Raw genomic sequence first — 72089 nt, forward strand, 5'->3', positions numbered from 1 at the left:
GCAGTCAAGACTGATGTTTTGGATTCGTCATCTTGTTCCCAGGCAATGGAGGAGAGTGAAAGTTCCAGTCCCTTTGAGAAAAGGCCTTGGGAAGATGGAGAGTTTTCCAGGGAGAATAGATTAGGCCTGAGAACACATGGAGTGAAAGTCAGCAAACTAGGTATTCTCAGAGGATCCGAGATAAGACCTTGAAGTCCAGATGGGTCAGGCATGATGTCATGGATGTCTTAGAGGGCTTAATTAAAGTGGTTTGGTTTCAGGCCTTTCAGAGGAGACAACATTGCTATAGGAGATCAGCCTCCTGTTCATGATTCCAAGTTCATGGTTTCTGTATTGTCAAGATTCCTGTTTCATGTTCCTGTTTTATGCCTATGTTCATTTGGAGAATTTACCTTGTTCCCATTTTCATGTTCATGGATATACCTTTGGATTAATTCTGTGTTTTTGGGGATTCTTTGGCTTTGTGTTCTATCCTGGCATTTTTGGCTTGCTGCTACTGAACTCTAGCTTCTTTTAAGAATTGCATTTTATATCTGTACTGATTTTGGTGGATTTGTCTCTTTTTCCTTTTTTAATATTTTTTTCTTTAATAAACATTCTTATATTGGGTCACTAGACTCTGGTGTGGCACTGGGCGAAAAGGTGTTCCAGTGCTACGGTGCAACAACCATTAAGTCTGGAATCGCTCCGAAACAGAATGCCTTCAAATTTAGAATTGCACCAGCAAAATCCATCTTTAAAAAATTGGCAAGAAGCATACCTAAGCACAATGGTAAATCTAGTTAATGTTAATTCCGGCACAATGGTAAATCCGGCTCAAGACATGTTAATTATCATCAGCTGAGTGATTATGAAAATGGTGTGTGTATGAAGGGTGGGGCTGGAGAAAAATAAAAAGGAAGACATAGAGAAAGAAGGGATAGAGCAGTGGTTCTCAACCTTCCTAATGCCGCGACCCCTTAATACAGTTCCTCATATTGTGGTCATCCCCAAATCATAAAATTATTTCCGTTGCTACTTCATAACTGTAATTTTCCTACTGTTGTAGATCGTAATGTCTGATATGCAGGATGTATTTTCATTCACTGGACCAAATTTGGCAGAAATACCTGATACGCCCAAATTTGAATACTGGTAGGTTTGAGGGGGAGATTGATTTTTGTCATCTGTGAGTTGTAATTGCTGGGATTTATAGGTAACCTACAATCAAAGAGCATTCTGAACTTCACCAATGATGGAATTGAACCACATTTGGCACCTGGAATTTCCATGACTGACAGAAAATCCTGGACAGGCCTGTAGCGAGGGGGGGTGGTGGTGGTTAGGGGTTCAAACCCTCCCCCCCGAAATGTTTCAGTTTTTTTTAAAAAAAACTGGTTTACTCATGAATTTTACCTGGTTAACCAAATCCCTATGCTAAGTCTATGAGATGCAAAAAATTAAGAGTCCCTCCAGAACTGCAAGCACTATCTCAGGCAAATATTGACAATTTATTCACACTGTCATTACTTGCAGCAATAGCCGATGTAGCAAAGCAACCAAGTTGGGTGTGTGTGTGTTGAATGCTCTCATTAAGGAGGCCAGACTTGTTGGAGGTGGTTGACAGGGGCGGAGCTGCAGGCTATTGAAGGCTGCTCTGCCCCCTGCTGTGCTCTTTGCTTCAGCGTGAGCTAGGAGGTAGGTTTCAACCCCCCGCGAAATTTTCACACACCCCCTCCCCCCGAAAATTTCAACCCCTCCTGAAATTTTTTTCTGGCTACGGCCCTGATCCTGGAAGTGTTTGGTGGGCATTGACCTTGATTTTTGGAGTTGTAGTTAACCTACATCCAGAGAGCACTGTGGACACAAACAATGATGGATCTGGACCAAACTTGGCACGAATCCTCAATATGCCTCAATGTGGTGGGATTTAGGGAAAATAGACCTTGACATTTGGGAGTTGTAGTTGTTTGGATTTGTAGTTCACCTATAATCAAAGAGCACTCTGAACCCAGCCCACAATGGATCTGCACCAAACTTGGCACACTTCCTACATGGCCAACATTGAATACTGTGGGGTTTGGGGGGCATTGTACCCCATTCACCATCACCGAAAAAGAAAGAGAATGACAGGCAGAGAGAAAGACGGGCGGAGAGATCTTCAGCTTTCTCTGTCAAAAGGGCTCTTAAGACAATCAGAAATATGTGTTTTCTGATGTTCTTTGGCGACCCCTCTGACAGCCCCTCATGATCTCCTCCCAGGTTGCGAAACATTATCCTAAACCCTTTTTACTGATCTATCACTTTCCTATCAGGAGGGCTATTTTCTTATGTAGAACATTGTTGAATTCCAAGAAAGATAACTTCATATATTCTTACAGAAAGGCAAAGAGCCTTCTCTTCTTGCTAACAGTTCCATAGGGAAGGATTCTGCTGGGCAAGTGCACTAAAAAAAACCCCAGCAGTTCATTAATGACTCAAAGAATATATAATGGAGCACATATTCATTGACTAGAGTGCATTTCCTCAGACCAGAGTCCATGATAGTGTCCACAATTATTATAAAATCATTAAATCTTAGATTTGGAAGGGACCACAAGGGTCATCTAATTCAACTACCTCAAACACATAACACTTCTGAGAGATGCCTGGCTAACTCATTTAAAAACCTTCAAAGAAAGAGAAGCTACTACCCCATAACACACTCTATTTCACTGTTGAACACCTCTTAGGTAAAGATAAAGATTTTCCCCTGACATTAAGTCTAGTTGGTGCTCATCTCCATTTCTAAGCCGAAGAGCCGGCGTTGTCCATAGACCCCTCCAAGGTCATGTGGTCGGCATGACTGCATGGAGCACTGTTGCCTTCCCGCCAGAGTGGTACCTGTTGATCTACTCACATTTGCATGTTTTCAAACTGCTAGGTTGGCAGAAGCTGGTGCTGACAGCAGAAGCTCACACCGCTCCCCAGATTCAAACCTGTGAACTTTTGGTCAACAAGTTTAGCAGCTCAGTTTAGCAAGTTTAGCTTAAATTCACTGCATCACCGGAGGCTCTGATAGTAAAATAATGATGTTTTTCCTAATGTTGGGGTGGAATCTCTGCTCTTGTCATTTGGATGCATTGGTTCATTTTCTAGTCTCTGGAGCAGAAGAAAACAAACTTGCTTATTCCATTTTATACATGACATTCCTTCAAATATATAAAGATTGCTAACATGCCTTATCTTCTTCAAAGTAAACATATCCATTTTCCTGAGTCAAGCCATTCCTCATGAGACTTGTTTCCAGATCTTTAATAATGTTGGCTGCCTTTTCCTGTACACACAGCAGCTTGTTAATGCCCTTTTTGAACAGTGGTGTCTAGAACTGGAGAGACAGTTGAGATCTAACAGAATAGAGTGGGACTAGATCTGGACATTTTACTTTTACTGATGCAGTCCAGAACTGCATTCGTGTTTTTAATTGTTACATCACGCCATATACTTACTTACTTACTTATTTAGGCGATCCCCTTGTTGTCTGAAGAAGATTGTCCTCCAAGGCCGGTGTACTGGTCGTGGGTACATAGTTGACTATAGAGCCCTATTTTTGACCCACATGTTATCCCGCATCGGTTTCCAGGTGGAAGGCGGTCCCAGTCAGGGCTGGCTTGATGTACCTTCCTCTTTCACCCTCTATTCGTGCCTCTTCAAATTCTACAGCAGTGCTGGTCACAGCCGACCTCCAGCTAGAGTGCTCAAGGGTTAGGGCTTCCCAGTTCTTGTTGTCAATGACACAGTTTTTAAGGTTGGCTTTGAGTCTATCTTTAAATCTCTTTTCCTGTCCTCCAACATTGTGTTTTCCGTTCTTGAGTTCAGAGTAGAGCAACTGCTTTGGGAGACGGTAGTCAGGCATCCGGACAATGTGACCGGTACAGCAGAGTTGATGGCGGAGGATCATCGCTTCAATGCTGGTGGTCTTTGCTTCTTCCAGCACACTGGCATTTGTCCGTCTGTCTTCCCAAGAGATTTGCAGGATTTTTCAGAGGCTATGCTGATGGAATCGTTCTAGGAGTTGAATGTGACATCTGTAGACAGTCCACATTTTGCAGGCGTATAGAAGGGTTGGGAAGACAATAGCTTTATAAACAAGTACTTTGGCATCCCTACGGATGTCCCAGTCCTCAAACACTTTTTGCTTCATTTGGAAAAAAGCTGCATTCGCAGAGCTCAGGCGGTGTTGTATTTCAGTGTCAATGCTTACTTTTGTGGAGAGGTGGCTGCCAAGGGAGCGGAAATGGTCAACATTTTCTAATGTTACACCATTAAGCTGTATTTCTGGCATTGGAACGGGATTGGCTGGTGACAGCTGGAAAAGCACTTTGGTTTTCTCGATGTTCAATGACAGGCCGAGCTTCTCGTATGCTTCTGTGAAGGTGTTTAGAATGGCTTGTAGGTCTTCTTCTGAATGTGCACAGACGGCATTGTCTTCAGCATATTGGAGTTCTATAACAGATGTTGTTCTAACCTTGGTTTTGGCTTTCAGTCTGCTGAAATACAGCCATATAACCCTGAAAATGAAGGCAGAAAATCCCAGAATATTTGCTTTGAACTGGGGCTCTGTCCAGACAGTACCTTTATCCCAGGAGCTCCTGCAGCAAACAGGAGGGTGACTAGATGCCATTTTCTGTAAACCCAGAAGCAATCACAAAAAAGGCAAAAAAACTGCAAGATTTCCAGGTGTGGGAATATCGCAGTTTTTAGCCGACTATCCGGATCTTCGCATGTCTGTTTGTCCCTACACTCGGAAATTACAAGATTTTTTTTATTTGAGTTTGTTCCTGGGTTTTAGATGGTTGTTCCTGATAGGTGAGTTCCTAAAAAGAAGGTGACACCTAAGTAGAAGGCAAAAACTTGTTTGTGTGCCAGAAACTTCATAAAACGTGTGGAGGGCACATTTTCTCTGGCCAGGACAAAGTTGTGGCCCCCTAGTCAATGTTGTACATTTTTCACAAGAAGGGCAATGAGGAACCATGCCATGTATAACCCAGGAACAGCACCCTGCTTGATGCCCCAAGTACACAACCAAATCTGTCTGGACACATGGCCAGGCTCTAAAAAGTGTCAATAATGACAAAGTTCTGTTCCTGGCTTGAAAGTGTGTGTTCCTGTTTGATTGTGTAGTGCTCATTTGGACAGAAGTTGTCCTACCCCAAAAAACTTTGTTTGTGTTCCAGATACTTTATGAAATATGTGGAAGGCACAAATTCTTTGACCTGCACATAAAATGGAACTTTTGTAGATATGTAGATATCTGCATATCTGCACATCCAAACCTCCAGGGTTTTTTACTAACTACTACAGGCTGAAGGAGGGACATTGAAGTGCTAGAGAGGAATGTAAATACTGAGAGCCAAGGTAATGCAGGTGGCTAATAGGAAAAGCCATGTATAACCCAGAAACAGGACCCTGTTGCTGGTTGCCACAAGTACACGACCAAATCTGTTTCGACAGATGACCAGGATGCCAGGCTGTAAAAAGAGTAGATAATGACAAAGTTCTGTTCCTGGCTTAAAAATGTGTGTTCCTGTTTGTTAGCATTTAGATGACCACAAGATTGTATTTCCATGTCCTTTAAATGCTTTCTGATATCCAAACAAATCACTAGAGGGAGAGGATGCAGTATTTCCAGCCACCTATGGTCAAATCCTATCAGTTCCAGCTACCTATCACCATCACTGAGGCCCCCATGTAGGAACTTGTATGTTGTGTTCAGTTTTAATTCCGGATATGACTGCCTGCTATGCAGATATGAAAATGTGCTTTTTGCTAAAATAAAGGTCATTAAACTGTGAGCAGTGAACAGGAACTCCATGGGAACAAGTCTGCAGAAAGTTTGAGGGATGGTTAAAAGTATCTGCATTTAGCCACAGCACAAAATCGATATTTTTCTCACAATGGTAACTGATGCATTTTGAGCCATTGGTGTGTTGTGTTACAAGCTAACAAGTTCCTCACCCTACGAATGTCCCCTTCTTTGCAATAAACTAAAGGTCATAAGCAAACAATACCTCATCCAGTTAAAGTGCTCTTTCTCAAGCCATCTGGCATAACAGCTGTCATTTTCGTAATAGGGACTAGGATATAAATGCAGGGTTTTTCACTAACGGTGTCATTTTCTTAGCGCTGCTCATTGGCTCAACAAATAGTAGGTTGCTGACTCCCTGTTGCCTCTCTTGCGCTTGGCTTCTGGGGATCAGATTGGCAAGGGACAGACCTGCAATAATATAGGAAAACCAGTCTAAGGAACTACATTTCTTGAGGCACAAGCAATTGTTCAGACTCGCCTTCTCATAATGTCCTGGTTCCATAGGCCCTCCTGGGAGCCAGGAATTTGGGAAACAGAAGGGAACCTCTAATCTTCTGTCCCTCCCATTTGCACCAGCATAGTCAATAAAAATTAATGGGCTGACTTTTGCATAGCAGGTTAAACACCAGCTGTACTCAATCTTATCAGTTGAATTAATGGGCCAGCTTTAGCACAGCAGGTTAAACACCAGCTGTAGTCAATCTTATCAGTCGAAAGTCTGCCAGTTCGAAGCAGGGTCAGGGTGAGCTCCTGGTCTTAGCCCAGCTTCCACCCACCTAGCCGTTTGAAAACAAAAACGTGATTAAATAAATAGGTTCTGCTCATAAAAAGCAGAGGAGGCATTCTGAGGCACCCAGAAGGAATGCCTGTGATTCGATCCTAAGAAGGAAATTATGAACTACTAGCTCTTCAGCAGGAGGATGGAGCAACAGCAACCCCTGTGGCCGGAATCAAGCACAGCACCTTCCAAGATGCCGGAAAGATGGTGAAAGCCAATATATATATATACCTCTTATCTTTGTATAATTGTCTGTCTAGGTAGATAAAGGTAAAGGTTTCCTCCTGACATTAAGTCCAGTTGTGTTTGACTCTGGGGGTTGGTGCTCATCTCCATTTCTAGGCCAAAGAGCTGGTGCTGTCTATAGACATCTCTTAGGTCACATGGCTGGCATGATTTCATGGAGCGCCGTTACCATCCCACCAGAGTGGTACCTATTGATCTACTCACATTTGCAAGTTTCTCAAACTGCTAGGTTGGCAGAAGCTGGGGCTAACAGCAGGAGTTCACGCCACTCTCCGGATTCGAACCTGCAACCTGGTAAGTGCTCTTGGGAAAATAGCTCCAAACTTACAGAATGATTCCCAGTCCATCTGCTTCTATGTCGAATTATCTTCAAAGTGCCTACCTCCTCAGAGAGATCACCTGTGTGAGTCTCTTGCAAGACAGTCTGCTCTTCTGGGTCTTAGCCTACCTCTTCCTCCCTATGTACCTTCATTGGAGTGTAGGTACACGGGCCTCGATGCGCCAGACCTTCTCTTCCAAAAGGGCCACTCTCTTGCACTTCCTGCAAGTATTGTTATCCACATCCTCTGGCAAGAACACAAGTGTTCCACAGCTGTTGCAGGTCTGCATAAACTCCCTCACCATCCATTGGATTTTATACAGCTGTGTGGAAAGGTCCATAGAGATCTAGTGGTAGATGGCTCCTCCGCCAATCAGCCTTTGGCCTACTTACTCTGACCTACTTCCTTTGCGCAGATACAGAACATAAGAGATGGGAACATCCTTGGTGGATTGCATGGCAGCATGGACCAGAAATGGGTGGATGAAAGGTCCCAGATCTGAAGGGACTGGATAGTGAAGCCTTCTGGTGCTTCTAATGTGCTCTAAGGCTGCCCAGGCCTTACCAACAGAGGTGAACTCTTCTGGATCCAACTGAGTTACACTGTTATATAGAAGTTATTCCTCCCTTTCCGTGGCAAATGTTTCCCATTCCAAGAAATGAGTGAGAAAGGAATGAACCATGCTCTGAAGACCTTGTGCTCTATCTTAGAAGTACACTATTACACTCCTAAAGTCCTCCCTTTGCTCCTTACTGAAGTTCTACTTCCAACTGGAAGAGCAAGTGTGGAGTACTCACAGAAACATCTGAGGAATCTAGAGGGAGAAAACAGAGATCTCCTTTCTGTGCCCAGGAATGCATTCCCAGAACTGAACACTGAAGCCTGTTAATTATTATGACATAAAACATAACTGTTAAATGCAAAAATGACCATGGTAAAAATATGAGCCACAAATAAACAGAAAAACAGACAGCAGAGAATTAGTGTGCTTTCTGCGACAATTATTTATTTATTTATTATTTATTTACACTATTGATATTTCTCCCTTCTCACCCCACAGGGGACTCAGGACAGATCGCAATGTACATATACATGGCAAACATTCAATACCATAGATATATATAGAGAGAGACACAGAGGCTATTTAACTTTCCAGCTTAATGAGGCTATGCTTTGAATTCCGGCCACCAGGGGAGCTGTCGCTTCACCGTCCACTTGTGACACCGATGGAGTACTTCCTCATCCTTTTGCATGCTGCTGGAGATTTTTATGGTATCATAAATTAGTTAAATTAGCCTCCCTGCATAAGTGGTATCTAATTTTCCTACTTGACAGATGCAACTGTCTTTCAGGTTGCAAAGGTCAACAGCAAGCTAGACAAATGGTCGGGAGTTTATTTCGTGCTGGCTTCAAACTCATGACCAGGGGCAAACCAAGAATGGGCAACTTGGAAGTCCCTGAACAGACTCAGAAGTGGAGCGGGTAGATCAAAAGACAACCTGGCAAAATGGCACTACCTAAAAGAATCCCACACCTTGTGCGACTGTGGAGCAGTACAGATATCTCCGCATCTGTATGCTTGTCCACTATGCCCTGCCTCATGCACAGAGGAAGAATTGTTGGAGGCTACAGACAATGCCGTTGCTGTTGCCCATTTTTGGTCAAAAGATATTTAGCTGCCTGCGCGCCTTCTATTTTTATCAGTTTTATACTAATTTATGTAATACTTTTGATATGAAATAAATAAGTAATCTATTCAGGAGAGCGTGGACCACTGTGGCCAAGTCTGATTTGGTTGCTTCTGGTGTGAGAGAATTTGCCATCTGCAAGGACATTGCTCAGAGGATGCCGGGCTGTTTTACCATGCAGCATGAGAAGCTAGAGCTGACAGGCAGGAGCTCACCCCACTCTCCGGATTCGAACCGTCGACCTTTGGGTCAGGAATCCTGCTAGCACAAGGGTTTAACCCATTGCGCTATTGGGGGCTCCATAACTGCACAAATGAGGCAGGGTGATTATATGGTACCTTAATTTGGAAGCACTAAGTGGGGTTGCTTCATTACTATGCAATTAAATACTAATGCCGCAATCCCGCCCCCAAGCTGGGACTCTGAGAGGCTCATTGCTTTGTGGAAATGCAGGAGTGAAGAATGCTCCTGGTTAGTGAACCGGTTGTCCTTCTGGCCTGCTTCTCACCCAGTAATCAAAGAGTGATGTCTCTGCGCTCTCTGGTGGCCACTCTTAGCACTACTGGAGCCTTCACAACATTTGTGCCTAGCAAATATTTGTTCCAGGGGATAAACTATAAATGTCCCTAAAAATCAACCTTGATCACACTGGCTTTCCTTGATGAATGAAAAAAAGCGAACAAGAGCATTTTGCGTTCGGCTGAGTCAAGAGAAGAGAGGCCTTCAACCAGGATACATGTTTCATTTCCATCTTAGAAAGGTCCTTTTAACAACAGGCTTTGTGCTCGGCTTCATTGCATGACACACATGCAAATTGTGTGATACACACAGTGAAAATGCAGCCCTTTTTTGCATATACACATGAAGAGAGAAAGAAAATGTACAGTGAAAATGTAACTTTTTTTTTTTGCATATACGCATGGAGAAAGAAATGTGATTCAAACTTTCCAGAGGTGATTCAGTTACCCTGGAAGGGAGCAGCGTCATTTCATAAAAGGGCACCATGTAGGGTGGTATATCTAGAATACTTCCTGTTTGTGGTAAGATAGCCCTTCAGATTTTCCATCCCTCCTGCTTCCATGTTTTAGCACAGTGGTTCTCAACCTTCCTAATGCCTGAACCCCTCATGTTGTGGTGACCCCCAAAGATAACATTATTTTAGTTGCCACTTCATAAGTGTAATTTTGCTACTGTTCTGAATCATAATGTAAATAGCTGATATGCAGGATTATTTCATTCACTGGACCAAATTTGGCACAAATATCCAATATGCCCAAATTTGAATACTTGTGGGGTTGGGGAGGATTGATTTTGTCACTTGGGAGTTGTAGTGCTGGGATTTATAGTTCACCTACAATCAAAGAGCATTTTGAACTCCACCAGTGATGGAATGGAACTAAACTTGGCACACAGAACTCCCATGACCAACAGAAAATATTGGAAGGGTTTGGTGGGCATTGCCCTTGAGTTTCAGAGTTGTAGTTCACCTACATCCAAAGTGCACTGTGGACCCAAACAATGATATATCCGGACAAAACTTGGCACAAATCCTCAAAATGCCCAAATGTGAACACTAGTGGAGTTTGGGAAAAATAGGCCTTGACACTTGGAAGCTGTAGTTGCTGAGATTTATAGTTCACTTACAATCAAAGAGCATTCTGAACCCCACCAACGATAGAATTGGGCCAAACTTCCCACACAGAACCCCCATGACTAATAGAAAATACTGTGTTTACTGATGGTCTTTGGCAACCCTTATGACACTCCCTCGTGACCCCCCCCCCCCGGGTCCCGACCCCCAGGTTGAGAAACACTGATCTAAAATAAAGTCTCTGTACTGGAAGGGTTTGGTGGGCATTGACCTTGAGTTTTGGAGTTGTAGTTCACCTACATCCAGAGAGTACTGTGGACTCAAACAATGAGGGCTCTGGATGTAAGTGAATTCCAACTCCAAAACTCAAGATCAATGAGTCTGGACCAAACTTGGTACGAATATTGGGCCACTCAGTCCCACATCGCATGGGTGCTTTCTTCCCTGCCTTGAAGGGACTCGTTGGCACGACCAGCCTCATGTGCTCTCCCTCACCCACACATGTGCACCACCCTGTCATGTCCCAAGCACGCCTGCTCTCCCCTCCCTGCTTGGTGTCTCAGAAAAGGAAGAGAAGGACAAGCAGAGAGATCTTCAGCCTTCTCTGCCAAAGGGGTTCCTAAGACCATCAGAAATATGTGTTTTTTAATAATCTTTGGTGACCCTTCTGACACCCCCCTCAGGACCCCTCAGGGGTCCCAACCCCCAGGTTGAGAAATGCTGTTTTAGCACGTTGTGCCCATCTTTCACCATGGCCCATTCTCTGAGCATTTCAGTAAATTATTATATCAGAAAAATATGTCGCTGAGGCTGCCCCAAGAGTGGTGAGCACTGCCAAGAACTTCCTCTCCTCTTCTTGGCAGCAAACACTACACAAAATACCAGTGATTAGGGAGCCCTGTCTTTTTGAAAAGAGCACACAAACGAAAAGCACACGATAAAAGCAGTGGCAGTGGGTTGCTAATGTGACCAGTGAAGCAGCACTGAAGACATGGTGTGTGAATGCTTTTTCTTCCCTAGTGTTTTCCTTGATTGAATCTGTGCCCATTGGCTATGAGCTTTTTCAAGGGAGAAAAAACAGGAATACATTATTCTGTAACGCAACACGACCCTTGCATCTCTCCAAAAGCCACACTGTTCAGAATGTGTATCTGATTTCACAACAGTTCTTCCCTCCTTTCTACTTGGCATGAGGTAAAGGCATCGGGAAATAGGTAGACATTACAGTGTGATGGTGTGACTCAAGAGTGGGTACAGTCTTTAGCTTCAACTATTAGTTACCAATATCAAGCCATTGTACATAGAACAGGTAAGAATAGCAGCTCATGTGAGGTCTCGATTGATGTATTCCTGCAGTGGGATGTGTATGGTGTTATACGAGGGTTGTCTGGAAAGTAAGGTTACAAGATTTTTTAAAAAATAGCATAGGTATTACATTATTTTTCCACATAATCACCATTCAGTTCAATACATTTTGTCATCCGTGGGATGAGTTTTTAATGCCTCTGTCATAGAAGTTTCTCTCCGCCTTTTTCAGTCAGTTCATCACTTCAATTTTCACCTTGTTGTTGTCGGAAAAGTGTTTTCCATCCAGGTGTTCCTTCAGTTTAGTGAACAGAGAATAGTCACTGGGTACGAGATCAGGGCTGTGAGAGGGGTGGCTTAAAGCATCCCAACCAAATGAAGTCAACAATTCTTGTGTTGCATGAGTGGTGTCAGATGCACATTGCCATGAAAAAGACTCCCACCATTAGAATCCCACAACTTTTGTTTTGGATGGTTCTGCGAAGTTTCTTCATAGTCTCACAATACATCCCATACCCATTTTGTCACATACTGTCTTGACATTATGTCCACTCCATTAACTGAAATGATTTCATGATGAATTGTAGCAGCGTTCATGCCCTTACCATTTAGGTAGCGTATTACAACACAAACTTCACACTTGGAGGGAAACAGAATGAGGACACTCATCTCTAACTTTCACCACAATGCCAGTCGATGAGCTACTAACAACTGGCACTGTTCATTCGCTTCTGCTGGCTTCCCGCTACATGGCAGTGATACCAACTGCCCCGTGAAAATTCCCTGCGAGAGCTATGTGCCTTGTAACCTTACTTTTCGGATAACCCTCATACAATAGGAACCATTGCTTTCGATACCAGGTTGTCTCTCTTGTCAATAAAGTCCTTGGTGATCCTATGTTGCCTGATCACTTCAGCACAGTGGTGCCCAACCTTTGGTCCTCCTGGACTGAATCCAGACAGGCCTTTATCCTAGGAGCATCCACATTTTAAAAAACCCTAACCCTAACCAGGACTAACCTGAGAGAATGTCTGGAGACCCTATCCACCTTCCCCTAAGCCCCCAGGACTCAGCTGGGAAAGCTGGGCCAGCTGAGACTTGTAATGGAGGATGGATAAGTTTTTATTACTTTTCTAAGGGATCTGGGGGCTTGGGGAGAGGGTTGGGTATTCCCACCGTTTACTGGTCTTATTTATCCTGGTAAACTGTGGGAATGGTGTCTGGGCTGTAATCCAGGCGCCGAAAATAGTGGGTTTATCCTGCACTTTCCAAGAAGGCATGGAATAAATCCACTATCAAATTAATTAGCTACAAACCAGGGTTTTCCTGGTTTGTAGCAAATTAATTCTGGACTATCCAGAATGTTTTCTGTACAGCCCCTTCTTTATTGTGGTAGATACGGCAATAAAGGTCCTGTTTGGACGGGCCCCAGGTGTTTGGACTTCAACTCCCAGAAATTCTAGCCATCTTACCAGCTGTTAGGAATTGTGGAGCTAAAGCCCAAAATTCCTGGAGGACCAAAGGTTGGGAACCACTGCTTCAGGAGGATGGTTCAGTCTTTTTGGGCTCTTCCACACAGCCATAAAACCCAGAATATCAAGGTAGATAATCCACAATATCTGCTTTGAACTGGTTTATCTGAGTCCAAACTGCCATATAATACAGTCCAATGTGGATTTTATACAGCTGTGTGGAAAGGGCCTTAGTTCAATCTTGGGTTTGAGCCCTTACCCCTCATTCAGAGGTTCATGTCACCGAGTTCTGTTTTACATCAGTACTATTATTTTTTGAAAAGATATTTTACCCTCAAACAAAAAACAAATACTTTAGGTTTAAGGTGATTCTTCAGGAGCAAAATTTATGAAGCCTAACCAACTTAATATCAAGAGTGGCTATTTTAGTTTCAATTTTGCTAATCCGTGTCCCTCCACTGCCCTGATGCCATCACTGTCCCTGTCTGATGGGGATTCTGCTTCCTCCTCCAAAGAGCAACTCTACCCTGCCTGCATGCAACTAAAGTGTTTGTTTATATGCTGCAGAGCCACAAATTATGTTCTGTGGGTTTGCTTTCCAGGAAAAAAACAAACAAAAAAAACACACCACATAGTGCTTCCTTTAAAACGCAACAACCAACAATCTTGTCATTTCCAGCACATTCTGTTGGCGTGGAACCAACATTCAACACATTGTTTTCAAGAAGCTCCATGCAATACCACATAGGCAGTTTTGCTATGAGCAGGCTTAAAGGAAACAACAATATTTTTCCATTGCTAGTAACTGCTAGCTATAACATAGGCAGAGCGAGGCAAAAACAGGAGACAAAAAGCTTGGGGATTTGCAATGGGGGAGCAATAGCTGGATGGGAAAAGGGGTGGACATAATGGGCCAGATGGATCTGTAAAGAGGCTACTAGTTGTCAGTCGCACCAGAGGTGTATGTGGTTGAAGGCAAGTCCCGGTCACAGCATATCTTCCAACATTGTACAGATGGGAAATACACATGTGGCTGATCAACATCAAAGTGTGGTCAAGATGGCAAAAGTGTAGAACAATACCCAAATAGGAGATGCTGCCAGGGCTTGCTGTTGTCTGGGCTTACAGGGAAGGAAGAAGATTTGGCCCACCCACTGTGTTTTTATTCTTGCACCATTTTATTTTGTGTTTGTTTATTGTATATTTGTTATTGTTTGCATTTCACTGTGTTGTTATTATTTGTTATTGTATTTTACTTTGCCGAACTGTAATTTTTGGACTTGGCCTCATGTTAGTCACCCTGAGTCCCCTTTGGGTATAAATAAAGATTATTATTATTATTATTATTATTATTATTATTATTATTATTATCCTTCCTCTTCACTTTCTTCTTGCTGAGTTAATGGCATAGCAACTTGCACTAAGGTGATCTCTCATAGTTCAAGGATGATTGTCTTCCAGATGTGGTGTCTTGGCGGTGGGCCCATAGGTGGCTGTGGAGCCCTATTCTTGATCCGCATGTTCTCCCGCAGTGAGGACATCGGTTTCCAGACGGAAGGTGGTCCTGGTCAGGGTTGGCTTGATGTGCCTTCCTCTTGGCATGTTTCTCCCTTTCGCCCTCCATTTGTGCCGCTTTGGTTTCTGTAGCACTGCTGGTCACAGCTGACCTCCAGTTAGAGCAGTCAAGGGCCAGGGCCAGGCACTTTGCTCTTCAAACTCAATTAGTAGCATTTGAAGTGAGATGGCAGAGGAGTAATTAGGACTTACTCTGCTAAATTGGGACACCTGAGGGGAGTCCATAGTACAGTATCCATCCTTTATGAGAAATGAGGGTAAAATGCTTCTCTCTGGTTCTATGCTCCTCCCTGGAGGTTTTTAGTGCCCTCAATGCTTCAAATCCCCTGGATTGCCCTTTGGCCATCAAAAAATGCACTTGTGTGAATTATCTCTCCAAAAAGGCAGGAGCAGCTATTTGGCTTTTAAATAAGCTGCAGCCTTCCTTCTCAGCATCCTCTGCCAACACTGACATAAAAATCTCTGTTTTTCAAAGCCAGGAAAGTGTCCTATGCTGGCAAGCCTCCCTGAGATGAAGAGGAACACAAGATGCAGATGGGGATTTGTTTCAGTGGGTGCCAAATGCTAAGTGTGAATCTTGGGGGCTAAGAAGTGGTGCCCAACACAGCAGAGACGAGGTGAAGAATCTAGCTGAAGAATCATGGGATCCAGAAAAATAGGTCAGTGAACCATCCTGGAGAGAGAATCTGACTTGTCTGGTGGCTCAGAGTGGAAGCTGAGGGCACTTTGGTCATTGTATAATCTTGTTGTATTATTTACTAGCTTGGGGGTCCGGTGGTGTCCAGTTTTTTGGCATGTTTTGTCTGTGCTCCAAGTTTAGTCTAGATCCAATGTCAGCTGGGTTCATTGGGTGTGGGTAAAATGCAAGTCCCATTGTCCATGGTCCATGGAGTTGTAGTTCACGTACATCCAGAGAGCACTGTGGACCCAAACAATGATATATCTGGACCAAACTTGGCACGAATCCTCAATATGCCCAAATGTGAACATGGGTGGATTTCGAAGAAATAGGCTTTGACACTTGGAAGTTGTAGTTGCTGGGATTTATAGTTCACCTACAATCAAAGAGCATTCTGAATTTTACCAACGATACAATTGGGCCAAACTTCCTGCACAGAACCCCCATGACCAAAAGAAAACACTCTTTCTTTTTAATGTAGTTGTAGTCTGCATGTTATGTTAGTATGTCTATGTTAGTCTGTTGATGTTAGTTAGCGATGTCTACTGGAGTGTAATTCCATGTCATTGCTTGTTTGTTTGTTTTTGCTTCTTTGTCTCTATGTCTTGTAACTTGTTTCCCTTTTTATTATTGTATTAATAAAATTTAATAATAAAAAAAGAAAACACTGTGTTTTCTGATGGTCTTTGGTGACCCCTCTGACACTCCCTCGCGACCCCCCCCCCCCCCGAGGTCCTGACCCCCAGGTTGAGAAACACTGATCTAAAATAAAGCCTCCATGTAATGTGCTGATCTCTACATTTGTAAGACTCCAAGAGGAGCCTTGCCAGGTTAAGCCGAAGATGCTTAGTTCAGTTCCCTGTTTCCAGCGGTGTCCTGTGCTCACCCAGAGGCTCCCCAGAGGGACCCCCATCAGCGTGCAAGGAGGAGAGCTCACCATCCTGCCATTGCTAAGTGACAACTGGCTTCTGCACATCTTTATATTCCTCCTTCCTCCAACCCTGCCTCCAGCAACTGGTATTGAGAAACAGGTACTTCTGAACCTGACGTTTCCATTCAGCCGGCATGGCAGATAACCACTGAGAGACTTATCCTCCATAAATTTGTCTAATCCCATTTTAAAGCCACCTAAGCCAGTGACCGTCACTGCTCTCCGTAGCAGCAAATCCCATACATTAATCATGCATGGAATGGAGTGGGGAAGGATTTTCTTCATCTGCCCTGAATCTCCTACTAATCAGTTTCATTTGAGGACCTTGAACACTAATGTTATGTACGGCAAGGTGGGGGAGGGCTGCCTAGCCACTCTTCGGAAACCATGCATCATTGGAAAACTCTCCATCGCATGCCTTCTTGCTGATCTTTCTTGAAAAAGCTAAATGGCTAAAAATGCTTTGCTCCATTGCTTTATTCTGCTGTTAGCTGCATATTGAAGAGCTACATGAGGGCTAAAAGAAATTGTTCAAAGTATCCCAAGTTGCCCTTCACTTTTACATATTTACATATAAATTTGTATGCTGTATCTAGTTCAAAACATCCATCAAAATCAGAATTACTTGCTGGTTTTTTGGGGTTTTTTTTGCATTCTATGGATTCTCTTTTTATATAAAGTGTCTGTTGGATTGCTCCAACAAGGTCAGCTGATATGTTTTGCAGCTTATTTATCGTGTCAGGAGCAAGCCAAACAGTTGTATTGCAGTAAAAAAAAAAAAAAAACACGAAGTTTGCAAACTTGACATTCTATTAAATGTCCTTTGACCAGTAGTTGGCCACTTGGAGTGCCTTTGGTGTTGCTATCAGAAGGTCCTCCATTGTGCATGTGGCAGGGCTCAGGTTGCATTGCAGTAGGTGGTCTGTAGTTTGCTCTTCTCCACACTCGCATGCTGTGGACTCCACTTTATAGCCTCATTTCTTAAGGTTGGCTATGTATCTCATGGTGCCAGAGCGCAGTCTGTTCAGCGCCTTCCAAGTCACCCAGTTTACTGTGTGTCCAGAAGGGAGTCTCTCATTTGGTATCAGCCATTGATTGAGGTTCCGGGTTTGAGCCTGCCACTTTTAGACTTTCACTTGCTGAGGTGTTCCAGCGAGTGTCTCTGTAGGTCCTAGAAAACTATTTCTTGATTTAAGTTGTTGGCATGCTGGCTGATACCCAAACAGGGGGTGGGCCGGAGATATCACTGCCTTGGTCCTTTCACTAGTGGTTGCTACTTCCCGGCGTATGTCAGGTGGTGCAATACCAGCTAAACAGTGTGATTTCTCCCGTGGTGTAGGGCGCAATACTTAATACAGTGTTTCTCAACCTTCCTAATGCCACGACCCCTTAATACAGTTCCTCGTGTTGTGGTCACCCCAAAGATAAAATTATTTTCGTTGCTGCTTCATAACTGTAATTTTGCTACTGTTATGAATCATAATGTAAATATTTGATATGCAGGATGTATTTTCATTCACTGGACCAAATTTGACACAAAAACCTGATACACCCATATTTGAATACTGGTGGGGTTGGGGATTGATTTTGTCATTTGGGAGTTGTAGTTGTTGGGATTTATAGTTCACTTACAATCAAAAAGCATTCTGAACTCCACCAATGATGGAACTGAATCAATCTTGACACACAGAACTCCCATGACCAACAGAAAATACTGGAAGAGTTTGGTGGGCATTGACCTTGAGTTCGGGTGCACATACATCCAGAGAGTACTGGATGCACATACATCCAGAGTGCACATACATCCAGAGAGTACTGTGGATCCAAACAATGATGGATCTGAACCAAATTTGGCATGAATCCTCAGAATGCCCAAATGTGAACACTGGTGGAGTTTGGGGAAAATAGACCTTGACATTTTCAAGTTGTAGTTGCTGGGATTTATAGTTCACCTAAAATCAAAGAGCATTCTGAACTTCACCAATGATAGAATTGGGCCAAACTTCCCACACAGAATCTCCATGATCAACAGAAAATACTGTGTTTTCCGATGGTCTTTGGTGACCCCTCTGATACCCCCTCACAACCTGCCCCAGAGGTCCTGACCCCCAGGTTGAGAAACCCTGGGCTAAAAGAAATTGCTCAAAGTATCCCAAATTGCCCTATGGTTTTACATATTTACATAGAATTTTGTATGCTGTATCTAGTTCAACAGTTCCATCTAAATCAGAATTACTTGCTTGGTTTTTTTTTATTCTATGCATTCCCTTTTTATATAAAATATCTGTTAGGTAGCTCCAACAAGGTCTGCTGATATGTTTTGCAGCTAACACTCAGCTACAGCACTTAATATGTACAATGACCCCAGACCAAAGAAAAGTAATTTGGGATACATTTGCCATGTTCTTAAGCAGCCCCCCATTTATTTCAATGGTGACTGTTTAATGCAAGAGAATGTCTTTGTGGACTAATTGCCTCCATACTTAGAGCTCCCAGCATCTTGGCTGGTGATCATTGTTGCTGCTTGTGTTGTGTGCCTTCAAATTGTTTCCAAGCTGTCCTGGCGAGATTTGTTCCAAGGAGATTTGCCATTGCTTTACTTCAAGTCTGAAAGAATGTAACTTGTCCAAAGTCATCTGATGGGTTTATACAACTGAGCAGGAATTCAAACCTTGGTCACTTGCGATCTTAGGGCTCATTTACACTGACCATATAATGCAGTTTGAAGTCAGCTTCAAACTGCGGAGTTTAAAAATGCATGCCTGCTGAAGCACGCTGCAGTGCAGGTTAAGGAGACTAAAGTACATAGAATCATAGAATGATAGAGTTGGAAGAGATCTTGTGGGCCATCCAGTCCAACTCCCTGCCAAGAAGCAAGAAAATTGCATTCAAAGCACCCCTGGCAGATGGTCATCCGGCCTCTGCTTAATAGCCTCCAAAGAAGGCACCTCCACCACACTCTAGGGCAGCTAGTTCCACTACTGAACAGCTCTCATAGTTAAGAAGTTCTTCCTAATGTTCAGGTGGAATCTCCTTTCCTGTCGTTTGAAGCCATTTTTCTGCATCCTGGTCTCCAGGGCAGCAGAAAACAAGCCTGTTCCCTCCTCTCTGTGACTTCCCTTCACATATTTATGCACGGCCCCTTCATATCTCCTCTCAGCCTTCTCTTCTGCAGACTAAACATACCCAACTCTATAAGCCACTCCTCATAGGGCTTGTTCTCCAGACCCTTGATCATTTTAGTTGCCCTCCTCTGGACACATTCCAGCTTGTCAACATCTCTTCAAATTGTGTTGCCCAGAATTGGACACAGTATGATTCCAGGTGTGGTCTGACCAAGGCAGAATAAAAGGGTGGCATGACTTCACAGAATCTAGACACTAGGCACCTTTTCATGCAGGCCAAAATCCCATTGGCTTTTTAGCCGCTGCATGATATTGTTGGCTCATGTTTAACTTGTTGACCACAAGGACTCCAAAATCCTTTTTCACACATACTGCTTCCAAGCCAGGCATCCCCCATTCTGTATCTTTACATTTCATTTTTTCTGCCTAGCGGGAGAAGTTAAAGGGAAGTCTGAAATAAACCTCTTAATATGCTTCAGTGATCCTGAAATGCAAAACACATTGCACAGCAAAGTTTGCTCTGCAGACGGTAAAGTCCATTGCAGACATCCACCTGTGCTGAAGCACCTTGAAAAATTCAAAACAAGGAGTGGAGCTGCCAAAATGACAGTGAGCTCTCATTTCCATCCTAACCTTACTCTTTCTCATGGTTTAGATCATAGCTTCTTGAACTGTGGGTCCTGATCCCAAATGGCATCCTCTTAGCTCAATATCAGTGAGTGTTTGGCAACAGTAAAAGGTTTCCGAACGCCACCCATTTTCATATATCTGTGACTTGGAGGGAAGACTGATGATAAGCCTAAAACAATCAGGCAGGCTTTTCACTTGAAAACAGTGGTCATTCCTATGCACAACTCTAGACCATCAAAACTAGTTCCAATCTGCATTTATAGTGCCAGTGTAGATGTGTGCTTTGTAGATGTTTAGAATGCAGCTATTACATGGTCGTAATATTTTCATTCTAAACAAACTGGTTTGTAGTTATTGTAGATGACTACTGTGTATTACCATGCCATCGCTCTCCAAAAGCTAACGTACCTGGTACATCAGTTTTAACTGAAGGAAGATAATAGTGAGTTTACATATCTCATTAGCCTTATGCAAACTACAAAAAAATGTAATCACCTGAATCCTATTGCTAGTCTTGACTAGAACATATCCATTGGATTAGTAGGATTTACCTATCTGTCGGCTCATCCAACAATTAATTCCAATTTTTTTTGCCTAGGATTAATAAAGAGAATACTATATTACACATTTAGACAATGAATCCTATATTATAATAACAATTTATTTATATTAAGCTCTATCTCCCCGGGGGACTCAGAGCAGATTACAACATATACAAATAGGTAAAGATTCAATGCCTTTAATACAGTGGAATAAAAATGGCATACAAATACACAGAACAAAGGTAAAGGCTTCTCCTTTCATTTCCAGCTTTCTGGAGGCGGTGCTCAACTCTGGCCATGGGGAGGTGGACTTGTTCCATTTCCAAGCTGAGGATCCTGTTGTCCGTAGACACCTCCTGGTTGTGTTGCTGGCATAGCTGCATGGGCACCTAGACTACCTTCCCGCCAAAGTGGGACCTATTGATCTACTCAAATTTGCATGTCTTCTAACTGCTCAGTTCGCAGGAAATAGGACTAACAGCTGGAGCTCACCCCAACCCGTGGTTTGGAGCTGCCAACCTTTAGGTTAGCAGATTCAACAGTTCAACTATTTAACCTGTTGCACCACCGCAGCCCCTTCATTACACATATATTACACATATATCCCATAAAAGAGATGGGATTCAGAAATAATGAAAAAAAAATTATTAGAATACCTTCAGAACAGAATAAAAGAGAACCTCAATACTCTTGGAGGTGAATGTCTCTAGTTTCAATAGTTAAAAAAGCAAAAAGATTTCCCCTTGACATTAAGTCTTGTCGTGTCCCTCTCTGGGGTTTGGTGCTCATCTCCATTTCTAAGCCAAAGAGCCGGCGTTGTCCATAGGCACTTCCAAGGTCATGTGGCTAGCATGACTGCATGGAGCATCGTTATCTTCCCGCTGGAGCGGTATCTATTGATCTACTCACATGTCCATGTTTTCAAACTGCTAGCTTGGCAGAAGCTGGGGCTAACAGCAGGAACTCACCCCACTCCTCGGATTCAAACCACCGACCTTTTGGTCAGCAAGTTCAGCAGCTCTGCGGTTTAACCCGCTGTGCCACCAGGGGCTCCAGTTTCAATAGTTAACATCACATAAAAGAAACCCCTTAACTTCATTGGAACCAAAATTGTCTTACCAAACACACGTATTTCTTTATTCTTGCGCACATGTGCAGAATGCTATGCAGTTTTCCAAAATAGGCTAAATATTTGTTAAATTCTGCATTCAAGCAAATAGAATACAGAAACCCAAGAGTGAGAGGAACAGAACTAAAAGATGAGCCCCCAGTGGTGCAGTGGGTTAAACCCTTGTGCTGGCAGGACTGAAGACCAACAGCTCAGTGGTTCGAATCTGGGAAGAGCTCCCTCTATCAGCTCCAGCTCTCCATGTGGGGACATGAGAGAAGCCTCCCACAAGGATGGTAAAACGACAAACATCTGGGCATCCCCTGGGCAACATCCTTCCAGATGGCCAATTCTCTCACACCAGAAGCAACTTGAAGTTTTTCAAGTTTCTCCTGAAACGAAAAAAAATATCAAAACCATAGTAAAGTAAGGATACTTTTAGAAAACAATGTGTTTCTTTCTCTTAATAAGTTTGGTCCAGTCTTCTTTCCCAGTAACATATTGACAAGATCGTTATCTTGTTAAGCAGAAGAATGAAGGAAACTATGCTCTCAAACAGTTCCATGTGTCTGTTGATGTGGCTGTTCTATTTTTGCTGAACAGATGGAAAGCTGCTCTCTGCTTTGATAATAATCAGATAAAGGCTTTCTAGTATGTTGGGCTTGTCATACTCCTCTCATAAGGTCTCCTCTGCAACACCTAAGTCCTTAATTTCTACAATCTCCATTGTGACTCTGGAGCTTCCAATTTTGAGCAAGCCTTATCATAAAGGCGTTAGCATTTTCTTTCGATTTGTTTTCGTTTTTTAAAGGCTACGGCTTTCTGGAAAGCTCTCTTGTGCCATACTGACTTCACCAGCAAGGCTTGTTAAATATTCCAGTGACCTTTCAGATGTTGTGCTGTCCTTCCTGAATTGTCACCTGAATTCCAGCTATATCATTATTGTCAATTTGAAAAACCCCAACATATTTTGGAGAGATTCTTCCATCTTGATTTTCCCTCTAAAGTTCTTTTTCACCAGTGCTCCTTTCTATGAGAGTTACTCTTTGGAAATACAATATGATCATATTAATCACTTGCATATATATCAAATTGTATAGCACTGTGACCATTCCAGACTAGTCCAGGCATGGGCAAACACATGGATGTTTTGGACCTCAACTCCCACAATTCCTAACAGCTGGTAAGATGGCGGGGATTCCTGGGAGTTAGTCCAAAACACCTGGAAGGCCGAAGTTTGCCAATGCCTGTACTAGTCAATGACTGCTATATTGCCTTCTCGTGTACATTCTGGAAAGGCAAAGAATAGCACCAGCCTGTTTCCAGAGGAAAAGATCTTCTAAGTGCCTGTGTTACAGCAGTTATGCAGGGCCAGCCCTATTAATAAACTAGGGACCTCATCACATGGAGCAGGGGCACAGGGGAAAGTAGAGGGAACAGTCTTATGATCTCATCACATTGAAGTTCTCAAGCTGGGTGACTGGAAGGGTTCTCTGGGCAGCATGGCAAATCCATGTGGCAACAGGGGGAAATTGTCTCCATGCACCTTGCATTGTCCGCACCACTGCTTTCCCCATCACACAGAAAAACCTCTCCACCTGGCTTCTTCCTGAGCTGGCCCTGTTCTAATTAATGAGAATATGGAAAGCCTACTGTGTTCTTTGGGCTCCAGGATGGAACACTTCCAGGATGGAGCCCCCTGGAAGTAGTTTTGCATCATGTGATGGGCTCTGGCAGATTCTGTCCTGGCTTCATCCTAGAAGCATCCTAGAATAGAGCCCACGGCTAATGTGATGAGGTCCTGATGGACTCCGTTGGGCTCCATCCTGGCTTCAAACTGGAAGCATCCTAGAATGGAGCCCAAGGCTAATGCGATGAGGTCCTGATGAGCTCCGTCAGGCTCCATCCTAGCTTCATCCTGGAAGCATCCTAAGATGGAGCCCAAGGCTAATGTGATGAGGTCCTGATGGACTCCGTTGGTCTCCATCCTGGCTTCATCGTGGAAGCATCTGAAGATGGAGCCCAAAGCTAATGTGATGAGGTCCTGATGGGCTCCGTCAAGTTTCCTCCTGGAAGCATCCTAGAATGGAGCCCAAGGCTAATGTGATGAGGTCCTGATGAGCTCTGTCGGGCTCCATCCTAGCTTCATCCTGGAAATATCCTAGGATGGAGCCCAAGGCTAATGTGATGAGGTCCTGATGGACTCCGTTGGGCTCTATCCTGGCTTCATCCTGGAAGCATCCTAGGATGGAGCCCAAGGCTAATGTGATGAGATCCTGATGAACTCCGTCGGGCTCCATCCTAGCTTCATCCTGGAAGTATCCTAGGATGGAGCCCAATGCTAATGTGATGAGGTCCTGATGGACTCCATTGGGCTCTATCCTGGCTTCATCCTGGAAGCATCCTAGGATGGAGCCCAAGGCTAATGTGATGAGGTCCTGATGGGCTCCGTCAGACTTCCTCCTGGAACCATTCTAGAATGGATCCCAAGGCTAATGTGATGAGGTCGTGATGAGCTCTGTCAGGCTCCATCCTGGCCTCAAACTGGAAGCATCCCAGGATGGAGTCCAAGATTAATGTGATGAGGTCCTGATGGGCTCCATCCTGGCCTCAATAGAAGTATCCTAGGACAGTGCCCAAGGCTAATATGATGAGCTCTGTCAGGCTCCATCCTGGCCTCAAACTGGAAGCATCCCAGGATGGAGTCCAAGACTAATGTGAAGAGGTCCTGATGGGCTCCATCCTGGCCTCAATAGAAGTATCCTAGGACAGAGCCCAAGACTAATGTGATGAGGTCCTTAACCTCTTTCCTCTTGTCTTTCCCTGTCTTGTCTTTCCCAGCCATCCCATGCGCTTACCACACCTTTCCCCATCTTCTTCCTGCTTTACCCCATCTTTCTCTAGCAGAAGTTGATTGACACCCGACTTTTAATAGAGATCTTGGACTCCATTTCAATGTACATGGGAAACGAAGCACCACAGAGTCCCACCAGAAGTGTCCTTATGTCCTCTGTTGGCCTCCAGGGGACTCCCATGGGGCTCTGTTTCCCAAGCGTATAGAAACAGAGCCTGAAGACCATCTGATAAGGTTTTAAGTGTGTCAGCTGCAACAGGTAGTAGATCATAAAGGTGCAGCTGTTTCTCTGGTTGCACTTTCTGAACCTTTGCCTCTACTCACGCCATTCAATCAGGCTGCACAAGTATTTATTTGTGGGTAAATACAGCAAAGACAGGCAGCAGGAGAAAAAAAAGGAAACCAATACAACATATATTATTTTTTTGCCAAGAATTTATCTCTGGTCCCAGTTTGGTTGGGAGAGGGAATACTTTCATCTTCATGGGAAGACATGACATAGTGGCAGAGGTTACATTTGCTTCATCTACAGGTCTTGAATGATTTTTAAAGCAGTGCTTTTCTAGCTTCCTGATGCTGCAACACCTTAATACAGTTGCTCATGTTTTGGTGACCTCAAAATTATTTTCGTTGCTACTTTATAACTGTAATTTTGCGACTGTTATGAATCATAATGTTAATATCTGATATGCAGGATGTATTTTCATTCAGATACCCAATACGCCCAAATTTGAATACTGGTGGGGGTTGAGGGGATTGATTTTGTCATTTGGAAGTTTAGTTGCTGGGATTTATAGTTAACCTACAATCAAAGAGCATTCTGAACTCTACCAACGATAGAATTGAACCAAACTTGGCACACAGTTCTCCCATGACCAATAGAAAATACTGGAAGTGTTTGGTGGGCATTGACCTTGAGTTTTAGAGTTGTAGTTCACCTACATCCAGAGAGCACTGTGGACTCAAACAATGATGAATCTGGACCAAACTTGGCACGAATATTCAACATACCCAAATGTCAACACTGATGGAGTTTGTGGAAAGTAGACCTTGACATTTGGGAGTTGTAGTTGTTGGGATTTATAGTTCACCTACAATCAAAGAGCACTCTGAATCCAGTCCACAATGGATCTGCACCAAACTAGGCACACTACTTACTGGTGGGGTTGGGGGGGGGGGGTTGTTTTGAGTTTTGGGAGTTGTAGTTCACCAACACCAAAAAGGAAGAGAAGGACAGGCAGAGAGATCTTCAGCCTTCTCTGCCAAAAGGGTTCCTAAGACCATCAGAAATATGTGTTTTCTGGTGGTCTTTGGTAACCCCTCTGAAACCCCCCTCATGACTCCCCCCCCAGGGGTCCTGACCCCCAGGTTGAGTAATTATTCTTTAAAGCAGTTTCATGCACATTCAGGATGTGACAAGGGGAGAATATTTTTGTTTGCTTCAGGCAGCAACGTGTCCTGCTTAAATTAAAGGTATCATCATCATCAAAGCATCATCATCATCATCATCACCATCATCATCCTTAGAATTTTCAACAGCAACAAATTAAGTGAGATAAAAAAATCATGCCATCAAAGGAAAAAGTCAAAGAAAAAAACAGAGGTTCTTGTCAGAAATTAGTCTAACATACATTTTCCACTGCAAGCCAACTCATGAATAAAAACATTAAATGGGTGGACAGAATGAGAAAGAAACGGTTTCCATTTCAATATGTTTTCTAGAACTCCCTTCACCCTGCCTTCCTGCACATGTTTTGCTTTTTCTCGAGTTGGTTTCTCGGCTGTGACGTTTCTCACCTCAACCCTGTCAGGAAACTAGCAGCCCACCTACAGTATAAGATTGACCATGAAGGTCTTCTTTGATCAGAAATCCACCTTTGTTTCCCTATCTGCACCTCTTGCATAGTCCAACCCTCTGTTGTTTCTCTTCTTCCAGGCCTCTCTCTCTCTCTTCTGTTTGGCAAAGGAATGGAGGTGAACTTGGGACACTGAACGATTTGACTCCTTTTGATGCCATCATGAGTGTATTGTTCCTTTTCTGGATGGTTGCCCTCAGTTTGCAGTTGACCAATGGTAAGGATAGGAAGAAAACTAGTGTGCCCAAGGATAGATGGGGAGGGGATTTGTTGGAATTGTTGTAGCTTTGCTTCAAGTTTTGCACCTAAGCTCTTGCTGGAAAACTTGAAACTCTCCTCCATCTTTGTTAGCCCTGGTCCATAACTTTGAGCAAAAACCCCTCCATAATTCCAAAGGTTCTACATGAACTTTGTAAAAACAAGATGAAAACACAGTCTTCTGAGATTAGTTAGATGGAGCCATTGAAGCTATACTTTTAATCAAGTTATTTATTTATTTATTTATTTATTTATTTATTTATTTATTGGGAATTCTGTGCTGTTGTTGCAGCAGCCAGAAATTATTTCGATGCAACAGGAGAGGAAACTCAGGTTTGGGCTAAGGAAGGAGGACAAGCTCTGCTTCCCTGTTACCTGAGTTCTCAGAAGTTGGAGAGCAGTTGGAGGCAACTGTATCAGGGACTGACACTTCGCTGGGTACAGCATGAAAGCAGGTAAGTTGAGAAGACCCATTAATTCATAATAATAATTATGGGATGGGATGGGGGTGATTTTTCTGTTTCCATTACTTGGCATTTCCTTCTATTTCCCATTTACTCCATTTCACCTCCTGCTCTGGAGTCCCTGGTGGAGCAATGGGTTAAACCCTTGTGCCGGCAGGGCTGAAGACTGATAGGTCGCAAGTTCAAATCCAGGGAGAGCATGGATGAGCTCCCTCTGTCAGCTCCAGCTCCCCATGCGGGGACATGAAAGAAGCCACCCACAAGGATGGTAAAACATCAAAACATCTGGACATCCCCTGGGCAACATCCTTGCAGACAACCAATTTGCTCACACCAGAAGTGACTTGCAGTTTCTCAAGTTGCTCCTGACACGGAAAACAAAAAAAAAACAAAACAAAAACCCTCCTGCTCTTGCCTCATTAGACCCTTTCCACACAACCAGTGCCAACAGTTTTTCCCTCTCTTTGTTCCAGCTCCCATAGGAAACGCCGTTTGATTCTAAAGGTGGATCCCAGTGGGATCAAGAAATGGTCCCGTTCCATGATGCATCGATTATCTATCTGGGATGCTGGTTTACTTCGGGGGAATTTTTCACTTCTGATCAACCCTTTACTAACTGGTGATGCGGGAATCTATGAGATGCTGGTGAAATATGGCAGCAGTGTTTGGTACTGCCAGGTGAAGCTTGGTGTGGTGTCAGGTACACAACTCTGATTGTTGATGTGTGCATTTTCAAGTTGCCTGTTGACTTTTGGTAATGCCATGAATTTGAAAAGATTTTTTTAAAGCAGGGAGTACTCAGAGTTGGTTTTGCCAGTTCCTTCCTCTGAAATATACCTTACAATACCTGGTATTCCTTGGTGGTATTCAGAGCCAGATTTACCATTCTGCTTAGGTGTGCTTAAGCACAGGATCCCATTGGCTGTGGCTGGGGGCAGGATGAGGGGAGGCATCTTCCTGCAAAAAAACAAGACAAAAAACAAAACAAATATTTATGATGAATGTTACTTATGTGGTGCACCCTTAAATTTGAAGGTGATCTATTTTGGAGCAATTCCAGACATAGAATCATAGAATTGGAAGAGACCTTGTGGGCCATCTAGTCCAACTCCCTGCCAAGAAACAGGAAAATCACTTTCAGTGCACTCCCGACAGATGGCCATCCAGCTTCTGTTTAAAAACCTCCATAGAAGAAGCTTCCACAAGGAGTTCCACTGCTGAACAGCTCTCACCATTAGGAAGTTCTTCCTAATGTTTAGATGGAATCTCCTTTCCTGTAGTTTGAAGTCATTGTTCTGTGTCCTTGTCTCTAGGGCAGCAGAAAACAAACCTGCTCCCTCCTCCCTCCTCCCTATGACAAGGGTCATACGGGGCGTTGGGTGACAGATTCCTCACGCCTCCCCCCCCCCCCCAATGGACACTGCTGGATTCACATCTATGTGTGACAATTCCAGCAGCCCATCTGATGAGGTTGTCTGTCTTATTGTGTCTTGTTTAGATTTTATTGCTCTTCTCAAAGATGAATGGATGATAATATAAGATGTAAGCTAGGAACTTACACATCAGATAGTAAGAACATCACTGTAAAACTCTATTTTTCTTATAGTGACTGCTAATCCTCCTGGTCCTCTGGTTGAGCTGGGAGCTGTCAAGCTAACCTGTAACTGCACACGTTCAGAAAAACCCACAAAGATACGCTGGTTCCATGCAGGTCTTCCCCTTCCCACCACTGGTCGGTTCATCTTTCAAGACCAAGTTCTGTTAATCTCCAGGTCATTTGGGAATGACTCTGGGACTTGGCTCTGTCAACTTATTTTTGCAGATGGAGAGATAATTTCTTCCACATACGAGCTGCGAGTCATAGGTGAGAACAGCCTCTTCTATGTTCACCCACTTGCTCCACCTCATTTTTTACATTTCTTCAATCATGCATGGCTTCCTTTTGGAATAACTGTCTGCCCCAGTTTTCCTTGATTACCAAAAATAAAATTCTTTGTAACTTTTGTCTCCCCTCCTCTGTTTCCTGTGATCAATACCACCTAACGCTATGTACCTTCCCTCCACCAGGATTTGCTGAGAAAACTATTCCTGTAGTCTATACTGCAGCGGGATCTGATGCCCACCTGCCCTGCATCCTAAATTACAAACCCTTGGACTATGGCATCTCAGATGTGGCTGTTCATTGGAAGCACATGGGAAGGAGAGAAGCCACTTCTAGCCATGGAAATGAGAGAGATTTCTCCCTATATCTCCCTGCTGTGGGCCCTGAAGATGCAGGCCAATATCTCTGTGGGGTCACCATCCAAGGCACCACCATTATGCAGAATGTCACGCTGGCAATAATGACAGGTGAGGAGGACATCCCCGCTTTTCTCTGAAGTTCTTCCATCTTTTTTCAGGATATAGAAAGTCTGATCATTTGCATGAAAAGGGAAGATTGGTGTAGTATCAATAGCAAGAGATAATAGTAGTGCAAAGGGGGCAAAAAAGGAAGTTGTGCTCTGTTTCCAAGTAGTAATAGTAGTAGTAGTTGTTGTTTCTAAAACTAGCAGTGCTAGCTAACACTTTCTTTAGGTATCACAAATAGCATCTATTCCAGCGGTTCTCAACCTGTGGGTTCCCAGTTGTTTTGGCTTACAACTCCCAGAAATCCCAGCCAGTTTGCCAGCTGTTAGGATTTTGGGGAGTTGAAGGCCAAAACATGTGGGGACCCACTGGTTGAGAACTACTGCTTTCACATAAGAACAGTATTCTGAGGTAAGAGCTAGTGCCAGAGGGAGTGCTCGAGTGGGAGTACAGGGCTTTAGGGCTTCAAGGGAGCAGCCTCCATGCCTCATGCTCTTCTCTGCTTTGGGAGCTTGATATCCGCTTTGTTCTTGTCCATTTTGAGGAACTTTGTTTTTGTGTCATTTTTATTCCTGGTGTGTTTGGCTTCATGAAGAGAGAGATAGAGAGAAAGCAAGAGAAGGAGGGAGGCTGGAGTGATTTCTGGGAGTTGAAGGCCAAAACATCTGGGGACACACAGGCTGAGAACCACTGATCTATACCGAAGGGTAGTATTCTGTAGGACTGGAACATGAAGAAAGTAATTGGTAGGAAAATTGCCGGCTCTTAAGCTGTATATTGGATGCCTTGGTCATCCAAGATTTTTTTTTCTTGTCAGAAGCGACTTGAGAAACTGCAAGTTGCTTCTGGTGTGAGAGAATTGCCCATCTGCAAGGATGCTAGCCAGGGGATGCCCGGATGATTGATGCCCATCCTGTGGGAGGCTTCTCTCATGGCTCCACATGGAGAGCTGGAGCTCGACAGACATGAGCTTATCCCGCTCCCCAGATTAGAACTGCCAACCTTTTGGACAACCAGTCCTGCCAGCACAAGGGTTTAACCAATTGTGCCACCAGGGGCTCCAAGATAACAGCTGTGATATTCCCTCTTAGCAAGGAAGGTGAGGGAGACAGTTAATTGATTACTTGTAGGGAAGTTTCTAATTTCTGTTTCCTTCCTTTCCTTCAGTCATCCGAAGCAGTGAAGGGACAGCCGTCACAGAGGGATCTCACTTGATGCTCACTTGCAACCTGAGCTACCACACAGGACAGGAGCGTTTTCACTGGCACAAGTTGGGATCCATACTCATGGAGAGTGTCTCCAAGAAGGCAGAGGTCTTGAGACCCACCCTTGAGATCTCTCCAGTGTCACTGAGTGATGCAGGCACCTGGGAATGCCAAGTCTATGGTCCAGATGAGATGCTGGGTTCTGTACGACATCACCTGGAAATAACAGGTACTCTTAATTTCTTTCCTATTGAAATTTGTGCCTTGAGCTTCAACTATACAAATTTAGGCTGGATCTGCACTGCCCTATATCCCAGGATCTGATCCCAAATTATCTGCTTATCCCAGAATATCTGGCAGTGGAGACTCATATAATCCAGTTCAAAGCAGATAATCTGGGATCACACCCTGGGATATAGGGCAGTGTAAATCCAGCCCGAGTATCTCTTATCCAAAAAAAACTTGGAACCAGTTGTATTTTGGATTTTGGAAGACATTTATATGCTTAATAAGATATCATGGAGATGGAACCAAAGTTTAAACACAACATTAATTTAGCTTTCATAAAAACTTTATACACATAGCCTAAAGGTAATTTTATATGCATTATTTTTAATATCGAACCATCAAAAAGTAAGATTTCACTATCTCAGCCACCCACGAAAACAATTTTGAATTTCGTTTTTTTTAAATTCCAGATAAGAGATGCTCAATCTGTATTAAGATATTACTTTGCAAAAAAAAGAAGAAGATGAAATTGTATGCCTTTGGCAATTATGTCTGTTTTATTGTTTTATATTTGTACCGCATCATGTACATAGAGTCTTTTATTATTGTGGTAAATTATTAAAATACAATGAAAAGCACAAAAAGAATGGATCAAATGAAGACAAATACAAATCAATAAAAGCCTGAGGAGGAAAAAAGCCTCCACTTGGCATCACAAAACCATTCTGGAGAAAACATGCCAAAGCATAGCTGAGATGGTCCTTTGCATGCATCCTGGGGCCCTTCCACATAGCCCTATATCCCAGTATATCAAGGCAGAAAATCCCACAATATCTGCTTTGAACTGGGTTATCTGAGTCCGCAGTACCTTATATTCCAGTTCAAAGCAGATAATGCAGGATTATTTTCAGCTGTGTGGAAGGGGCTCTGGTGTCCTATCAGAGGCTGACTATAATGCTGTTTGACCTGTATTGAACTGCATTATATCGATCTACACCTACCAGATAATACAGTTCAATCTTAGGCCCAATCCACACTGCCATATAAAATCTAGATTATCTGCTTTGAACTGGATTATATGGCAGTGTAGACTCATATAATCCAGTTCAAAGCAGATCATGTGAATGACCTGCTTTGATAATCTGGATTATATGGCAATGTAGAAGGGACCTTGAACGTATATGATGGGTACTTCTTGGGTCAAGTCTCTGGTGGTGACCCCGATGTAAATGCATGCAAATGGAAAGACAAGTAGATCATTCGGGGATACATGCATGAGCCGTGAAGTACTTTAAAGGTCAAGACCAGCACTTTGAGACAGGGCTGGGAATTGAATGGGAGCCAATGCTGTTGATCATCTTCTATATAAATAAAAATGTAATGTTCATTTTTGCGATTAACATAACTCAAAAACCACTGGACAAATTGACACCGAATTTGGACACAATACCCCCATCAGGCCAACAAGTGACCATCACTCATAAAAACACTGAAAAACACAGCGGAAGGGACTTAAAAAGCTAAAAAAATAATACAACACATGCACAAAGCCACATATCTACACATATACACACATATATACACACAAAGCACATATACACAGACTTGGCCACAGCAATGCATGGCAGAGGACAGCTAGTTTTAAATATGGTCTGAATTCCCAGTCTCAGTAGCAGCATAGCTAGATTATGTAGTTTCCTATTTACTCAAATCTAAAGCTCATCTCTTTTTTTGTTGTTACTAAAATACATAGCCAAAAGTGATGGCTACTTGATGGCGCATTAAAATCACGCATGTAAACATGCCTGCACCCATCTGCCATCTTGCCAGCCTCAGCCAGGTGGAGAGATGCAGTTTCCCAACTGGTCTCATCCAATGATTTGTAGAAGTCCTATCTGGAGTTTACCAGAGTATGGTAACGTCAAACTATCCTTGTCAATCTAGGGATGTAGTTGGCATGTAGAAGGCAAGTAGGTATGGAAACTACCCTCTGACCCAAGGTGGGAAGCTGCCTCTCCAGTATATGCTGTGACTCAACGAACAGCCCAGGCTGTTAAACTCCTTCTTCAGAAGGAGTGCTTGTTGTTGTTCATTCGTTCAGTCATTTCCGACTCTTCGTGACCTCATGGACCAGCCCACGCCAGAGCTCCCTGTCGGCCGTCACCACCCCCAGCTCCTTCAAGGTCAATCCAGTCACTTCAAGGATGCCATCCATCCAGCTTGCCCTTGGTCGGTCCCTCTTCCTTTTTCCTTCCATTTTCGCCAGCATCATTGTCTTCTCTAAGCTTTCCTTTCTTCTCATGACGTGGTTAAAGTACTTCTTGGCCTCTACTATCCTTCCCTCCAATGAGCAGTTGGGCTTTATTTCCTGAAGTATGGACTGGTTGGATCTTCTGGCAGTCCAGGTCACTCTCAGAACTTTCCTCCAACACCACAGTTCAAAAGCATCGATCTTCCTTCGCTCAGCCTTCCCTATGGTCCAGCTCTCACATCCATAGGTGACTATGGGGAATACCATTGCTTTAACTATGCGGATCTTCGTTGCCAGTGTGATGTCTCTACTCTTCACTATTTTTATCGAGATTTATCGAGATTGCTCATTGCTCTCCTCCCAAGAAGTAAGTGTCTCCTGATTTCCTGGCTGCAGTCTGCATCTGCAGTAACCTTTGCACCTAGAAATAGAAGAAGTGCAGCTCTCTACAAAATAAGAAAAACACCACTCACTCCAGGAGATGAGCTAGCCACCAAAAGAGCCACATGTTCTCTTCATATCCTCAGAACAAGATTTCCAGGTGACATCACATAATAAATCTGCACCCTGTGTGACCTTTGAGGATGAGTGTGAGGAAGTGGAGCAGCACCTGCACTACTCTTTGGAACCAACTACCAGAGAAGATTCAAACCACAGCCCAAAAGTTGCCTCCGGTTTTGAAAAAAACATCCTTGTCAGTGGCACTGAAAGCCACTGAGAATTTCTTTAAAAATAAAGTTGAAGGATTACCAGGCTCCCTCTCTTCTGGCACACTTAGAACTACCATGGGATTTTTCGTGCTGAAAACTATGTCTACACTCCAATTAAAATGAATCTCGATAATTGGTCTCATCTGATGCTTTCTCACATTTTCTCCTCAATGCCTCATGAGATAATTCCATCATGTATTTCGAGCATCTTCCCAAACCCAAAAAAATGTGATGTTCTATTTCACTAGATGGTCTGTGAAGTAGCACATCATAACTTCTCAAGTTATCCCAGAAGCTATTGTGGTTTACAGACAGATGTGTGTTTTGAACCTCCTTGAAGGAGGTGCCTGCTCAGTCAGTTTTATTTTTGTCAAGCAGGCCACTTTGATATTTCAAACCTTTTAAGAAGCTTTTTTTTTGGGGGGGGGGTGTCAGGAGGGACTTGAGAATCTGTAAGTTGCTTCTGGTGTGAGAGAATTGGCCGTCTGCAAGGATGTTGCCCAGGGGATGCCTGGATGTTTTGATGTTTTCCCATCCTTGTGGGAGGCTTCTCTCATGTCCCTACAAGGGGTGCTGGAGCTGATAGAGGGAGCTCATCCGTGCTCTCCCCGGATTCGAACCTGCAACCTGTCGGTCTTCAGTCCTGCCAGCGCAAGGGTTTAACCCATTGTGCCACTGGTGGCTCCTTTAAGAAGCTTTATCTACAGTCGGCCAGTTTTAAGAAGCTTGTCAATTGGAGATAATAATTGGGGGGGGGGGGGGGAACAATGGATCTTTCATACCTCTTCAGCTTTCTTTAAAATTTTCAGGCCTTATAACCAAAGAGTGATCCTTACAGGTGACCATATTCTGATCTTTTCGGGTGTCTTTCCACTTCCCCAAGTTGTTCAATTGCAGTTTTGTCTTTCAGCTGCCCAGGTCTCCAGTTCAGAGCCTGTAACTCCAATAGAGATCATTTTTGGACTGATGGCTGCCTTCATCGTTTTTGTTATCTCTGTTTTGGCTTTGGCTCATGTAAGGAAAAGGGTAAGTTATTCTATCTTTTGGCTCATAGTCCTTACCTGTCTTACAACTCTTGGCATGTTACATATTTTCTTTCATCAGTAAGGGAGCAGTCAGCCTAACAAACACAAAGATGTTGTGTTTGTTAGGCTGACTGCTCCCTTATTGATGTTTCTGTGTTGGTTTCTTCATGGCAGATCCTCCATGACAATGCCTGCATGTCAATAGAACTGAGGCTAAGGCCAATTGTTGCTGTGTGCCTTCGTGTTGTCCCCTGGTGGCATGGTGGGTTAAACCATTGAGCTGCTGAACTTGCTGACCGAAAGGTCGCTGGTTCAAATCTGGGAGCAGCGTGAGTTCCCACTATTAGCCCCAGCTTCTGCCAACCAAGGAGTTCGAAAACATGCAAATGTGAGTAGATCAATAGGTACCTCTCTGGTGGGAAGGTAACAGCACTTAATGCAGTTATGCTGGCCACATGACCTTGGAGGTGTCTATGGACAATACCGGCTCTTCAAAATGGAGATGATCACCAATCCCCAGAGTTGAACACAACTGGACTTAATGTCAGGGGAAAATCTTTACCTTTATTTTTACCTTCATGTTGTTTACAAGATATGGTGACCATATCATGGGTTTTTACCTGGAAATATTTGTTCAGAGGTGGCTTTTTGCCTCTTCCTCTGAGACTGAGACAATGTGTCTTGCCCAAGGTCATCTATTATATTATATTACAACATTATTAATATTATATATAATATAATTGTATTATTGCATTACAGTGTTATTATATTATAATCTTATATAATGATTCACTTTTTATTATTGTATAGTTGTATGTTTTAAGTTGTAATGTTTTCGATTGTGAGCTGCTTTGAGTCTCCATATGGAGAAATAAAGTGGGATATAAATAAATAAACCCAGTGGTTTTCCATGGTCAAGTGGAGATTCAAGTCCTATTCTCCAGAATCCTAATCTAATGCTCAAACTGGAATGTCATACTATACTTCATATGCACTAGGCTCTGCCCAGGGCCAGGAGTAGGCTAATAATAATAATAATAATAATAATAGCCGCCCTATCTCCCCGAGGGGAGATAACCCCTGTAATCTCATCACAACCCACTATTTACTTATAATATGATTCTATGACTAGTGTTTATAAAGTATAGCAGGATGTAAAGACACAGGAAAAGCTAAGTATCTTAAAAGGGATCAGATTTCGTCCAATCTTGGGAGCCAAGCAAAGTCATCTCTGGTTCAATGAATCCCAGGTACTGTATGCTATATTGCAAAGAGGATTTGGCAACACCACCTCTGAGTATTCTTTGCCTGTGAAACCTCTCTAATATCCACAAGGTTGTCATAAGTTGACAGGCATCTTGAAGGCATGTATACACACACACACACACACACACATATATATATGATAAACTGCACCTGCTTGAATTTCTTCAGGAGATCAATGAGAAGGAAGTGTTAAAACATCTCCACTTTGGAGGCAGTCCATTACTCTTGGCCTAACCCACAATATCTGCTTTGATCTGGGTTATCTGAGTCCACACTCAGATAATGTGGGATTTTCTGCCTTGATATTGTGGGATTTAGGGCTGTGTGGAAGGGTCTCTCTGAAATGGCCACCAGCTACTAAAAGCTTCACATTTTTGGGATAGGACAACTTAGGGCCCTTCCACACAGCCCTATATCCTAGAATATCAAGGCAGAAAATATCACATTATCTGAGTATGGACTAAGATAACCCAGTTCAAAGCAGATATTGTGGGATTTTCTGCCTTGATATTCTGGGATATAGGGCTGTGTGGAAGGGCCCTCAGTATCTTTGCAGGATTTCCGTTTTGTGATCTAGTATTGATCTACTACAGGGAGGAGTTTGTTTGTTTGTTTGTTTTTTTTAAATGAAAGGATCCATGTGAGGGGGAAACTCCCAGGGCCCTTCCACACTGCCATATAACCCAGAATATCAAGGCAAAATAACCCACAATATCTGCTTTCAATGGGGTTATCTGAGTCCACACTGCTGTATATTCCAGTTCAAAGCAGATAATGTGGGATTTTATTCAGCTGTGTTGGAGGGGCTTAAGATAACTATATGAGAAGAGGCAGAAAAAGGGGGCACCTGTCGCAATGGTACAGTAAACCATGTGGTTATTGCACTGAGTATAAAGACTGAATTTCAGCTTGCTGTCATAATTCTCGCACTACAGAGAGCTTTTGAAAAATGAAAGTGCTTTTGGAGGAGAAGGAGAGCGTGTACCTTCCAAATGTGAAGTATAAGTGGAAACAGAAGGAAGCAGTAGGACATAGACAGGGGGATGTGACACACGCACAGATAACATCCTGACTCATATCACAAGCAGATATCTTCAAATAAACCACTTCGATGAACCAAATGCTGAGGGTTTTTAAAGAGACAAAGGGAAGCATAAAGAAATGACACAAAGCAATATTAAATGGAAGAACATGATGCAGCTCAAATTATTCAATGGGTGCTATGGCTGGATCTATGGCTGGATGACTCTTTGTCAGGAGGGCTTTGATTACATTTTCTTGCCCTGGTGAAGGGAGTTGGACTGGGTGGCCTTCAGTATTTTCTGTTGGTCATGGGGGTTCTGTGTGGGAAATTTGCCCCAGTTCTGTCGTTTGTGGGATTCAGAATGCTCTTTGATTATAGGTGAACTATAAATCCCAGTAACTACAAATCCCAAATGTCAAGGTCTATTTTCCCCAAACTCCATTTGTGTGCATATTTGGGCATATGGAATATTCGTGCCAAGTTTGGCCCACATCCACCATTGTTTGAGTCCACAGTGCTCTCTGGATGGAGGTGAACTACAACTCCCAAACTCAAGGTCAATGCCCACCAAAACCTTCTAGTGTTTTCTGTTGGTCGTGGGAGTTTTGTGTGCCATGTTTGGTTCAATTCCATCATTGGTGGAGTTCAGAATGCTTGCCCTAGGGCTGAGAACGGCGGTCAACAAATGCAGCAAATAAATAAAATAAATGCTCTTTGATTGTAGGTTAACTATAAATCCCAGCAACTACAACTCCCAAATGACAAAATATTTTTTTGAGTGATGGTCACTCGTTAGCCTGATAGGTGCCTTGTGTCCAAATTTGGTGTCAATTCGTCCAGTGGTTTTTTAGTTAGGTTAATACCACAAACGAACATTACATTTTTATTTATATAGATTAGCATAGCACAGGGGACAAGATGGAACTGTCCTCCTGGCCACTTCTCTCTTCTGATTACTTGTTTATTTTGTTTAGAAGAGTCTTGCTGTACAGTGTCAGTCAAAATGTTACAGAGCAGCAGGCAAATCTGTAAACTCAATTCCATGATTTCTACTTTTAGGTCACCTCCCCAACCTTCCCAGCACTGGATATGATGGTAGCTGCCACCTTGCCAGGAAAAAAAGGAAAAGTTGGAGACCAGGAAGAAAAAGTCCTGCAGATGGAATACTGATGGAAAAAGAACTCATGTAAACAACAGCTACCAAGGGTGGCCTGATAAGACTGATAAGGTGCAGAATACTGTGGATATGGCCAATTGCTTGGTGGTCCAGAGGTTTTTGGGTTGAGATCATTCTCAATGAGTCTGGGAAACATCTGGGAAAAGGAGAGGAGAGTCTATCTGTGTGGAGGTATGTCTTGCCTTGCCTTGTCTACACATTTAGAAAAAGAATGTTTTGATACGGCCAATGGGCTAATCAATAAAACACATCCATTCATTCTTATTTAGAAGAAGGACAGTGCCTGTCTCTTAAGGGATTTCTGGAAAGATTGCCAATCCTGTGTCTGTGGATACTAGTTTACAACATGGTCATTTTTTGCTTGTACTTTTTTTTTTACTGAATAATATTTCACTGTAGCAGTTGTACCATATCTGTGGACATAACTTTTTAAAAGAATGCTTCATGTATTTTTTTAAACTATAAAGAAAAACAACCCTGACACATTTTTGCACTCTGGAAGTTTTTATGACAACTATTATAGAGATTTACTTTCCTTTTCTGAGTGATAGTTCACATTTTCCTTCTCCTTTTATTCTTGTAACGGCATGCTCCCAGCTGATCCTCCATCCAAGTGTTGGCTTTGTGTAGAATAATATCAAAGAGTTCTTAAGTAAGGAGAAAGTATCTATTAAGGAAACGACATGTCTGACAGACAGAGAGGTACAGAGCCTTCTAGCTATTATTATACAGTACGGCGAAGGCAGTGATTGAAAGATGAGGAAAGGCTCGCTAGAAGATGGAATGCCAGATCTGAAAAAAATAACAACAGTTTATAGCTCCGAAAAGATAGTGCTTGTGAAAGTGCTGTTAGGCATATCACTATCTCACAATCTGAGTTCTCCTGTCATATCCAAAAGTGGAATAATAATAATGATCTACCTTACAGCTGTTGATACTATTTGGAAGTACTGTGTGCTTTCTAGAACAGAATACTAAATTTGATGTTATCACACCCCATTTTTTTTTGAGTGTTTGTTCTCATGAAGCCAAAACAGCAGCATCCATGAATGTGAGGCTGCATGTGTATGTATGGTCTAGGTCAGGGGTCCTCAAACTAAGGCCTGGGGGCCAGATACGGCCCTCCAAGGTCATTTACCTGGCCCTTGCTCTGTGTCAACCTAAGTCTGAAATGACTTGAAAGCACACAACAACAACAACAACAACAAAAATCCTATCTCGTCAGCCAAAAGCAGGCCCACACTTGCCATTGGAATACTAATAAGTTTATATTTGTTAAAATTGTTCTTCATTTTAATTTTTGTATTGTTTTAAGGTGGTGTTTTGTGCTACAAATAAGATATTTGCAGTGTGCATAGGAATTCATTCATTTTTTTTTTCAAATTATAATCCGGCCCTCCAACAGCGCTATATCCCAGTTTGTGCCCTGGCCCTCTGTTTAAAAAGTTTGAGGACCCTGGTCTAGGTGCTGGTTTGATTGAGCTATTATTATTCATAGAATCATAGAGTTGGAAGAGATCTCATGGACCATCCAGTCCAACCCCCTGCCAAGAAGCAGGAAAATTGCATTCAAAGCTACCCCAACAGATGGCCATCCAGCCTCTGCTTAAAAGCCTCCAAAGAAGGCGCCTCCACCACACTCCGGGGCAGTGAGTTCCACTGCTAAGCAGCTCTCTCAGTCAGGAAGTTCTTCCTAATATTCTTGTACTTTGTACTTTGAAGCCATTGTTCTGTGTCCTAGTCTCCAGGGCAGCAGAAAACAAGGCTGCTCCCTCTTCCCTATGACTTCCTCTCACATACTTATACACGGCTTACACATACTTATTATTATTATTATTATTATTATTATTATTATTATTATTTTACTGACACAAAAGCACAGTATGTCACAGCAAACAAGATCTCTAGGCTGGATTTCATATCACAAAATCACAAGTCAAACATTTCCCAAGTGTCTAGGACTGTGTGGTGTATTTTCGAATGATGTGTACAAATCCAAGTAAGGTGGTCTTTTTCAGTTGACAGATTATTATTATTATTATTATTATTATTATTATTATTATTATTATTTGATACACAACAAGATTAGTACACAGCAAACAAGATCACTATGCTGGCGTTTGTATTTGATCACACGTCGGACAGTTCCCAAGTGTCTAGGACTGTGTGATGTATCAGCGAATAATATATGCAGATCTGATTAGGGTGTCCTTTTGCAGCTGACAGATGGTAATTTTGTCAGCACCTATTGTTTTTAAGTGCATGCCAAGGTCTTTAGGCACTACACCCAGTGTGCTGACCACCACTGGGACCACCTTGACTGGCTTGTGCCAGAGTCTTTGCAGTTTGATATTTGAATCCTCATATCGTGTAAACTTTTCCAGTTGCTTCTCGTCAACTCCACTGTCACCTGGGATTGCAACATCGACGAATCCATACTTTGTTTTTTTTTCCCACGATCGTGAGGTCAGGAGTATTGTGCTCCAAAACTCCACTCTGAATTTTGAAGTCCCAGAGTAATTTGTGTATTATTATTATTATTATTATTATTATTATTATTATTATTTAATCTGTTTGTGTATACTCCACTTTTTCTCTCCACAAAGAAGACTCAAAGAGGCTATGCAAAGGGGGCACTTTGTCATCTAGTGTGTGCTTGTGTGAGATACCTTGGTGAAAATAATATTTTACAATGCTTTCTGGGAGCAAATCTGTGATATGGCATTTGGGCGTGTCTGCCATATTCTGCCTTCTCCTGTGACTTGTCCAAGTGACATATCTCTTAACTTCACTAGCACATTTCTCTTTTCTATTATTGGATCTGAAAGCTGCGAGTGATTTCTAAAAATAGCTTTGTATTGTGTAGCCCAAACTCAACTCTTCTGCGTATTAATTCTCTTGGGCAAGTTCCTTTATTTTTGCCTCACCAGTTTGCCTTCTGGAAACTAATGTTTTCTGACGGGGCCATTCCCATCATGGCAACTATTTTGTGCCTGAGCAATCCCTCAGCAACCATTTAATGGTTTCCTTTATCCTGTCCAAATAAACAAGACAGTTCATTCTGAAGAAATGGCTGATTGTTAAACAGTGATAACTTGAGTTAAGAGTCAAATGTGTTCTGTGACTGAGCTCTTAACTCAGAACAATCTTATCTCAAGGCATCTTTCCCATTGATATGCTATTGTTCCTTTCCGGCCCACCACCTCCCTCCCCCATTTTTGTTATGTGTTTTTAAATAAGAAAATGCCATTTATAAATAACAAATAATGTATAAATTGCACATTCACATGGAACAATAAAAAAGAAAGATCAAGTTTAAAATGGCAGAGGCCCAAAGTTGTGGCAAGGAAGGACAAAGCACCAAGGGAAGAGGCAGAAGCATCATTATCTTTATACTATACCAATTCCCAGCCTCCCTTCCTCTCTTGCTCTCTCTCTATCTCTCTCTTCATGAAGCCAAATACACCAGGAATAAAAACTACACAAAATCAATTTCGTCAAAACAGATAAGAACAAAGTGGACAGCAATCTCCCAAAGCAGACAAGAGCACGAGGCATTGAGGCTGCTCCCTTGAAGCCCTAAAGCCCTGTACTCCCAAGCTAGTGCTCCCTATGGCACTAGCTCTTACCTCAGAACACTGTTCTTACGTTAAAGCAGTGGTTCTCAACGTGTGGGTCCCCAGATGTTTTGGCATTCAACTCCCAGAAATCCTAACATCTAAAGTGAAATCCTAACATTAAAGTGAAACCCGATCCGAACGACAGCTCTTAACATCAAAACACTCTTATGTTGGGACACTCTTAAGTCAAGGTTCCACTGTGCAAGCTCTAACCCAAATGAAGGTCAATGTAGCAGGAATAGCTGAGAAAGTTTTTTTTCCAGCATTACAATTGTGTTCCTAGTTTTTTTTCATTTAAAAACAAGCTTAACCGAATAGATGTATTCGCACATCACACTATGTCAGTTTTTCGTTGATCTTGGTTAGTTGCTTAAATGGAAGATTGCACATTGGACAACCAAACAAGCTACTTCTTGTTTGGTTATCCATATCTAGTTTCCAACAGATGTCACCTCTGCAGATGCCTGCCATAGATGTGGGCGAAATGTCTGGAAAGAATGCTTCTGGAATATGGCCATACAGCCCGGAAAACTCACAGCAACCCAGTGATTATGGCCATGAAACTTGTACACCAGCTGCACCCGTAACTTGAGAAGTCACACTTGGCCATTGTGGTCCACACTCTCGTTACATCTAGGATAGACTACAGCAACATGCTCTACATGGGGTTGCCTTTGAAGACTGTTTGGAAGCTTCAAATAATCCAATGAGAGGTAGCCAGGTTAATAAGCTAGAGCGGCAAACAGAGAGCACACAACTCCCATGGTACGTCAGCTCCACTGGTTACCAGTCTGCTACCGAGCACAATTAAAAGTGCTGGATTTGGCCTAGAAAGCCCTAAATGGCCCTGGCCCAATTTACCTGTCCAAACGCATCTACCCCATGAACCTTCGTGGAAATTAAGATCCTCAGGGGAGGCCCTGCTCTCTGCCCCGCCACTATCACAAGCCCGATGGGCAGGGACAAGAGACAGGGCCTTGTCACAGATTGCCCCTCAGCTATGGAACTCCCTTCCTGACAAGATCAGATCAGCCCCCTCCCTCCTGTCCTTCAGAAGGATGGTAAAAACTTGGCTATGGGACTAAGCCTTTGGGACAGTGCAATAAGGCAGCAATAGGAAATCTCACTATGCCAACCAAATACTGTGCAGATAATGGAGACAGTTTAAACGGTGGATTTTAATATTGAGACACATGATTTTAATGATTTCAGTTATTTTAATGTTTATGTATGTGTATAATCTATTTATGTCCCAGCATTGAATGTTTGCTGTTTATATGTTGTGCTCCACCCTGAGTCCCCTTTGGGGTGAGAAGGGCAGAAAATATGAGAATTGAATGAAAAGTAATGGCTTCACTTTCATTACTTGGGTTTGAATGGGAATATTTTAATTAATCAAATGCAGAAATAATCCTTAGAATGTGCTCTTTAACTACCACTATTCAGTTTTCCACACAATCACCAGACAATTGGATACATTTCTGCCAACGATGAACAAGTTTTCTGAAGCCATCACAGAAGAAGTCGACACTCTGTTTCCGCAACCAGCATCTCACAGTTCTCTCAACGTCTTCATCAGAAGCATAATGATGTCCCTGCAGAACTTATTTCATTATCAAGAACAGATGGAAATCAGATGGTGCTAAATCTGGACTGTATGAAGGATGCCGTACAGTGGTGAGATCCAGTCTCTGAAGTTCTGCTGTGGTGGCACCTTCTGCTGTCAAGAACTCAATGACTGCACGTTGCTTAAGTCACATTGACCGACTGTCTGTGCAGGGTTCCATACTTCACACTTTAACAACACAACCGTTCAATGCTAAGGCTTTCCACCTAAATGGAACTGTAGAGGAGAGTCTACTGAACAAGCTAGTACCTGCTGCATACCAGTACTGTCATCTGTTGAGGAGTTACGAAGGTGGAGGCATTACTTTTCACTCAACCCTCGTAAATGCGTTAAATAATAAATAAATAAATAATGGAAGCATTCAACAACATATTGGATTTAGCCCTCACCACAAGCCATGACATGAAACAAGTCGGAATTCATAAACCAGTATCAAACTTTGGGTTTCGATTATTATTTATTTGCCTCTGGTTAACAAACCAGAGAAAAGTTTGTAAATAACAAAAAGCCAGATTTCAACAGATATATTATTATCCGTTGTAAAAGGTGAACAGGATAACTCCTCACAACTTTCCTAGCTTCTAGTTAGTGGGGGGGAAAGCAACCAGTTTGCCCCTATTCTAGCTACTCTGGATAATATTTATTGTGCAATACCTTCTCTAACAGGATAGCACTCTCTAATGAAAAGCAATCTTGGTGAATGCAATCAGGGATGGAACAACAGCAGATGGAAGGGCTGCTTAATGATTTTCCTTCTTACCGTCTACCCATTTGAAATCTCCTATCCCTGTAGAGAAAAAAAATATGCATATCTTTCGCTACAAGATTAGGGAGATCCCAGACCTAAAGCTGGTAAGTAAAACCTTGCTTTGATGGTAGCATTAGCATAAATAATTTCCATACAGTTATTTCAGGTGTATGGGTTCTGAGCACAAAGACACAATTGCTGTCTATCTAGTTAGGTTTTCTGAATATTCTGCTGAGGTTACACTGCCACCTAGAGTCTAGGTTAAATATGATAGAGTAAAAAATGGGAAATATGGCACATTGGAAAGCCTTGCAAGAATTTATTGCAATAGTTATTGAACATTCATTCTCCAGATTCCAAAAATATTCCCGAATGGTCCACAGAGGTGCCTGGGATAAAGACCACTTAGCCTTCTGATGGTTCAGTGTACCCAAACTTTGTTTCAAGCACAAAGGTATTGAAAATCTATATAAATAAAAATGTAATGTTCGTTTGTGGGATTAACATAACTCAAAAACCACTGGACTAATTGAGACCAAATTTGGATGCAATACATTATCAGGCCAATGGGTGATCATCACTCATAAAAACACTGAAAAACTCCAAGAAAGCATCACTTAATTTAAGCTCAGCCCCTACCAAGCAAACATGAGGTCATCCCGACACAACATACCTCCTTTCTGTTCTCTCTGTCTGTGTCCTCTCTTTCCAAAAGAGCACTGAATGTTTGCTGTGTGTGTGTGTGTGTACTGTGATCTGCCCCGAGTTCCCTTGGGGAGATAGGGCAGAATATAAATAAAGTGTTGTTGCTGTTGTTGTTGTTGTTGTTGTTGTTGTTATTAATATTATTATTATCATTACCCCTTTGACACCTGGGCTTGAAAGACTTCTCACAGAATTTCAAGGACTTCTCACAGAGTCTTTATGACTGTCTAATTAATCTATTATTGACTCCCTCCGTGGGGAGGCCCAATCTGATATCCCGAAAAAACTCCTTATCTGTTGCAGGACAATTCCCATGAGAAACAGAATCTCAAGTATTTTCTGTATCTGTCGGCCCTTCTTGCTGATCTAAGGCCTGCAATTCAGCTGGTGTTTCAGCCTGATCATACACAGACTCAGTAAAAAACCATCATTACCCTAATCCTCTGAGGATTCCCCAACATCCTGCTGCTGAACCCCAACACCTATCTTGTTTGTAACTTGGGAACTGCATGTATATGAAGCATAATTCATTTTGTATTTAGACTCATGTCCTATCTCCAAGGTATCTCCTGTGCAAACAGGTATTCCAAAATCCAAAACACTTCTAGACCCAAACATTTCAGATAATGAATGCCCTGCCTGTATGTAAACACCACATATTCCTTCTAAAACCATCCCTTTTTCTTCATGACTACACCCCTGTACAGAAAACGCAGCTAAAAAACCCAAGAGTGTACGCACAAGAAGACACGTTGAGTAATGAGTCTTGCCAGAATTTCTGTTAACATTTTAGGCATGTCTGTAGCCTTTTTCTCTTGATTCCAGCTCGGAGGAAATCTATTCCGTTGCTTTTTCAGAATGAGGATTTTACATAATACTGATTGGCTGATCCATGTGCCAGGAATAAAGCTTGTTTCCCTCACCCTAGTTCTTCAAGCAGTTTTTAAAATGTTCAAAATAATATATTCAAACATTAATATGGGAAAAAATAAAATATTTGGAAAGAGAAATGTGCAAGCAGATAGAAAGTGGAAAGCTAATCAAAACCATTCGATTGATCTGAATAGAGAGAGGTGCTCAGAATTCATCTTTGCATGGAGAGAATCAGAGAGCTCATTCCAGAGCACAGGAAGGCCACAGAAGTTATTCCAAAGCAGAAGAGCAGGACCCACACCTGTTACCTGCAGCTCAAAAGCTCTAGGGTGGCTTGACCAGTTTCTTATTCAAACAATATAGCTAAGAGGTGGCATTTAAAACGTTTCATTAAAGCATGTTAATTCTTATTATTCTTCTAGGACATTATCCCACGCAGCCCACCCTCCCCACCCCCATTCCTAAACACTTATAATACAGAAATGTAACAATGTATAACAGGGCCCATCACACAACGCATGGGGACTCACTAATGTCTCACCATTGTCTATGCAAGATAGACTTGATAAACTTGTTGTATGTCACAATCATCAGATCTAATTTCCCACCATTAGATTTAGAAGCTTCTCCACAATGACATACTCTACCCCACTGCCTTCTAGATTGGGGAAGGATGAAGAGAAACTTGGGGTATTCACTCTGGTGGATCGAGGCCATTAATTCAATCATTAAAAACACTGAAGATTCACAACATCACTACTTTCTTTTTCCTGTCATTTCTCCCTCATATGGCCCCCGGTGGCACAGTGGGTTAAACTGCTAAGTGGCTAAACTTGTTGACTGAAAAGTCGCAGGTTCAAATTCAGGGAGTGGCGTGAGCTTCCACTGTCAGCCCCAGCTTCTGCCAACCTAGCAGTTTGAAAACATGCAAATGTGAGTAGATCAATAGGTACCGCTCCGGGCGGAAGGTAACGGCACTCCATGCAGTCATGCTGGCCACATGACCTTGGAGGTGTCTATGGACAATGCCAGCTCTTTAGCTTAGAATCCCCAGAATCGGACACGACTGGACTTAATGTCAGGGGAAACCCTTTACCTACCTTTACTTATGCTGTGCCAAGCACTCTTTTTTCAACCACCTTAACTCTAGGTATCTTTGCTATCTGGTTGATTTGCACAAGTGAATATGTCAAACAAGTATGTTAATGCACATGACAGGGAGCTTCTGTGTTTTTGCTGCTAGCAGCAGCAAATTTCCATGTTTTCATTAGATGTGACAGTTTCAGTCTGTCTAGGGCATGGTAAATGGCTGGCAAACATCAGCCATGATGGACTGATGCTTCTCAATGCCCCAACCAGTACCACTCCTTTAGGCTGCTGCTTTATGAAAGCTGGACATGCATGCTGAGTCCTATTTCACAAATACGTATTTTAGTTTGTCACATTGCTGAGATACAATGGGTGCTCTCAAATTAATACCATTATATTACACAATCGTTTTGTCTCTTTCACAGTTTTACAGGAGGCGATTGAGTGGTGACATGAATTCCCATGGATAATTCCTCTGTGTTTTCCCAAAACTTCATCCATTTTTTGGACTTTATTGCATGACACTGTTATTCTATGGCAGTTGTGAAATCATTGATAGTGGCAACATACTGGGATGAACACTTTGCTATCACATTTCTTTGTTTTTGGACAACAGTGCCACTCTATGGCCCTGCAGTTGACCATCTGCATAAGCATGTAATGTTGCCCTCCTGCACTTTTGCTGCTCTGTAATTAAAAAATGGTAATATTAAAGTAATGTCACAATTCCAACTAAGGATATTTATAAAAAAAATAACATATTAAATAAAAACAGCGCTTTGGGGATAGTAAGGGGGAAGAGAAGAGTGGGAGAGAAGTAGGATCCTGCCCCCAGATGCCACTTCAGTGCCAGCATGGCAGCATAGAAGCTGAACAGCTCTGTTGAACCACAGAACAAGGGGCACTTCCAGACAACACTACGTCACGGGGTTTAAACCGGGGCAAAAAATCCCGGGACTTCAGAAGAGGTCCACATACTGACCTGTTGGTTATGGGATTTCTGCCTCTTTTGTCCAGACTTGATTCTTTGCTGCAAGATTTAGAAGCTCCCAAGATGGCCATCATGGGACTTCCACCGGAAACTTTGGAAGTTTTTTTAAAAAACCTCAAGATGTGGATATGCGGATATTCAGAGAATCACTGCAGCGAATTACTGCAAAAGTTCTGTTCTTTGTCCTAGCCAGAGAAACAGGAACATATACTTTCAGGCCAGAAACAGAACTTTGTCTTTATTGACACTTTTTAGAGCCTGGCTGCCTGGCCATCTGACCAGACAGATTTGGTTGTGTACTTGTGGCATGAAACAACAGTGTGCTGTTCCTGGGTTATGCATGGCTGTGCCTGATTGCTCTTCTTGTGATAAAATGTACAGTGTTGACTAGGAAGCCACAACTTTGTCCTGGCCAGAGAAAATGTGCCCTCGACATGTTTCATGAAGTTTCTGGCATGCAAAGTTTTTGCCTTCTACTCAAGTGTCACCTTCTTTTTAGGAACCAGCCAATCAGGAACAAATATGTAAAACCTGGAAACAAACCCAAATAAAAATTCCTGTGATTTCTGATTGCAAGGACATTCAGACATGTGAAGATCTGTAAATTCAGCTCAAATCCGCAATATTCCCACAGCTGGAAATCTCACATTTTTTGCCTTTTGTAGCAGTTGCTTCCGTGCTTACAAAGAACAGTGTCTGGCCACCCTCTTGTTTGTTGGAGAAGCTCCTGGGATAAAGGTACTGTCTGGATGGGCCCAAAGTGTGATCTGCAACTATTGCCAGGTTTTCCAGTCAATAGTGGGGAGCCAGTTTATCTCAGAGAAGAGGAAGACTAGCAATGGGGTGTGCATTAATGCTTTTATGCCCATTTGCCTACTTTGTGCAATAAGTCTTTTTTTCTTAACAGAATAGTGACCGTTGTATAGTAAAAGCCAGAACCACTGCAGAGTGTTTTATGACTGTTATCAGTAAGAATATCTTCAAGTACCCAAAACATCATGGAAGAACCTTCAGTTATAATTCAGTCAGCATAGCCATTATGACTGATTTTGTAGGACAACTAAAAAAGATACCAAAGCACAAGCAGAAAAGAACACTCACACATTGAGGTAATTAACAAACAGAACTAAATAAATAAATAAATAAATAAGCAAAACAAAACTCAAATAAGCAGCTAGGTAGAATGTTTCATAGTCTTCGCTGTCTCTACATAGACAACGCATGGGGAAAAAAACCAAGATGAACCTGAACTCTTAATGCAATTATGTTATAATAGGAATTACTGAAACCTGCCTTGGAGTGTAGTGGAGGCTACTTTTCTGGAGGCTTTTAAACAGTGGCTGGATGGCCCTTTTGGTCTTTTTCAGTTATATGATTCTATGATAGAATATTCTGGGGAAAACAAATATGAAATTCATTTGAAGCTATTGATGGCAACATGCTCCTGTCCTGCTTGAGAATGGACTTCTGGTTATTATCTGGTGTGACAAGTCTATTTTCAAGTTCTTTTATTTGACAGAAGATTATATATCTTTATCCACAGGAAAATAGATCAACTTAGTAAATGCAATTGTTTTTCTTACTGCTGTAATTCTTCCTGCTAGGTCCTCCATCAAAGAAAGAGTTGGTAAACAAGGTTGATTTCACACTCCTTACCACCCCAATGCTGTCAGATGTAGGCCCTTCTTATTTTGAAAGAATTGTTTTAAAGTGTGTCTTTTTCACTTGAGATCTTGTTCCTGTCACAGCCGTAACAATAAAAGACTCCATAACAATGTTATGTTGCTCTCTGTTGCCGCATGCCAGCTGAAGCTCCCTCTACAAACTGCCACAGGTGTCAGGTGTCTCCCCTTTGAAGCCGTGGATGGCACAAAGCACCAAGATTACTCTCTAGAGGAGAGATGTTTTGTTGTTTCCATTAGGCAGCAGGCATTTCAATTGCATCCTTCCCCAGTATTTGCAGTTCTGGGAAGTTTTATGGCCCAATCGCCAATGTTGAGATAAGATAAAGGTAAAGTTTTCCCCTGACATTAAGTCTAGTCGTGTCCGACTCTGGGGAGGTGGCGCTCATCTCAATTTCTAAGCTGAAGAGCCGGTGTTGTCCATAGAAACCTCCAAGATCACATGGCCAGCATGACTGCATGGAACACCGTTATCTTCCCACCAGAGCAGTACCTATTGATCCACTCACATTTGCATGTTTTCCAACTGCTAGGTTGGCAGAATCTGGACCTGACAGCAGGAGCTCACCCCACTCCCTGGATTTGAACTGCCAACCTTTTGGTCAGCAAGTTCATCAGCTCAGTGATTTAACCTGCTGCACCACCTCGAACTAAACCTTATGGTCTGTATCCCCTTTGTCCAGAATGCTGTGAATGTTGTGGAGGGATAAGGATGTACTAAGACCAGTATGCCCTACAGTTAATATGAAATGCAACATGGTGGTGGATGATCCTTCTGCTGCTTTGGAGTTTTAACTTGCAACATCAAACTCTATTCTGAACATACTACGTGAGAATTTTATCATATGGGAAGGAGCCAGCCTTCCAGATGTTGAGGCTGGGGGGGGGGGGGGGCTGCAACAATTGCATTCAGAATCAAAATTGCAATCCTGTCCCCAGTTTCCTGGAAAACAGCGCTATTGACATCATAGATCTGTCTTTTGTGGGGAACAGAACTGTAAACAGCAGAGGGCTCAGGGCTGTCTAAAATGCTGCCCTACCCACCTTTGTTTACCAAAGTATAAGTAGAACGGTTGCTTTGTGCTTGCATGATGCTGATGATGTCTCATTTCTGCCATGAATGCCCCTAAATTGGTTAGTTTGTTTCCTATTCTTGAAATAAGGCTGGAAATTCCCCTTGATGTTGTAGGAGGTGATGAGCTGAAAATATTTTTCCCTCCAGCACAACTATGTGTGCATGAATCGATTTCAAATTATACAATTTTTGGTGTAGCTTATATCATTAATAGTATCCACTATTTTGTTTTTTATGTTTAATTATTTGTGGGGGAAGGGGGGACATTACTCTGGAGACATTCAGAGAAATGTCCTTGGGGCTAACCAGCTTGTCATCCCCTTGTGTCCCATGGTATAAGTTGAGGGGTGCATGAATGGAGGGCTAAGCCAGCCCACTAGGTTGAAAAACAAGTGTGTTAATGCATTGGATGGAGCAAATGAATTTATTGTCATCTGTAGTGAGATATTTAATTCATTATACTGTTTATTCTGCAAGTTCGTGACATTAATTGTATCAGTCTACTATGTTATCATTTTCGAAAGCATAATTGAATTAAATATTAATTAACTAATTATCATTAGTTCTTTTTTAAATGATCAATTTTGGTTTTCCCTGTTGCCTAACAGTCATTTTCTAGAATGACTGAAAATGGGTTAAACCTTTGTGCCAGGAGGACTGCTGACCAAAAGGTCAGCAGTTCAAATCCGGGGAGCAGGGTGCGCTCCTGTCTGTCAGCTCCAGCTTCCCATGCGAGGACATGAGAGAAGCCTCCCACAGGATGGTAAAGCATCCAGGCATCCCCTAGGCAACATCCTTGCAGATGGCCAATTCTCTCACACCAGAAGCGACTTGCATTTTCTAAAGTCACTCCTGGCATGAAAAAAGTCATTTTCTTCTTTATAAAAAGCTAGCGTTTAACAAGGTCATCCTCCTCTTTGGGACCCTAACCCCTGCCCTCCAAAAATAAATACCAAGCAAAGCTTCTTATTTCATCGCAATATTAGCTAGTCTTGTTAGTGAAGCCTCTGAGGGAAAAACATATTAGCATGCAGTTCAGTTTAATGTTTAAAATTGCTTATCACTAGCCTCTAATAATTACACTATATGACACATTTTTTGTTCCTAGTTTATAAATGTCATTTCCTAATTGATTCTATCATAAAAAACATGGGAAAAGTTTATTAAATTGCAAAAGCTTTGTTTTTGCAGGTCATCATGCAGTACTTTTGCTATAGTTGTTCAAGGAATATCTCATAGAGTCTCAACCAAGTCAACACAGTTTGTGGCAGTAACAAAAATGAGGTTTCTGGAGTATAACAACTACTTTCAAAGTAAGTACCATACAATTAATCAGGAAATAACACTTTCAAATCAGGAACAGATTTTTTTTTCAAATTTTGTTACATAATGTTATTGTAAGGGGCCGTGGTGACACAGCGAGTTAAATCGCTAAACTGCAGAACTTGCTGACTGGAAGGTCTGCAATTCGAATCTGCAAGACAAGGTGAGCTCCTGTTGCTAGCCCCAGCTTCTGCCAACCTAGCAGTTCGAAAACATGCAATGTGAGTAGATCAATAGGTACCACTTCTGCGGGAAGTCATGCCAGTCACATGATCTTGGAGGTGTCTACGGACAACACCAGCTCTTCAGCTTAGAAATGGAGATGAGCACCACCCCCCAGAGTTGGACTCAACTAGACTTAATGTCAAGGGGAAACCTTTACCTTTACCTAGTGTTATTGTTAATCACTTCCCAATATACTGTATACAGCTACAACTTTTGTCAACAATATTGCAATTAAAAATCTGATATAAAGCATAACTACTATACTATTTATTCTACAACAGTGGTTCTCAACCTTCCTAATGCTGCGACCCCTTAATACAGTTCCTCATGTTGTGGTGACCCCCAACCATACATTATTTCTGTTACTCCTCTATAGCTATAAATTATAACTCTATAATTTTTCTATAAGTTTGGTTCAATGTAAATATCTGGTATGCAAGATGTATTTTCATTCGCTGGACAAAATTTGGTACCAATACCCAATACGCCCAAATTTGAATACTGGTGGGGTTGGGGGGGGGGGGGGGTTGATTTTGTCATTTGGAGGTTGTAGTTGCTGGGATTTATAGTTCACCTACAAAGAACATTCCAAACTCCACCAACAATGGAATTGAACCCAACTTGGCACACAGAACTTCCATGACCAACAGATAATACTGGAAGGGTTTGGTGGGCATTGACTTTGAGTTTTGGAGTTGTAGTTCACCTTCATCCAGAGAACATTGTGGACTCAAACAATAATGGATCTGGGCCAAACTTGGCACAAATACTCAACATGCCCAAATGTAAACACTGGTGGAGTTTGGGGAAAATAGACCTTGACATTTGTGAGTTGTAGTTGCTGGGATTTATAGTTCACCTACAATCAAAGAGCAGCCTCAATCCTACCAATGATAGAATTGGGCCAGACTTCCCAAACAACTCCCTTGACCAACAGAAAATGCTGTGTTTTCTGGTGGTCTTTGGTGACCCCTTTGACACCCCTCACGACCCCCCCCAGGGGTCCCGACCCCCAGGTTGAGAAACACTGTTCTACAAGTCCATGGCATTAATTGTATCAGTCTGCTATGTTGTCATTTTTGAAGGCATCATTTGCTGGCTATCTGTTTAAACTGTTCAACTGTTTAACTGTTTAATTGATGTTATTCTGTTTTACTACTGTATGTGATGCTGGCATCGAATTGTGACTTTGTAAGCCGCCCTGAGTCCCCTTCGGGGTGAGAAGGGCGGGGTAGAAGAAACCGAAATAAATAAATAAATAAATAAATAAATAAATATCATGTTGAGGCATTATAAATAGTTCCATGAATGATAGAAAACTCACATAAGCCAGGACTCAAACCCCATCTACACTGCCATATAATGTAGTTTCTCAATGCAGTTATATGAGTCTACACTTCTCATAAGGCAGGTAACAAATAAAATATGTGATGATGATGATGACAACGAGGCTATATTATATGGTAGTGTAGATGAGGCCTCAGACTCCAAGGATGAGAACCTGCATCTTTCTATGTGGAGTGCAGGATTCACTAGAAGCTGATCCAACTTCCAATGTCTATTCTGCGAAGGTTTCACCTCAGACATGCCCTTGAAGGCCAAAACATAATTTGGCAATCATACGTGTGCCTCTTGACTTGAGTATAGAGTTAGTGGCATACCTATGTCTTTAAGAGTGATCCATAGCTTTCATTATCTTTTTGGGATTCCATCAATAAGTGTTTCTAGGTGGGGCAACCACATGAAAACAGGATAAGGCAGAATCCTGTACTGTTAATAACTGTATATAAGAGATTTTTTTTGTAATTTTAGTAATTTTTGCAGGATACATGATGGCCACCTTATTCCCAGACGGCATAACCTGGCATACTGTGGGATTCTTTTCAGCATCAAGTTGGGCAAGTTGGGCATTGAGAGTTTAATATATATTCTTACAATGAGTAAATATATATAATATTCTGGAATTGCTCCACTTTACTAACTGAAGGTAGAGCTCTTGTCGGATTGTGTTCTGCGAGCCAGATCTGCTTGTTGGATTCCTAGTCAACTGCCTGAAACTGGTTGTCTTTGCTTCATGTGAAGACAACTTTGTGAGATACAGTAAGCAAAACCGATATGCCATACGCCAGGTATCAATTCAGACACATCTCTGGCTCCTTGTGGTATTTACTGTCTTACCACAATATGTACCCTTCTGGATTCTCACCTATAAACCAAAGCTCTGCTCCCCACCATAGAAAGGGGTGCAAATGGCAAGGAAAGAGTGGGTGGCACAAAGATGAAATCTCAGCTGTGTCTGGGGACTCTGTGGGTTTCCTCTGTGTTACCTGAGGCTGAGGTTCATAGAGAGCAACCAACCATATGTAGGTGAGAAACCACAATCATCCCTCCCTTACTCCTCCAAGGAGGAGGCATCTTTGATAGTCAGAATCACATTGTTTTATTCAGCATCCACAACAATAGGAAAGTATCACTTTGTTTTATTCAGCATCCACAACAATAGGAAGGGTGCAAAGGATCTGGGCTTCAATGTACTGTACAGTATCTTGCTCCTAAGACTCTACTATGTACATTCACTTGGCAGCAAATTCCTGGCATTCATATTCAAAGTATCGTTCCCAGGAAAGTTTAAGACCACTCATATTATAACCTTCCCAAGGAATCTGAACAAATTAAGCACCTGCTGTCTTCTGAACAAATATTTTGATAGTAGATGTATTAAGAGCATCTGATCTGAAAAGCTGCCATTCTGATACTAGCTATCCACCACAATCATGTACAATTTTGCCACTGGGAAAAAACATATTTAGTTTTCAACAAAAATGTATTATCATTAAGCTCCAAAGACAATTCATCTCTAAAAGAACAGGCATGCAGGAGCAGGTAAAGAACAACACTCACAAACAGAGGAATTCCAGACAAGAAACAATCAGGGCCAGCTAATCACCTCCCAACAAAGGATTCCCCCAGGCAGTAAGAAGCCAGACCTTGAAACTGCTAGGCCATTAAATGCTAATCAAGATGACCAAATGAAACATTCACACTTACCTCAAACAGACAAGAGTTCTCTCTCTCACCCTGGACCTTCCGCAGATATATAAACCACATTTTCCTGATTCACAACACACCTCACAACCTCTGAGGATGCCTGCCATAGATGCAAGCAAAACGTCAGGAGATAATGCTTCTGGAATATGGCCATACAGCCTGGAAAACTCACAACAACCGAAAGGCAAAGTCTCCCACTATATGAAATTCAGTAGTTAAAATAGTTTCAGGTTGATTTTTTTTATTGTGTCAGAATTGAGAACACACTGCAAGTCACTTCTGGTGTGAGAGTATTGGCCATCTGCAAGGATGTTGCCCAGGGGACGCCCATATGTGTTAACATCCTGTGGGAGGCTTCTCTAATGTCCCCGGATGGGAAGTCGGGGCTGACAGATGGGAGCTCACCCTGTCTCACAGATTTGAACCACTGACCTTCAGGTCTTCAGGTCAGCAGTTCAGCTAGCACAAGGGTTTAACACTGTTTACATTGTGGGCAGAAGAAAAGATTAGAAGCAACATAAATGCCAAAATAATGTTAAATGCCCTGTGAATTGAGCTAAAAGAAGTTATAGTTTAGTGAGGCACCAGGACTCTCTGGCAGAGAAGGCTAAAGACCTTGGAAAACTACAACTCGCAAAATTCCATAGCATTGAGCATCTACACTGTGGAATTAATGCAGCCTGAGACCAATTACAGTGGTCTCAGGCTGCATTAATTCCACAGTGTATATGCATTCTCAATGAGTCTAGAGGGGGAAATTCCAGTGTATTTATGGCTTGTTAAAAACCTATAGGGCAGAACTGCATTTTGCCTCCTTGATAGCAAGTTCCATTGAGCTCTATGGGAATTCCTCCCAAGCATATGAGCAATTTATTTATTTGTAGCCCATGCTTTTATGGCCTAGAGCCATTTCATCAGATGTATCATGAAATGTTATTGCATGCCCTCCAATATTTTCGGTGCATCAGTTTGCTTTTATCTGAGGCCCCTTCTACACTGCCATATAATTCAGTTTGCTTTTTGAACAGGCCTTCCCAAATACAGCATAGATATACGATATCAGGGAACCACTGACAACGCAGCTGGACAATGATTTGATATGAAGGCGCTTATTATAATGTTTCTAAGGTTTTGTACTGTTTTTATATTTTTATATTGTTTGCTAGTGTTTTAATGGCATTTTATGATTCTTTATTGTTGTAATTGTTTAGGCATCAAATTGTTGCTGATTGTTAACCACTCCGAGTCACCCTTGGGCTGAGAGGGGCGGTATATAAATGTAAATAAATAAATAAATAAATTTATCAAAGCAGAAAATCCACATTATCTGCTTTGAACCGGATTATAAGAGTCTACACTGCCATATAATTCAGTTTATCAAAGCTGAAAATCCACATTATCTACTTTGAACTGATTATCAGAGTCTATACTGCCATATAATCCAGTTCAAAGCAGATAATCTGGATTTTATATGGCAGCGTATAAGAGACCACAGTCTACTGGAAAGCGCAAACATCTACCCCTCTCTCTCACTTCTGAGTTAATTTAAGGCAAACCACTTTTGTGCTTTGAATTCAGTTTGCAGCAAGTAAAGTATGCTGAGTACAAAGGGAGGAAGGATAAAGAAATGGGCATATTTTTAAAGGACAGGAAATTGAGTCAGTCCCTGGAACATCAGGCCAGTTGGAGTCTATTTCATTATAGTCTGCGAGCTGCATGTTACACTAATTTAATATCTGCAAAAGTGCAAGTAATTCATGATTCAGATTTTTTTAAAAGCAGTTTTATCCTAATTTATGTCTCATACTAATCAGGAGCTGGTGTTGATTTCTCGAATAGGTACTTACTTCGCATGTTTCTCTCCTTCACCCTCCATTCGTGCCTCTTCAAATTCTGCAGCACTGCTGGTCACAGCTGACCTCCAGCTGGAGTACTCAAGGGCCAGGGCTTCCCAGTTCTCTGTGTCTATGCCAGAGTTTTTAAGGTTGGCTTTGAGCCCATCTTTAAATCTTTAAATCTCATGGTTTTGTGATAGCTGAAATCACTCTACATTATTCTGTTGTTAGGAACTTGTTGTAGAAAATTTTGCAGGCCATAGCCTTTTGCAACCACTGTGTACAATTGCTCTCTCAGGCAACTTAATGCACATTTTTGGCATTAGTTGGTTGGAGTGGGCTCTTCCCTGTTACACAACTCAAGACTCTTGGTAGATTTTGTTTCAGTAAGCACGTTTCTTATTCTGGGCAGTCGTAGTGCTAGTTTCTGTCCTGTGCAGGCCCAGAAAGCAGTCAGCCTAGAGCTTTGTTGTTCATAGAAAGGCACATTTTATTATCTGTCTTTTACTGCCCTTTGTCTTCAGTCCCCCAAAGGCCAAGGAGAAGTTTGGCCTTTCAGCATCTCCTTGATTTGTAGATATATTATGGCAGAAGCCTTCATGGACCTATCTTCCTTCATCTGGTGTATGAAAAGCTATGATATCATTCTCACAATTATTTCTTGTGAATTTGAAGCGAGGGAGAGAAAGTGATGGAGAGACAGATGAATTAGAAAAAAAAAATACAGTGAGTTCAATTTCACTAAAGAGAAATTCATGATAACTTTTGCCTGAAGTTTTGGATGCAGACTTTCTAGAAATCAAAACCAATTATGTACCAAAATTGCACAACATGTCTGTTAAAAATGTGTGAAACCCGACCCAGAGATAATTTATTTTTTCTGTTCTATGATCCCTTATTTCTCTGCACTACCCCCAACTTAAGACCTCAACATATGGAAGTTTTCTCCATTTCTATCCACTTCAAAGATGGACACCCACGGAGTCCATCAAATAGCATTTGATTGCTTCCAGTGGTTGCTCTTGTCTCCACAGTGTATACATATGGGAGAATTGTAAAAATGGGTGTCGCACACTAGATCGGGGACATCTTTTTACCCAACATCAAACAGAGTCTAGTAGCTGCTAACTATACAACTTTGTTTACAAAAGGCAAATACAAAAGGGGAAAACTAGAGATACAGAGTGGCTTGCTGAAGTTTTGATGCTTTGGGTTTAAGAGGAAGGTTTGTCCCACCCTCCAGCTACAGTTGTTTGCAGATCAGTGAGTGAAGCACCTGCGGAGGAGCTTGCACAGAGGAGAAACACAGGGCACGCGCCGAAAAAGAGGTAAAAGAGCTGTTTCAATTTTTTAAAACCCTGTTCTTTAATTCATAAATGGTGGGATATTTTTGGCTGACTTACTGATGGTCTGACACATTTATTCTATTCCCATTTTCCCTTATTCAAGATTTTATTTTATTTTTCTGGCAGAGGGAAGGAATATTCGCTTTAGGTTAGGGAAGAAAATTATTCCTGATAACACATAACTTTTCATCTTGTGTTCTGTCGCACATAACCTCTTCAAGTGCCCTCGCACAAACCTGTTAATGCATTTCGCTAACTTTTTTGCCAGATGTTGGCACTTGATTTTCATGTTGTTATTTTTAGTCAGCTATTTTTCTCTAGCCTGTCTAGGCAATTTCATACTTTTGGGGAACACATGGAACAAAGGGGGATTTAGCTGAGAACAATTTCTAGAGTCACTTTAAAAACAATTAATAATTAGATTGTAAGCTATCAGCCTTCCAGTCTTAAAGACTTGACACAAAATAAGAACGAATAGAAGAAAGAAAAGCAGCCTGTGCTGGCCAACATGTATTTTGCTGCCTCAAACTTTAGCCCTGTTTCTGGGTATATTTTATTTTATTTATTTGCAGTATTTGTATACCACTCTTCTCAACCCCAAAGTGGACCTATGGCCGGTTCACAGTGTTGGCAACAATTCGATGCCAATTGATAAAGTATAAAACATCAAAATTGACCCTCCCCTGATAAAACATTAAACATTATTAAACACATCACATATTTGGCTTGCCGATTCCAAAAACAGCCCCAGTTTTCCCTTATTAGCTCAGTTTTTCGAGATGCAGAACATGAGCCATCTGCCAGTCCTCATCTGATCTCCCACAGAAGATTATGATAACCATATCTAAGAAACAAAAGCTGATGTGGTTTATTCAATGTAATTTTCTGAATCAGTGCCCCAAATAACTCCAGGAACAAACCTAATAACCAAGGGCCCTTCCACACAGCCATACAGCCCAGAATATCAAGGCAGAAAATCCCACAATATCTGTTTTGAACCCGGTTATCTGAGTCCACACTGCCATATATTCCAGGTCAAAGCAGAAAATGTGGGTGTGGAAGTGGCCCAAGACACCAAGAATTTATCTTGGTTGAGCTGAATTTGTTGTCCCGAAAGTTGTTCTGAATTACACTCTATATTTGCCCCACATCTGGTTTTTTTAGAGCAGTGATTCCCAACCTTTTGACCAGGGACCACTTGACCAGGGGCCACTTGACCAGGGACCACTCTCCAACATTAGTACCAAAACAGCTACAAATCGGTTTTTGGTCAACTTTAGATTCGATTTGGTTATTTGGGGTGCTGATTCAGAAAACTGCATTGGATAGACCACATCAGCTCTAGTTTCTGATATAGCACATACGCCATTAAGTAGTCGCCATCTTCTTGCCCACAGAAAACCATATTTAATAAGCCTCAACACTACAAGGGGGTTTCATGAGACTATTCGCTCTCGTTGCAACAGTGTAATGGTGAGGCTGCAGACCATATTTTAGTTCTTGTGGACCACTGGTGGTCCACAGATCACAGGTTAGGAACCATTGTTTAAGAGGGCTGGTGGTGTTCTTGGCTAGCCTAGCTCTCTTTTCTTCTTTCTGTCCCATCCTTAGTCTTTTCCTTTTTCTTCATATCTTGTTCTGCTTTGTTTCCAAAAACATCAGGGCAGGGGGTAGTTGGGGAAAGAAGGGCCATCCTGAACATTGTGGGGTCCCATCTGCAGAAGATCTTCAAATCATTGTAGACTTTATGTCCACTCAGGTCAAAGGTTTATTGTATCGGCCCAAGTGACTCCAAACTTGACTGGGCCAAGGCATGGGCAGGTGCATGCATGGTAGTCATCGACAAGTTGTTGGGGACAGAAACAACCTGTACATGCTTGACCTCCATTCCTACACATTACCTGGATATTCTGTTAAACCCATTGCCTTGCCTTATTTCAATACTCGATTTTTCTTGGTATGTGTCTAGCGTTTCTTTTTTAGTTCACCCTTTCTGAGGCATGCAATTCTCTATGCGATCCTAATTTTAAACTTTATTTCAAGCAGTCATCTTCACGTTGCGTTCCCATCTCAGGGAACACAACGTGATCCCTGAAAAATCTCATTAAGATTTGTCAGGACACGTGTTTCCATTTGCCTTGGAAATTGCTTTAATCATCAGCTGAGACATCACTAAGCCAGTTAATTCATATTTCCTTCATTTGCAAGTGATAATTTCTGCCGTGTGATGGATCTGCACAATCCCTAGCTAGTTGGCTGAAAAGAGAGCAAAAAGGAGGAGAAGTCAGAGGAAAGAAGAGAATGGCAGACTGTAGGCAAATCAGAAGGTATAGATACAAAAAGAAGATAGCAGTGGAGTCCAGGTGTAGAGGGAAAAGGAAAGAGATGCCATTTTAAATGTGTGTGTGTGTGTGGTTGATCTATTGACAGATAACTACAGATAAAAAACAAAACTCTAAAAAATGTTATGTCTAAGGCATCTTCTCAGGAAAAAAAAATCCCAAATTGTATGTTGTTGTTTCAAGCTTTGGGGGACCTTAAAAGGCAACACTGTACAAAGTTTTCATGGCAAAATTCAATCAGGGATGTTTTTCTACTGCCTTTTTAGAACCCATCTACACTTATGATGTTGGGCAAGTCATGCCCTCTCAGATTGAATGTACATTCCAGTTTCTGAATCCAAATTATCTGCTTTGGACTGGATTATACGGCAGTGTAGACACAGGCTCCTTTCGCACAGCGGTATAAAATCCACGTTGAATTGGATTATATGGCAGTGTGGACTCAGATAATCCAGTTCAAAGCCGATATTGTGGGTTGTCTGCCTTAATATTCTGGGTAGAAGAGTCCAAAGATAATCCAGTTCAAAGCAGATAATCTGGATTCAGAAACAGGAATATATGGCAGCGTAGATCCAGCCTTAGACTGATTGTGACTTGCCTACGGTCACATAGTGGGTTTTCAAGGCTGAGAGATTATTCAAATCCTGGTCTCCTAGGGCCCTTCCACATAGCCATATAACCCAGAATAACAAGACAGAAAATGGGTTGTTGTAGGTTTTTTCGGGCTGTATGGCCATGTTCTAGAGGCATTTTCTCCTGACGTTTTGCCTGCATCTATGGCAAGCATCCTCAGAGGTAGTGAGGTCTACCTACAACAACCCAGTGATTCCAGCCATGAAAGCCTTCGACAATACATTAAGACAGAAAATCTCATAACATCTGCTTTGAACTGGGTTATCTGAGTCCAAACTGCCATATATTCCAGTTGAAAGCAGAAAATGTGGGATTTTATTCAGTTATGTGGAAGGGGCCTTAGAGTCCTTGTCCAAACACTCAAACCACTATGTTATGCTGGCTCCTTTCCATGCATTAGAAAACCCATTATTGTACTGGGGAACAAATAGTAACAAATGTTCTTTCCATCCCTATTCAATACACATATAATCTATGTACATTTTGATCTGTTCTCAGACACACATTTTTGATATATAACAGAGCATGTGGCGATACAGGGCTTTTTAGCGTGATAAATGATACAGTCCTTCAGTTCCAAACTCCACAGAAATAATGAATTTTGGGACCTTGAGCAAGTGAATTATTTTATTTTAAGCAAATAAATGCTCTTAAAGTACTGATGCTAATCTACAAAGAAATAATTCATTTTGTGTTTTATGAGACCTGCACAGAGTCTGGAAAAGGTTTACCAAAACTGTTACACATAAGAGTAGTCCAGTGGTGCTTTTGAAAATCATCTGCTCACAAAAACATGCTTATAAAGCTTGAAAATCACATGGAAAGGATAAGATCTTCTTATTCAGACAGGCTTTGAAAGATGAAGGTTTTTAAGATCGAGTCAGGGGGTGCTGTGATTTTTAACTTCGAGTGTGTTTTAATGGATTTTAACTGTGAGTTGTTTAATACTGTTTATATTTAATTCTGTTTTAATTAGCATATTTTAAATTGCATATTTTTAAAAGCTAATGCTTTTATGTTAAGCAGTTTTGAGTCTCCTTTGGGAGAGATAAAGCGGGGTATAGATATAACAGCAACAACAACAACAATAATACGATACGAGGATTTAAAGATTGAACTGGAAATACTCTGGTACAAGCCAGTAAAGGTGGTCCCAGTAGTGATCGGCACACTGGGTGCAGTGCCTAAATACCTTGGCATGCACTTAAACACAATCGGCACTGACAAAATTACCATCTGTCAGCTGCGAAAGGCCATCCTACTGGGATCTGCACGCATTATTCGCCGATACATCACATAGTCCTAAACACTTGGGAAGTGTCCAACCTGTGATCCAATACAACAACCAGTAGAGTGATCTTGTTTGCTGTGTACTAATCGTGCTGTGTTTAAAATAATAATAATAATAATAATAATAATAATAATAATAATGAATGTCAAAATATTTGCTGGCAATACTACTACTACTACTAATAATAATAATAATAATAATAATTATTATTATTATTATTATTATTATTATTATTATAAGCATCATCATCATCTTTATTTATATCCTCCCCATCTCTCCAAAAGGACTTGGGACACCGTACAGCAATAATGAGGGAAGGAAAATGAAGTCACCAATAAGAACAATTAACAATTCTCTTCAACAATTACGCAAAACAAAGAACTAAGCAAAACAAAGCAAAACATTGAGGGGAAAGTGAGGGCTCTGTTGAAGGAGATGTGAAGGTTTATGGTAGCCATCCTTTTTCTCCAGAGACTTTTCTAGCTGTTTTAAAAAAATCATTCACTCTTTTAATGATCTTCCTAGATGTATCTTATTATAACCAACAACTGTATTCCATTAATTTTGGGGATAACAAGGCCATGGTGGTGCAGTGGGTTAAACCATTGAGCTGCTGAACTTGCTGACCGGAAGGTTGGAGGTTCGAATCCACGGGACAGGTGAGCTCCGGCTGTTAGGCCCAGCTTCTGCCAACCTAGCAATTCAAAAACATGCAAATGTGAGTAGATCAATAGGTACCGCTTTGGCAGTAAGGTAACGCTGCTCCATGCAGTCATGCCAGCCACATGACCTTGGAGCCATCTACGGACAACGCTGGCCCTCTAGCTTAGGAACAGAGATGAGCACCACTCCGCAGAGTCAGACTCAACTAGACTTAATGTCAAGGGGAAACCTTTACCTTTACTAAGGCTATAACAATCTCCTCTTCTCACATTGTAATAGTAATATGGATTGTTTTCCAAAACGTTATTTGGGAGTGGGCAGTCACTGTGGCAGATTTGAAGGTATTTAACACCTATGTGTTACCGGTTCAATATTTTTTTTTCCTGTCTCAAATCTCGCATTATCTCTCAGAATGACCCCCCAAAATAACTCCTCCTAACAAATTGTGCCCCTGCCATTCTGCAAGGGGAGACCGGGTTAAAGCCTTCCTACTCCAGGAGCACCAGGGTTCCAGTCTAATTAACAATGTGTTCTCTAATTTTGTGAGCTCGCATTAGATTTAGAATCCACTGCTGTCAATTCTGCACATGGCATTTCTTTGCAAACACTGAAGCAACTGTAGCCTTTTAGTTCTGGAAAGAAACCGAGTCACCCCTGAGATCACTTTTCTGACTTTCTGTACTTGCTCCTGCAGGCTTTAATGGGGCAAGAGAACTTCATAAATTTTTCAACGATTGCCGAAAATGGGCCAGACTCTTAAAGGATTGCCTTCTCTGATGAGCCTTCATAAAGCATAATAGCCATCTCTGAAATTCGAAAACAGTCTATGATTATGCCTGAGAAAGAGTTGCCTTTAAAATGAGCAAATTGGTTTTCAGTTGCTTTATCTCAGAGCATTTATTTTACCATTTTGGTTTGAAATTTGATGCAGCCTTGTAAAACTCCTTACAGTACGAAGTTTCAATTTGTTAAATTAACAGCCATTCTCAAGAACAGCAGAGGTTTGAGGCTTTTGATGGCAGAAGTTTCTTTTTGTAGCTCCTGTTCGCTAAAGAGACACTCACATGCCCCTTGCATACTGCACAAGTTCACAGAGACGGGATATTTGGATGTGCTATATTATTATTATTATTATTAACAAGATTTATTTGTTTTTTTGTGTCAGGAGTGACTTGAGAAACTGCAAGTCACTTCTGGTGTGAGAGAATTGGACATCTGCAAGGACATTGCCCAGGGGATGCCCAGATGTTTTAATGTTTTACCATCCGTTTGGGAGGCTTCTCTCATGTCCCTGAATGGGGAGCTGGAGCTGACAGAGGGAGCTCATCCACACTCTCCCTGGATTCAAACCTGCGACCTGTCGGTCTTCAGTCCTGCCAGCACAAGGGTTTAACCCACTGCGCCACCAGGGACTCCTACAACAAGATTAGTACACAGCAAACAAGATCACTATGCTGGCTTTTTGTATTTGATCACACATTGGACACTTCCCAAGTGTCTAGGACTGTGTAATGTATCGATGAATAATGCAAGCAGATCCGAATAGGATGGCCTTTTACAGCTGACAGATGGTAATTTTGCCAGTGCAGATTGTATTTAAGTGCAGGCCAAGGTCTTTAGGCACTGCACCCAGTGTGCCGATCACCACTGGGACCACCTTTACTGGTTTGTGCCAGAGTCTTTGCAGTTCAATCTTTACATCCTCATATCATGTAACCTTTTCCTGTTGCTTCTCCTCAATTCTGCTGACACCTGGGATTGCAGCATCGATGATCCATATCCCCCCCCCCCCCCAATGATTGTGAGGTCGGGAGAATTGTGCTCCAAAACTCTTTCAGTCTGAATTCTGAAGTCCCAGAGTAGTTTTATGTGTTCTTTTTCTGTAACTTTTTCAGTCTTGTGATCCAACCAGTTCTTTGTCACAGGCAGATGGTATTTGTGGCACAAGTTCCAATGGATCATCTGAGCAACAGCATTGTGCCTATGCTTGTAGTCTGTCTGTGTGATCTTCTTGCAGCAGCTAAATAATAATAATAATAATCATCATCATCATCATCATCAGCTTTATCTCTTCCAAAGGAGACTCAATGTGGCTTGACATAAAAGTATTTGCCTACAATTTAAAACATACAAATATAATATTTTAAACTTCACAGTGAAAATCCATTAAAACATATTAAAAGTTAAACCCTCAACTAAATTTTTTAAACCATCATCTTTAAAACTCTGAATAAAAAGTTTTAAAGAGGTTCAAGATTTAATTAATATATCAATTTAAATAAAAACATAATTAATTTAAAAATTGATAAATAATTTTGAACTATTTTCCTTTATACAACCATCACACAGGGTAGCAAAAGTTAATATGTCTTGAATAGGCAGGCCTTTGGACACCTTTTCCAGCAGCACAAGAGGGGAGCGCATACGAAATCTAGGAAACTTCAAGGAAAGTAGTTGAGGGTGGTTCATGTAGTCCATCATTGAACTGAATCCAGACCCTGCCTGTTTTGAGGGTGGGCATATGATCCCAGATAATGTAGACTGCCCTATTTATGAGCTGGTGATCAAAAGCACCTCACCTTGCAAAGAGCTTTTTTCTGGTCTTGTTTCATCATAGAGTAGAATCATAACAAATTTTTTCCAATGTTTTCTCCCCTAATGTTGGAATTGATTTAAAAGTTTTAAAGGAGAAGAAAATTGCAAATTGCTGAAATTTGCAGAATATAGGAAGGAATGTTTTACTGACTTTTAACATAATTTAATTGAAATGATCATTTTGGTCTACGAATAGTATCCATGTGCTATTTTCTGATAAAAGGCAGAGTCGTTAGCTTAATTCCAAGTTCATCATTCATAGTTCCATGTTATCTATTCTGCTGCATTCCCAAAAGCTTGCTCAAAGAGCCAAGTTTTTACCTTTTTTGGAAAGTCAGGAGGGAGGGGAATGATTTAATATCCATGGGGAGGGAGTTCCATAGCCGGGGGCCACCACTACAAAGGCCCCGTCCCCACCAATTGCGCTTGCGAGGCAGACAGGATTGAGAGCAGGGCCTTCCTAGATGATCTTAAGCTCCTAGATGGTTCATAGGAGGAGATACGTTCGGACAGGTAAGCTGGGCCAGAACCATTTAGGGCTTTATAAGCTAAAGTCAGCACTTTGAATTGTGCCCGGTAACAAATTGGCAGCCAGTAGAGCTGACGCAACAGAGGAGTAGTGTGTTTCCTAAGCGCCACTCCCGTTAATAACCTGGCTGCCGCCCGTTGCACCATTTGAAACTTCCGAACAGTCTTCAAAGGCAACTCCATGTAGCGTGTGTTGCAGTAGTCTATACAGGATGTAACCAGAGCGTGGACCACCGTGGGCAAGTCAAACTTGTTATTAAACCAAATTGGTTCTTCTGGGAACAAGAATAGCATTCTCAACAAGTCATTCATTTTTGTCACAGATATTCTCCCCAGAGATGATAGTTTAAGCTTCAACTAATTTTACAGACCATCTTAACATCTTTCCCCATCTTAATATAAGTATTTTTCAATCGCATGCGATTCATATTTATCATAGAGATACCCAAATATTGTTCCTTTCCTTCAGTCTTAAAGTGTTTCTATCAATTTTATTTCTATCAATTTTATTTGATTCTGTATATTGTCGAAGGCTTTCATGGCTGGAATCACTAGGTTCTTGTGGGTTTTTTCGGACTATAGAGCCATGTCCTCTCTGTTGTTTTGCTGTTGTAATTTTAGAGTTTTTTTAATACTGGTAGCCAGCATATTATCTGAGAACACAGAAATGCTGGACCACACCAACAACCACCATGTCAGACTACACAGAGAAGCCATTGAAATCCATAAGCATGTGGACAATTTCAACAGAAAGGAAGAGACCATGAAAATGAACAAAATCTGGCTACCAGTATTAAAAAACTCTAAAATTACAACAGCAAAACAACAGAGAGGAAACAACCAGGCACATCTTAACACCTCTCAGCAAGAGATTTTCCCAGCCTCAGCCAGGCCTTCAAATGCTAATGAAGGTGGTCAGTTGAAACATTCACACCTAGCTCCAGCAGAGAAAAGCTCTTTGCCCCGCCCCGGCCATTCCACAGATATATAAACCCATTGTCCTAATTCCAACAGACCTCACTACCTCTGAGGATGCTTGCCATAGATGCAGGCGAAACGTCAGGAGAAATGCCTCTAGAACATGGCTCTATAGCCCGAAAAAACCCACAAGAACCTACTTATTTGATTCTCTTTTCTCTTTTTTTGTCAACACCCTTGTCTTCTGCTTATTTATCTTCGAGCCAGCCAATTCTACAAACACATTTAATCTCTCTCCAAAAAAATCCATAATCTCTAAGGGATTTTCTAAGTCATCTGGAAGCACCCAATACCCTTTGATTGTCAGTCCCACCATGTTTCATGCAGTTTACACATGTATTTTTAATTGTCAAATTATTATTTGGCAAGAATACTATTGATGAGCTTTGCCTGCATGTTCACTTTTTCTTCTACTTCATCACACTAGAGAATGAATCCACTTTAAATCTGGTTTCTGCCTCCTGCAGAATTCTGGGGTTTGTGATTTAGAGAGGTTGTTAAAGGCTCCTCCCTAAACCACACACCCCGGATTTAAAGTGGATTCATTCTCTAGTGTGATGAGCTCCCTAAGTCACTTAGCATAGCAAAGGAACGCAAACAAACAACCTCATCACATGAGGTCTGGGTTCCATTGTAGGATGCTTTAACATGGAGCCAGGACAGAGCCTGGCTCATAAGGTTGAACGGGGAACATGCTGGCTTCCCACCTGGCAACGCTTCCACTGCATGGGATGGGAGGAGGGTAATGCAGGGTGAGGGGAAACAGGTTTCCACACTGCCTGCTAGATTTGCCCCGCTGTCCAATGAATGCCCCCCACTGTTCCCTGGCTTCAGGATCTCAATGTGATGGGGTCCAAAGTCTTTGGGCTCTGAGCAGTCTATTTGTCCAGTGCCTGGTTTCCTCCATGGCTGCTTTCCTGTGATCTCCACTTCACTGAGTTTGCAAATTCTCTTCTGTTTAGCATTAATTGGCATTATGTTAAATGGAGCTTAAGCTCAGGTAAGTCCATATAACATTTTTTTTCTTATTCTTTATTAGTATTTTTTATAAGCAATGTTTCCATCAACTGGGGTGAAAAGTGAGACACAATTATTGGGTCTATATTTTATTTCCAATCCGTCAAAGGACATTTTAGTTTATTTGTCTTTTTCAAAGGAGCCTAAAAAGGGCCAGGGTGGAGATCACCTTGTGATAGTTTACAAAATGTATTGTCGAAGGCTTTCATAGCTGGAATCACTGGGTTGTTGTAGGTTTTTTCGGGCTATATGGCCATGTTCTAGAGGCATTTTTGCCTGAAAAAACCTACAACAACCCAGTTCACAAAATGTCCTCGCAACTGGCAGCATTGCACAGTTTGTAGAAATTATTGTGGAATATTTTTGTTTCTTTCAAAAGATTTACTTAGGCGGTGGGTTCGTAGGTAGCTGTGGAGCCCTATTCTTGATTTGCATGCTCTCCTGGAAGGCAGTACCGGTCAGGGTTGGCTTGACATGCCTTCCTCTTGGCACGTTTCTCCCTTTCACCCTCCATTCGTGCCTCTTCGAATTCTGCAGCATTGCTGGTCACAGCTGACCTCCAGTTAGAGCATTCAAGGGCCAGGGCTTCCCAGTTCTCGGTGTCTATTATGCCACAGTTTTTAACATGGGCTTTAAGCCCATTTTTAAATCTTTTCCTGTCCACCAACATTACGTTTCCCATTCTTGAGTTGGGAGTATAGTTACTGATCAGGCATTTGGATAACATGGCCAATCCAGCAGAGTTGATGATGGAGGAGCATTGCTTCAATGCTGGTGGTCTTTGCTTCTTCCAGCATGGTGCACAGAGTGCAAGGAGGATGAAGAGCCCTGCCTGTAACCACCAATTAATACAGTTATTCATTGATTGTTATAGTACACCACAAAACATATACCATTTGACTCCCTGGTTCTCTCTTCTCCCCATTTGGTTGGCTGCTACTGGCAAGAGCCAGAGTTGGGAAAACAGAGGTGGAGAAAGCCATTCTGCCTGCTAGTTATTATTGGGGAAGACAGATTAAGAAGATTGATTCTTGGCAGCCACCAGTGGACTAGTTGATGGAGAGAGCCAGCTAACCAAATGGTGAATTTGCACATGAGGAGAAATTATCACAGCATACATTTTTGTCCATTTTTACCCTGTCATGCCACACAAGAAAATAAACCATTGGTTACCCCCTGGTAGGATCTCTTGGACAGAAACCCCAGCCATCCATACTTACAGGGGTGAATTCCAATGGAGATGGCCTGGAACTGCAAACTTGTTTCCTTCCTCCTTCTCATGGGTAAGTTTTTTAAAGGATACGTATCATCATCATCATCATGTCAGATGATTATATTAATTAATTGATATATTATATTATTAATATACATTAATATATATTTATATATAATATACATTATTATGTATATAATATTAAGTACAGTATAATAAACGGCCCCGGCCCAGTTACCTGTCTGAACGCATCTCCCTTTACAAACCACTGCGGAAACTAAGAACTTCTGGGGTGGTCCTACTCTCGGTCCCGCCACCATCACAGGCGTGTTTGATGGGGATGAGAGACAGGGCCTTCTCAGTGAGATTAGCCCCCTCCCTCCTGTCCTCCAAAAGGATGGCGAAGACCTGGCTGTTTGACCAAGCCTTTGGGGCAGTGCAGTGAGGCAAAATGGTCCTGAGATGGTTTTAAAGCAACTTTAATGTGAATATAAGTGATTTTAATGTTTGTATATATTTATGGTTTTATGTCCCGACATTGAATGTTTGCCGTATATACAAGGGCGGCTCAACCCATTACGCAAAGTAAGCATTCGCAGTATACTTGATTTTGCCCAGGGGCGCTCTTGAGTGGCTCTTGGGGGAAAATAGACATTGACATATGCGAGTTGTAGTTACTGGGATGTATAGTTCACCTAAAATCAAAGAGCATTCTGAAATCCACCAATGATGGAATTGAACCAAATATGGCACATAGAACTCCCAGGACAAACAGAAAATATATATCAATTATTAGTGGGGGGGGGGGGGGGGGCGCCAAAATACTGTTTGCTTACTGTTGAAAATTACCTAGGGCCGCCTCTGCGTATATATGTTGTGCTCCGCCCTGAGTCCCCTGCCGGGTGAGAAGGGTGGAATATAAATAAATAAATAAATAAATAAATAAATAAATAAATAAATAAAGTATAATACAGTATACTAAAGTATAATACAGCCACAGGAAGGGGTTCTGTTTTGTTGTGGCTGGGAACACCAGGACAGCAGAAGTTTTCCTAGGGGTATTCATATGGTGTGTCTGTTTTCTGTCTATAGCTCCATGTCACCTTTATTGTGTATTGTTCAGTGTGTGTAACCCAGTAACACAGTGCCCAGTTTGCTAGTTCAAAAATGGGCAACACAAGAATGCAAAAAACAGAAATTTACTTTTGAGTATTCAGAGCAGTGACTTCAAAACATAATCAACAGTACAGTCACAATTCCTTTTGTGTATTACACTCACATATAGTCCATAGAGTCCAAAGAAATAAATCCTCCAATGTTCCTTGGATGTGGAAACATGAAATGAACCTGTCGTCAGTCAGAAGCTTTGTGTTGAGTAGCAAGGCTTCCAGAAAACGTTCAGTAAGCTCAATTTCCGGCAAGGCTTCCAGGAGCAGACATAAAGGAAGCCCAACTCAAATGACAAATTCCTCCCAGTTATACTCCTCCCAGATGGCCATCTGTCAGGGGTGCTTTGAATACAATTTTCCTGCTTCTTGGCAGGGGGTTGGACTGGATGGCCCTCGAGGTCTCTTCTAACTCTATGATTCGATGATTCTATCTGTTATAGCTGCTGCCATTATTCCTTCCATTGGCACAAGAGGCATCTAGAATAGATGCACATCACTCCATTTTTCTACTAAGAGCTGATCAAATGACTCTTCATAGCTCCCTGTTATTAACTCAAAACTTACATATCATCCAGTGCCAAAAAGCTGATATACTAAAAAAATACACTTTGAAAAACAACTACAACATAAATACAAGAAAATGAGAGCAGCATAAAGCGGAAAAAGGATGTAGTGTTGTGGTTATCTATGTGAGCTTTAGACCTAAGAAGCTTCATAACAGGCGTGAAATTCCCCCCTCTGCACAATTATTAAAGTTACAGGAACCGGTTTCAGTTTACATTGAGAAATATTCAACTTGTTCAGATTTTTTTATTGTTTAGGCCCTTTATCTTTCAGGGGTAATGCTTCCTTTTACAATGGCATCAAAGATAAATATTGCTGATGGCCAAGACGTTGTCCTTCGTTGTCCAGACGGTTGTGGAAAACCAAATGGCCCCGCTCCAGTCGAAGTGGTCTGGAAATATAATGGAAAACGCATAATTAAATACTTC

The 72089-nt window shown here is 41.9% G+C and overlaps 2 protein-coding genes across 3 annotated transcripts in view; both read left to right on the plus strand.

Annotated features, from left to right (window-relative positions):
- The first annotated feature begins 15423 nt into the window (after window positions 1–15423).
- LAG3 (lymphocyte activating 3) lies at window positions 15424–38664 on the plus strand. The gene is made up of 9 exons (XM_067465573.1): window positions 15424–15461; window positions 26608–26744; window positions 27078–27240; window positions 27723–27949; window positions 28856–29113; window positions 29317–29598; window positions 30763–31029; window positions 34900–35015; window positions 38364–38664. Exons 2-9 carry the CDS (start codon window positions 26690–26692, stop codon window positions 38472–38474), a joined length of 1479 nt encoding a protein of 492 aa, XP_067321674.1. The 5' UTR covers window positions 15424–15461; window positions 26608–26689; the 3' UTR covers window positions 38475–38664.
- Window positions 38665–71943: 33279 nt separating this feature from the next.
- LOC132767536 (T-cell surface glycoprotein CD4-like) overlaps window positions 71944–72089 on the plus strand; it is a 10735-nt gene continuing 10589 nt past the window's right edge. For both annotated transcript variants that reach the window (XM_060762611.2, XM_067464333.1), the window contains exon 1: window positions 71944–72089. This exon is cut by the window's right edge and continues 19 nt beyond it. In XM_060762611.2, coding sequence (XP_060618594.2) covers window positions 71955–72089 — 135 coding nt within the window. In that variant the 5' untranslated portion in view covers window positions 71944–71954.

Source organism: Anolis sagrei, chromosome 2 (genome assembly GCF_037176765.1).
Source record: "Anolis sagrei isolate rAnoSag1 chromosome 2, rAnoSag1.mat, whole genome shotgun sequence".
Taxonomy (NCBI): domain Eukaryota; kingdom Metazoa; phylum Chordata; class Lepidosauria; order Squamata; family Dactyloidae; genus Anolis; species Anolis sagrei.

Excerpts from the sequence above, each read along its gene's own strand:
- LAG3 (XM_067465573.1), top strand. The coding sequence starts at position 26,690 with ATGAGTGTATTGTTCCTTTTCTGGATGGTTGCCCTCAGTTTGCAGTTG. Across the intron at positions 27,241-27,722 it reads TGGGTACAGCATGAAAGCAG|CTCCCATAGGAAACGCCGTT; the intron begins GTAAGTTGAGAA and ends TCTTTGTTCCAG. Across the intron at positions 27,950-28,855 it reads GAAGCTTGGTGTGGTGTCAG|TGACTGCTAATCCTCCTGGT; the intron begins GTACACAACTCT and ends TTTTTCTTATAG.